The sequence below is a fragment of the Xenopus laevis genome, chromosome 8S, assembly GCF_017654675.1.
Source record: "Xenopus laevis strain J_2021 chromosome 8S, Xenopus_laevis_v10.1, whole genome shotgun sequence".
In the NCBI taxonomy this organism is placed as follows: domain Eukaryota; kingdom Metazoa; phylum Chordata; class Amphibia; order Anura; family Pipidae; genus Xenopus; species Xenopus laevis.
In genome coordinates this window covers 96,937,531-96,998,693 of record NC_054386.1, presented here as the reverse complement: position 1 = coordinate 96,998,693, position 61,163 = coordinate 96,937,531, and the positions used below count along the sequence as shown (strand labels likewise).

Below are 61,163 nucleotides of genomic sequence, written 5' to 3'. Positions count from 1 at the left end.
CTAGGCATTTGTAGTGCTGATACGTATTCCTCCATTGAAATTTGAATTTGGCGCCGTATGCAAATTAGCCTTCGCTAGCGTAACTTCGCTTTACATAGCGAATCAACGCTAGCGCAACTTCGCAACCTTACGCTACCCCTGAGCGCAACTTCGGATTTTAGTGAATTTGCGGAGCGCTGGCGAAACTACGCCTGGCGAAGTGCAGCGAAGCGCGGCGAAGTTGCGCCTGGCGAAACTACGAATGTTAGCGAATTTGCCCCAAAGTGTGACATAAAACATGCAGAAAAAATTAACAAAAGCTACATAACATATCATCCCAAGGGAGTGGTGATTGGATGCCAATAAACCAATCCTCAGTACAGCATGAGGGCATGTTGTATTTGTAACAGACAATTCCTAAACAGTGGGAACAGGACCCTATAGATCCATCCATCATCCAAGGAATTTGTTGAAAAAGGTGAATAAGCAAGGTCTATTTGTAGCTTTCAAGCAGAGGTGGGGGAATAAATAAAAGACATGTCCGTAGATTCAAATTTCACAGCAAGGTTATTATTATAAGTAGCATTTTAATATATTTTGCCCAATATGTGCAAAATATGATTCTGGGTCTCCAAACCATTGTTTCTGTTAAAAAACAGGTGATACAGTGCCACACAGAAGGTTACTGGTTAAATTAAGGAATGTTGGCCTGGAACATAGTATTTGTACCTGGATAGAGAACTGGCTGAAGGATAGACTACAAAGAGTGGTGGTAAATGGAACATTTTCTAATTGGACCAGTGTTGTTAGTGGAGTACCGCAGGGCTCTGTACTAGGTCCCTTGCTTTTCAACTTGTTTATTAATGACCTGGAGGTGGCCATTGAAAGTACTGTTTCTATTTATGCAGATGAGACTAAATTGTGCAGAACTATAGGTTCCATGCAGGATGCTGCCACTTTGCACAGTGATTTGTCTAAACTGGGAAACTGGGCAGCAAACTGGAAAATGAGGTTCAATGTTGATAAATGCAGGTTATGCACTTTGGCAAAAATAATATAAATGCAAGTTATACACTAAATGGCAATGTGTTGGGAGTTAACTGAGTTGGATCTAGGAGTTTTTGTGGATAACACGTTGTCTTATTCCAGGCACTTTCATGACTGTGAAAGGCCTGGAGTGGACGGAATACAAGGGCACCCTATACTTACTGATCCGTTGTTTCCTTATTCCCCAACCCCCTCCTGTTCTGGTCTGATTACTACTTCCCATTCCTATCCTCTTCTTCCTCACCCCCCTTGCCTTACAGTCATGCCTTCTTCCGCCATACAGGCTCCATCATAACTTTCTGTGACCACTAAAGCAAATAAAGTTCTGTCTTGCATAAAAAAGGGCATTAACTCAAGGGATGAAACATAATTGTGTCTCTTTATAGGTCCCTGGTGAGGCCTCATCTGGAGTATGGGGGCAGTTTTGGACTCCAGTCCTTAAGAGGGATATAAATGAGCTGGAGAGAGTGCGGAGACTAAGTGCAACTAAACTGGTTAGAGGGAGGGAAGAGTTAAATTATGAGGGGAGACTGACAAGGTTGGGGTTGTTTTCTCTGGAAAAAAGGCGCTTGTGAGGGGACATGATTAGACTTTACAAGTACATTAGAGGACATTATAGACAAATAGCAGGGGATCTTTTTACCCATAAAGAGAATCACGTACCAGAGGCCTCCCCTTCAGACTAGAAGAAAAGAAGTTTCATTTAAAGGAACAGAGTAGGGGGTTCATCACAGTCAGGACAGTGAGGTTGGGGAATGCACTGCCGGGTGATGTTGTGATGCTGATTCAGTTAATGACTATAAGAGGGACTTGGATGATTTCTTGGACAGACATAATATCAAAGGCTATTGTGATACTAAAATTTATGCATGAGTATATATAGTTTATGTGAGTGTATGGAGGAGTCAGTGTGTGTGTATGGATGCTGGGTTTCATTTGTAGGGGTTAAACTTGATGGTCTTCAACCCAATCTAACTATGTAACTATGTAACTAATATGAATGAGCTATGAATGGACATTCACGCTTGTATGACCTACTTAGCAGACCTGCCGAGAATAAGGGCATGTAAGTACCACAGTAGGTTCCATCCTTACTTTGAAAACCATCTGTGCTACATACAAACCACATGCATCCTGCCAGTGCTACTAATAATAAATGTATCAGAGCAGGTACAGAAACACACAGTCAGTCATTTCTGGTAACAGAAGGGTTTTACAACTGGGTAAATAGACAGGCTGTGCAAAATAAAAAATGTATCTAATATAGTTAGTTAGCCATAAATGTAATGTATAAAGACTGGAGTGACTGGATGTGTAACATAATAGCCAGAACACTACTTCCTGCTTTTCAGCTCTCTTGGTTTACACTGACTGGTTACCCTGGTTACCAAGCAGTAACCAATCAGAGACTTGAGGGGAGGCCAAATGGGTCATAACTATTGCTTTTGAATCTGAGCTGAATGCTGAGGATCAATTACAAACTCACAGAACAGTTATGTCCCATGTGGCCCCCCTTATAGTCACTGACTAACTCAGAGTTAGAGAGCTGAAAAGCAGGAAGTAGTGTTCTGGCTATTATGTTACACATCCAGTCACTCCAGCCTATATACATTACATTTTTGCCTAACTAACTATATTAGATACATTTTTTATTTTGCACAGCCTATCTATTTACCCACTTTTTTAATATCTTGTTTAACCATAGCCTAGAGAAAGATGCATTCAAAAAATGGCAAGAAATAGAGGGTAGACCTACAAGAATTAGGGATTTTTGTTACTAAATAACAAAATAATATCATTAGAAGAAATCCAAAAGAAATGGGGAAGCCACCCAAGAGATATTTGGAATTATTGCCAACTAAAACATTAGGGGGCAAATTTACTACGGGTCGAATTTCGAAGTTAAAAAACTTCGAAATTCGACCATCGAATTTGATACTTCGATAGTCAAAGTATTTTTTCGTTCGAAAACGGGCGTCTTCGATCTAATGATTAAATCGTTCGAATCGAACAATTGGAACGATTTTACAAAAAAATACTTCGACTGCTCAAAACTTAGCCAAACACTCAAGTTTATAGGAGGTCCCCCATAGGCTAAACAGCAATTCGGCAGGTTTAAGGTGGCGAAGTGTCGAATTTAAAGAGACAGTACTTCGATTTTCGAATGGTCGAATTTGTGAAGTTTTTTGATTCAAATCAAATTTTTGCCTATTCGTTGGTCGAAGTACCCAAAAATTAATTAGTTTTTGAATTCAAAAAATTCACTTTGACCCTTAGTAAATGGGCCCCTATATTTATAAAAACAAAGAGGCTTATTGGAATAGAGAGCCAACAAAATGGGAAGCTATACTTGAGTGTAAAGAAACTAAATTTCTACTATATATAAATTATTAATATTAAATATCTCTCTTGTAAAAGACACAGCATATGGGGAGTGGGAAAAAGAATTAAACATTATAATTACCCCCTTAATGTGGAACAAGATCCTGGCCTCGACACACAAATCATCCACAGCGGCAAGACTGAGAGAAATGAATTACAAACTGGTAACAAGATCTTACTCCAGTTAAACTGAAAAGGATATTTCCAGAAAGCTCAGATATTTGCTGGAGATGCGGCCAAGAAAAGGGGACACAAGCATTGGTTCAAATGCACGGTTTTGAAGGAATATTGGGGAAAGATTTAGAAAGTAATAACTAGTGATGGGCGAATTTATTCCCGCAATTCTGCGCGGTGAATAAATTTGCAAAACTGCCGCAAAAATTCCCCAGCGAAAATTTGGTGGACGCCGGTGCAATTTTGCCAATTTTATCTTTTCTCTATTTTTCTATATTTCTGTATCTTTATTAACTATAAACTCCACACACCCCTCACACGGACTGTTCCCGCTGCTCCCATCCGGCGTTTTTCCACAAGCGATCAGACTCCTCAACTCACCGCCTGCCCTCCCACTACATTCCAGACACACCTGAACTGTGAACTTAACTTTGTGAACTGTCAATTTATTTGCACAATTCTACAGGTTTACACATGTATATATCCAATTTCTTCCAATATATTGCACATTTCATGTTTACATATTTATTGTGTATATTTTTAAGTGCCTTTTTGTGAAATGTACTAGCTGGAGCCACGTCGTCATGTCTCACTGTGTATTTGTATACTGCTGAGATGACAATAAAGTTTACTTTGACTTTGAAAAGCTATTACCAGTGGCATAACTACTCACCGGCAGGCCCTGGTATAGGATGAGCACTTGGCCCCCCCCCTGTCGGGCCCTCACCCCTATGAATTGTGTGCGCTGTAAAATCTCCCCCTGCCCAACCACCCACTATATCCATTATCGTGGCTCCGGTGGACCCCAAGAGGGTGCGGTCCCAGGTGCCATCTCTCCACCTGCACCCCTGGTAGTTACGCCACTGGCTATTACTAAATTAAAAATAAAAAAAAATATTATAGTTCTTACATCGAAAAAGGGTCAAATGCCACGTATGGATCTCTAGAGGTTAGAGGGCTTTCTTATAAAAAATAGAAAACAATCAGGGGTGCTCCACCAATGAGGCGAGTTGAGCCACTCACCTCATGTGGCAGCGCCCCCCCTGGTTGCCAGGGGTGGCCAAAATGCCGCTCCTGGTAATTAAGTGCTGAATTTCCGTTTTTCAACCCGGAGATTCGGATCTCCTAGTGCAGAGAGCGCAATTTCGCTCTCTTCACTAGCGACGTGCACTGCCCCCGACCCCCTCCAGCGCTGAAAAGGTGAGTGCCGTGAGGAGGGGTGGGGGCGGCAAAGGAAGGCCGCCTAAGGCGGCGGAGATGCAAGGATCGCTGCTGAAAACTATCACATATGATACTGATTATATAAGTCATTAACAATCAGGAGGAATACAGAAAAAATTCAGCTGTTTCTGTTCTGCAAACCCAGACAGAAACTATTGGTATCCTGCACTCACGAGCAACAGACTGAGGCCACAACTTGAGAGCTCATGCCCTAAGAGGAATCACCCTCTATTCACTTCTATAGAAATAGATAAAGGATGCCTTTGTCAAAGGGATCAAACAGATCTTTTGTTTCATACCCTACACAAGCAAACTGAAAGTGGTGAATATTCCCAGACTGGGGTTAAACTTTGATATCGTGCCCCCAGATGTGTCATGTGAAAGAGTAGTTAGCTACAAAGCTCCCGGCTCATGTTTTAATAATATAATATTTGAATTTATTGAAGCTGATATCATTTTGCTAGGCTTTGTGTCACATGTATATAGGGCTGACACCTGCCTTCCTTTTTGTGAAATGTTCATTGGTGAAAAAGGGAGAGTTTGTCCCCCTTCCCAGAACTTATGTTAATGGAGAATTGTATGAGATTTTAATAATTTATATTCTGGGGCTACTGCCGCTCGAAACGCGATCATTTCAGGGTTCCCACTGCAGGTTGCATTAATAATCACTTATAAATATAAAAGAGACACAGAAAAAATGACCACAACTTGGGTCAGATTCATGAAAAAGAACCTGAACATTGTGAATGTTTAAAGGAAAACTATACCCACCAAACAATGTAGGTCTCTATTAAAAGATACTGAGTAAAACAGCTCATGTGTAAAACCCTGCTTCATGTAAATAAACCATTATTATAATAATATACTTTTTTATTAGTATGTGCCATTGGGTAATCATAAATAGAAAATTGCCATTTTAAAAAATAAGGGCCGCCCCCTGAGATCGTAAGATTCACTGTACTCACATACAAACCACATGTAAGGTCACATGAGCCAATTAACAGACAGAGTTGTGTCTTTTGCTTCCTCACTTCTTCCTGTTACAGTTAGAGTTGTAGTATTTCTGGTCAGGTGATCTCTTCCTGTTACAGTTAGAGCTGCAGTATTTCTGGTCAGGTGATCTCTTCCTGTTACAGTTAGTGTTGTAGTATTTCTGGTCAGGTGATCTCTGAGGCAGCACAGATAGAGTCACGAAATGGTGGTTCAAGGCAAGAGATGTAAAAGGGCAATATTTATGTAAATATATATTCCAGTTTGGTAAGATTCTTTAATATGTCATTCAATTTGATATAAACTATCTGTTGCTTAAGTGTTCATTTTGGGGGTATAGTTTTCCTTTAATACATTGTGTATGTGGCTGCAATTACACTGGAGAAAAATACTACATATGGGTTAAAAAGAAGTAAAGCAAATGATATCTGAAATGGAACATTGTGCAGTGAACTTCCAGTCATAAACAACCCCTTTACATCTTTTCCCTTAAACCACCATTTTGTGATGGTGTCACTCACTGATCATGTGACAGGAAATAATACAGCTCTGACTGTAACAGGAAGAAGTTTGCAAGTAAAAGTCAGAGCTCTGCCCATTCATTGGCTGATGTAACCTAGCATGTACGTGTGCCCTCGGTTTGTGTGAGAGCACAGTGCCTCATACCATTCTGAGGGCAGACTTCAGTTCTTTCAATTATAAGCTTCTACAGATTCATTACTATTAGACAAGTATTTCTGTGAACAAGTGTTTTAAGGTCTGTCGTGTGGAATCTGCCTCCTTTGGCTCAAAGCTAAAACCCACATGACCACATTTTGCCATAAGACAGTAATCAAAATAACCACTCAGACAACATAAATTGGTTTTGGAAAATAAAGGGGCGGTCATATTTATTAAAAAAAAATCTTAGTGAATAATTTTCCAATAAAAAATGCAGGCCCCCATATAGGGTTGCCACCTGGCCGGTAAAAATGATGGTCGATCCCAATGTTATTGATAAGGAAAAAAGATAAATCTATGGGAAGGTCGGGAATTTTTTCCATAAAAGGTGGCAGCCCTACCCCCAAGTCATTCTCATTTAAAGGATAACACACTTAGCACCATTGCAAATGGGCAGATCCACCACCAGTTGTCTTAATAAACATGTATGGGCTTCTCCTGTAGAGAAACTCTGACCTGAAAGCAAAAACCAGTGCCAGTGACCCCCTCCGTGATTGCCATTAAAATAGGCTTCACCTGGTTTACCCATGAGGCCTGAAAGCAAAATTCAGTGCCACGTGGATTCCCAGTGGTTGCCACAGTTCCAGGACCTGCCAAGCATCACATGGGGCCTGCATTGTCGCAACACCATTGTGAAATAGATCGGTATTCTCATTTAAGGGATAACACACTTTGCACCATTGCAAATGGCCAGGCCCACCACCAGTTACCATAGTAGACACTTAAGGGTCTTCTCCTGTAGGTGACTCCTTGACCCAAAAGCAAAACCATTGCCAGTGAGGACCTCAGTGGTTGCCATTAGAAGAGGCCTGGTTTACCCACAAGGCCGGAAAGCAAGATCAGTGTCAGGTGGATTCCCAGTAGTTGCCCCCACAAAGTTCCAGGGCCTGCCAACCACCAACAGCATTGCCGCCACTCTCCACAGATTCTCAGTTTTAATACTTGTACTGGCTTGTCAATCCTAGAAAAAACTTAGGGAGGGAGGGTGGGAGAAAATTGCATTTTAGTAATGATGCCTCTCTATTTACTAGCACTCTAAGTACTCTTGCTATCCTGAGGGCCACCATTAGAAAAATCACCACACAGACATCAGCGCTAAAAAAGGTAACACACACACAAGTTATAAAAAGCTATTGATGGTCAGGGCCCCCTTATAAGTTAAAAAAAACTGTGGCACCAAGGCCCCCATAAAAGTTTTAAAAAAAATTGGAGGTCAGGGCCCCCCTACAAGTTTAAAAAAAATTGGCACCAGGGCCCCGCCTAAAAGTTTTTTAAAAAAAACATTGGGCCCCCCTTACAATTTGGTGCCAGGGCCCCCCTTACAAGTTAAAAAAATTTGGGGCCCCTGAGAATATTTTTTAAAAAAAAACATTGGTGGCAGGGGCCTATAGAGTACTAATATAATACATTGGTGTAAAAGACCTGAAGTCACGAATACAGCCGAAATTGAAGTCTACTGAACACCAATTTTTCTTTTTTTCCACTGCCTTGGGACTTCGGGTCTTTTTGCCGCTTTCAGGGCTTCTGGACTTTTCACTGCTTTCGGGATTTCAGCTGTTCATAGGGTTGCCTCCTGGCCGGTAAAACTGATGCTTGATGCCAATTTTATTAATAGGAAAAAACGTCAAGAATTTAGGAAGGCCGGCAGGGGCGTAACTATAGAGGAAGCAGACCCTACGCCTGCTGGGGGGCCCAGGAGGTATAGGGGCCCCACGAGGCGCTAATTCATATACAGTTTCAATAAATATTGGTAAAACAAGTCAACTGCTAAAAATTTTGGGGGCCTGAAAAATAATTTGCTGTGGGGCCCAGTAATATCTAGTTACGCCACTGAAGGCCGGTATTTTTTTCCAGAAAAGGAGGCAACCCTAGCTGTTCGGCCCTTCGGCTGTTCTGCTTTTCAGGACGGAAGAGGCGGCACGGCTTTGGCGCGGTTGACAGAAATGCCTGCTTCCGGGGTCAGACTGGCCTGGCAGGACTAGGGTTGCCACCAATACCCCCAGTAAAGACCTAGCATGGGGCCATAAAATATAGGGGCATGGCCATGATGTAGAGGGGCGGTTCGTGATGTCAAGGGGTGGGGCCATGACGTGGCAATTGGCCGATTGCTGTGTCAGTCATGGGGAATCAGTGTTGGACTGGGATGCCAGGGGCCCACCAGAAAACCTTAGACTGTGGACCCACTTTCCAAACTATTATTCCTCCTCTCCTCACTCAACATCTTTATTGTCCTAGTCTTTTATATCTACATACTATATTCTATTCTTCCTTTATTAAGTCTCTTTTTTCTCATAAAGAAATGGGGAATGATGACTATAATACATTTATGCTAAATTGAGGGCATTTAAACTGATAATCCCACAAGCATCTTAACTTTATGTTGTTCCAAACATTTGGGTTGTTAAATGCATTGACCAATTGAAAAAAATTCATGTTTGTGTATGGTCCCCAGTCCATTAACAATCCATAGGGCCAGCTTAAAAGAACAGTGACACTAAAAAATGAAAATGTCTTAATGGAAAGACAATATAATGTTGCCCTGCACTGGTAAACTGGCGTATTTGCTTTAGAAACAATTATAGTTTGTATAAAAAGCTGCTGCGTAATCATGGGGGCAGCAGTAGATAACGGATAAGCTGTGTAGAATCCAATTGTATGCTACAGAGCTTATCTGTTATTTACTGTGTATCCTGTGCCTTTTCTCCATTTTCAGCTTTGAATGGCTGCCCCCGTGGCTACACAGCAGCTTGTTTATATAAACTATAGTAGTACTTATCTGTTATCTACTGTGTATCCTGTGCTTGAATGGCTGCCCCCATGGCTACACAGCAGCTTGTTTATATAAACTATAGTAGTACTTATCTGTTATCTACTGTGTATCCTGTGCTTGAATGGCTGCCCCCATGGCTACACAGCAGCTTGTTTATATAAACTATAGTAGTACTTATCTGTTATCTACTGTGTGGTGGTGGTAAATGGAACATTTTCTAATTGAACCAGTGTTGTTAGTGGAGTACCACAGGGCTCTGTACTAGGTCCCTTGCTTTTCAACTTGTTTATTAATGACCTGGAGGTGGCCATTGAAAGTACTGTTTCTATTTTTGCAGATGATACTAAATTGTGCAGAACTATAGGTTCCATGCAGGATGCTGCCACTTTGCACAGTGATTTGTCTAAACTGGGAAACTGGGCAGCAAACTGGAAAATGAGGTTCAATGTTGATAAATGCAGGTTATGCACTTTGGCAAAAATAATATAAATGCAAGTTATACACTAAATGGCAGTGTGTTGGGAGTTTTCTTAAATGAGAAGGATCTTGGGGTCTTTGTAGATAACAAGTTGTCTCATTCTGGGCAGTGTCATTCTGTGGCTACTAAAGCAAATAAAGTTCTGTCTTGTATAAAAAAGGGCATTAACTCAAGGGATGAAAACATAATTGTGTCTCTTTATAGGTCCCTGGTGAGGCCTCATCTGGAGTATGGGGGCAGTTTTGGACTCCAGTCCTTAAGAGGGATATAAATGAGCTGGAGAGAGTGCAGAGACTAAGTGCAACTAAACTGGTTAGAGGGAGGGAAGAGTTAAATTATGAGGGGAGACTGACAAGGTTGGGGTTGTTTTCTCTGGAAAAAAGGCGCTTGTGAGGGGACATGATTAGACTTTACAAGTACATTAGAGGACATTATAGACAAATAGCAGGGGACCTTTTTACCCATAAAGTGGATCACCGTACCAGAGGCCTCCCCTTTAGACTAGAAGAAAAGAACTTTCATTTGAAGCAACGTAGGGGGTTCTTCACAGTGAGGACAGTGAGGTTGTGGAATGCACTGCCGGGTGATGTTGTGATGCTGATTCAGTTAATGCCTTTAAGAATGGCTTGGATGATTTTTTGGACAGACATAATATTAAAGGCTATTGTGATACTAAACTCTATAGTTAGTATAGATATGGGTATATAGAATTTTAATTAAAAGTAGGGAGGGGTGTGTGTATGGGGCTGGGTTTTTTCATTTGGAGGGGTTGAACTTGATGGACTTTGTCTTTTTTCAACCCAATTTAACTATGTAACTATGTGTATCCTGTGCTTGAATGGCTGCCCCCGTGGCTACACAGCAGCTTGTTTATATAAACTATAGTAGTACTTATCTGTAATCTACTGTGTATCCTGTGCTTGAATGGCTGCCCCCATGGCTACACAGGCATGGCTTGTTTATATAAACTATAGTAGTACTTATCTGCTATCTACTGTGTATCCTGTGCTTGAATGGCTGCCCCATGGCTACACAGCAGCTTGTTTATATAAACTATAGTAGTACTTATCTGTTATCTACTGTGGATCCTGTGCTTGAATGGCTGCCCCCATGGCTACACAGCAGCTTGTTTATATAAACTATAGTAGTACTTATCTGTTATCTACTGTGTATTCTATGCTTGAATGGCTGCCCCCATGGCTACACAGCAGCTTGTTTATATAAACTATAGTAGTACTTATCTGTTATCTACTGTGTATCCTGTGCTTGAATGGCTGCCCCATGGCTACACAGCAGCTTGTTTATATAAACTATAGTAGTGTTTCTGAAACAAATACGCCACTTGTACTAGTGCAGTACATTACATTTTCATTACTTTAAAACACTTTCATTTCTTGGTGTTACTGTTCTACTTGCAGTCTCCCACGCTCAGTCCGTATATGTCAAGATCTACCCATATCAGGAACAGAAGAACACACTAATGCACATAACTGATTTATTACATGAATTTAATGTTTTATACACATTATAGAATACTGATACTAATGGCAGAAATATTTCCTGAAACATGAAACGAGCCAACAGACTCTATACAGGGAATGATGGGAAGATTATCTCAATATGTTACATCTGCTGATTATACAAAAAATATTTCAGGCATGGTAACTCTCTGGGTCACAGTTTTTAAGACATAAAAAGTAACCGCTACTAGTAGCATCTACTTTTTGTGGCTACAAAATGCCAAAAAAATACAGTGCCATAGACAATACTGAGGATTGCCTCTGCTAAAACACATGTAGGGGGTTATCAAAATCCAAAAATTTCTCCGAATTTTCTGAAAACAAATCCGCATGGATTTTCCCCCTTATTTATCAATACATTTTCCTGAAAACTCGATAAAATTGTGAAAAAATTCGAATCATACAAATGTTTCAGATTTGTTGCCGAAAACTGAAATCATGAAATCTTCGGATTATTGCATGAAACCCAGCACATATTAAGATATTTTCGGGCCATTTCCCATTGACTTACATAGTTACATAGTTACATAGTTACATAGTTACATAGTTAAAAAGGGTTGAAAAAAGACAAAGTCCATCAAGTTCAACCCCTCCAAATGAAAACCCAGCCCCATACACACACTGACCCCTTCATACACTAACTATAGAGTTTAGTATCACAATAGCCTTTGTATTATGTCTGTCCAAGAAATCATCCAAGTCCCTCTTATAGTCATTAACTGAATCATCACCCGGCAGTGCATTCCCCAACCTCACTGTCCTCACTGTGATGAACCCCCTACTCTGTTCCTTTAAATGAAACTTCTTTTCCTCTAGTCTGAAGGGGAGGCCTCTGGTACGTGATTCTCTTTATGGGTAAAAAGGTCCCCTGCTATTTGTCTATAATGTCCTCTAATGTACTTGTAAAGTGTAATCATGTCCCCTCACAAGCGCCTTTTTTCCAGAGAAAACAACCCCAACTTTGTCAGTCTCCCCTCATAATTTAACTCTTCCCTCCCTCTAACCAGTTTAGTTGCACTTAGTCTCTGCACTCTCTCCAGCTCATTTATATCCCTCTTAAGGACTGGAGTCCAAAACTGCCCCATACTCCAGATGAGGCCTCACCAGGGACCTATAAAGAGACATAATTATGTTTTCATCCCTTGAGTTAATGACCTTTTTTATACAAGACAGAACTTTATTTGCTTTAGTAGCCACAGAATGACACTGCCCAGAATTAGACAACTTGTTATCTACAAAGACCCCCAGATCCTTCTCATTTAAGGAAACTCCCAACACACTGCCATTTAGTGTATAACTTGCATTTATATTATTTTTACCAAAGTGCATAACCTGCATTTATCAACATTGAACCTCATTTTCCAGTTTGCTGCCCAGTTTCCTAATTTATCCAATTTATCTTCGGGACGTCTCCCATTAACTTCTACATGAACTCGGCAGGTCTGAGTTGGAGTACTTTTTTATTCCGACTTTTAACATCCTCAGAGTATAATAAATTCTGAAAAATTCGAGGTTTTTTCCCACTAAATAAATTGTGTTTTTTCCCCCTTTAAAAGTACAATGAGAAAAAAAATCAGAGTCTAATAAATAACCCCCCTGGTGACTTAGCAAAGCCAACTATCACTATTGTCTGTTTTGTAGCCATGACAAGTAGCTGCTACTAGTAGCTCTGTGTCTCTTCACCATTACCCGCTCGTCATTCAAACTCTACTATGTTGCATGAAGTTCTTCCAGGGTTTATTATAGCATTGAAACACAAACACAATTTAATAAATAATAACAAAAAAACATTTTCAGTTACAGAATAACAAGGGCCAAAATACTCAAGCCATGTTGGCCAATGTGTTGCACCAAAAACTTGGCACATTTTTTCTTGCTTCAGCAGTAGACAGACCTCACGCACACTGAAGCCAAAGCTACAGTATTTATTGGAATAATCATCCATTATGCAATAGTGCAATATAAATAGTGTGGTAAGTGTATATATAAATAATACTGATCTGCAGCTAAAATATAGTTCAGCTGGCAGCATTGTTTTTTACATTTACAAAACATATATAATAGGAATGAGTCCTGTATAGAGCACACCTGGGAATGGACAACTAGGGGCACATTTACTTAGTTTGAGTGAAGGATTAGAAGGAAAAAAACGTTGAATTTTCGAATGTTTTTTTGGCTACTTTGACTTTTGACTACGACTTCGAATTGAACGATTTGAACTAAAAATCGTTCGACTATTTGACCATTCGATAGTCGAAGTACTGTCTCTTTAAAAAAAACTTCCTACTTCGCCACCGAAAACCTACTGAGCATCAATGTTAGCCTATGGGGAAGGTCCCCACAGGCTTTCTAGCCAATTTCTGATCGAAGGAAAATCGTTCGATCGATGGATTAAAATCCTTCGAATTGTTCGATCGAACGAATTGCGCTAAATCCTTCGACTTCGATATTCGTTTAACTTCGAGGGTCGAATATCGAGGGTTAATTAACCCTCGGTATTCGACCATTAGTAAATGTGCCCCCTAATATCCGCTATTATAACTTAATGGGTTACATGTAAGACATTAACTTTTCCCAAAGCAGTGGTCCCTTGATTTCACAATGCTACACTTTACATTATCCCCATATTTGACACAATTGTATGCTATGACCTAACATAAACAATCTCCCACGCAATGGTCCCATTAGTAGCGTATAACTGATATTCTGCCGTTTTGTTATTCAGCATTTCTCTGTTCTCCGCCCTGTGCTCCATCCGAGGTCTGCTGTATTTCTTGTATTTCTTAAACCCTACGCTGCACCCACAATATGCTTCCGCATTTCCCCCCAACTTGATTCACTTCCATTCTCCATTCTGCAGCTATTCTCCACATATTACCTGACTTTTATAACTTGCTTTGCAGCATCCTCCTTCCAATACACCAATTTACCCATCATTCTACTAACTGCTGCATGATATACAAGTGGATCAGTAGAGGCCACACACAGTGGCGGAACTACCAGGGGTGCAGGGTGTACGATTAGGCCAGGGTCCGCACCCCCTCAGGGCCCCCCGACAGCTTGCGTGCCGCTGTTTCTGGGCCAAAAATCACGTACGGAGAGGGGCGGGGGGGCGACTGTGCATCCCGCATCAGGGCCCGCCGCGCTCTAGTTACGTTACTGGCCACACACAGGTAGATATGTAAAACACCACAATATATGTAACTGCTTCCATCCACTTACCCATATCTATTGTAATGTATCACATGGTGGGTGCTAGGAATAAGGGTGACCACATCTAAACTAGTTTCTTTCACTTTTAGTCCAAAGTTATATTCTCCCAGATGTCGCAGTTGCTAAATGATTCCATCAGGTTTAGCATCTTCCTGTTTTTCTCTGTACAGCTGCCCCAAATCAAAGTCTTGGCTTGCGTTTCATTCCCTGTGAGCAGAAAGTTATGCTTGGAGATTCTCCGATGTTTTTATTAAAAGATGGATAGTTATAAATAAAAGACTGATATTGCCTTCAAAGCCATTGGCTGAAATGATTTCCAGTGTATCTGCATGCACTTCCCCTTATATATATATATTATATAGACCTTTGGCTTTAGTGAATAAGGCAGCCAATACATTCCAGGATATACGAGGAACAGGGAAAATACACCGGTTTCCTGTTATTGAAACGAGAACAATGATAGGCAGGAAGATCCCTTTATTCCTGGGAAGTTCTATGAACATTCTGTAATTCGGTGTATATTGTTTGTGCCCTTGTCTCACGAGGACTGGCAGGTTTCTGTTCCAGCGAATAAATTGTCTGAAATGGAAGGAAAAATTGCAGTTAAAGTGATATCCGCACATTATAATCATTTTAGCTGTCACTATGGCCATTTTGCTCAAGGTAGCCAGCTTTGCAATTCCATTTTGGAATCCATTTTGGAAATAAAAAGAGGGACAAAAAAGTTGCTGTGGTGAAATGTTTTGGACCCGCCCATTTTGGTGGCCACGCCCCCATAATTACCATGTTCATTTTACAAAATTTGGCAGGTTATGAAACATATTTCTGTGTTTTTTTTTTTCAGTTGTTAGTTTTTTTAATGAAGGTGATTTGCCCTTTAAGCTTCTCCCAAGGGACCTGTTATCTTATATTGTTACAATTACTTATTTGCTTATCTTGAAATTGTTACAAAAGTATCTTATCTGAAGCTGTGGCTGTTCTGGGCTCTCTGCCAATTTACATTAGAAACTTTGTTTCTTTTTCTGGCAGTTCAGTGCAGAGAAAAACGGGACTTTCCAGTACAAACGAGGGACTGAGCTTTCAAAAGAGGGACTGTCCCTCTAAAAACGGTATAGAGAAAGTCAAAAACTGTAATGCATTTATATTTATCTATTTAAAAACATATATTGGGACTTTTTGTAATGTTTGTTATTGCAAGTGCCTCATCCTTATGAGACCAGGGACATGGCACAGGAGGCAATGCAACAGCTAAATCTAAAAACAGGGCTCAGACATGCACCATCCAGTTTCGTTTTGCCGAAAAATTTGTGAATTTCCTGCGAAATTCCCAAGACAAATTTTAACGCCCGCGTCAATTGGCGTCCGAATAATGTTGAAAAATTTTTTGACTTTTAAGCTGTGAGTCTCAGTTGCCCCAAGAGACTTCAATATCTTTTGTTACAAATGTATCTAAGTGTAGGTGCTGAGCATTCTGGGCTCTCTGCCAAAAAAAGCCTCTTGTTGAATTACGTTTTAGAAACTTTGTATCTTTTCCTGGCTTTAGTGCAGGAGATCAAACAGAGACTCGGGACATTTCACTAACAATACAGGACTGCGGGCTGAGCTATCAAAATTGGGATTGTCCCACCAAAACTGGGACAGTTGGGGGATATGCGATGCTGCACGGCTGGGGATCTATGTGCATACGGATTAGGAAAGGGTTAATATAGGACTGACACTTGAGCGTGACAAAGAAATAAATGGGGAGATCAAAAGGTTTTTACCTTTTATACGGTACCTGGTGGCTGTGAAAGCACCTATTATTTACTTAGGGATTCCCCTAGGGTAACCACCTGCCTAGTTTTTTAATAATGTTAAAAATGGTAGTGTCAAGTACCAAGAATGATAATAAACTTGAATTGGGTACTTAGTGATGCCTCATTGTTGCTTCCATCTTGTATTTAAAGGAGAACTAAAGCTTATCAAAGAGGAAGGCTAGAAATGCTGCACATTATACATTAGACTTCTTTACTAGCCCAAGGCAACCATAGCGTTTTAGCAGTATTTCCTAGTAACTCCCCATATTCTTGGTATGGGACCTGCTATCCAGAATGCTCGGGGCCTGAGGTATTCCGGAAAAGGGATATTTCCGTAATTTGGATCTTCATGCCTTAAGTCTACTAGAAAATCATGTAAAGATTAAATAAACCCAATAGGCTGGTTCTGCTTCCAATAAGGATTAATTATATCTTAGTTGGGATCAAGTACAAGCGACTGTTTTATTATTACACAGAAAAATCTTTTTTAAAATTCTGGATTATTTCATTATAATAGAGTCTATGGGAGACGTCCTTTCTGTAATTCTTAGCGTTCTGGATAATGGGTTTCCAGATAACGGATCCTATACCTGTATATGTTACAGTGTATGCAAGAAAGTAGTATACTGAGCATTGCCTAATGTAAACACCCCTTATACACAGGCTATATTTGCACTCCATGGGGGTTATTTACTAAACTCCGAATGCAAAAATCACGAAAAAAAAAGATCACAAATTTTTCGGAATAAACCCAGAGGATGGAAAAGTCTGAAAATCCCAGACCTGTCGAGGTTGCAAATAAGTCAATGGGAGAAGTCCAAATGATTTTTTTGATGTGCGCTGGGTTTTTGGGAATACCCCGAAGTTTTCAGGCAAAATTCTGCGTTTTCGGGTGAAAAATCAAAAAAAAAAGTGAAAATCAGATGAAAATTTCGAAACAATCGTGAAATTAGATTTTTCAAGATTTTTTTCGGATTTTTTCCTGCAAACAAAATATTCAGGAAAGTGTATTAATAAATAAGCCCAAAAAACCTGTTCGTTTTTTGGTCTGAGTTTTTTTCATAAAATATTGAGATCAATTCGGACTTTGATAAATAACCCCCTTTTTCTCGCTGACAGCTGGGCTAATGGGAAATAGAAGTAAGCAAACACACTCTAAACACACACGTAAATGGCTTTTTATTGAAGTTCCATTATAGATGGAAGTGTTTGCAGGCGCCAGGTTTCCCAGAAGTCGATCATTGAGCAGATGGATAATGAAAACGTAATGGAAAGAGATGAGGGCGAGGTTGCTAGGGGAGCAGATGAATTATTCACAAGAGATGATCAGCAGCGACTTCCTATTGTATCCACATTCCCATTTACTATTATTAAAGGAGAAGGAAAGGCTAAAAGTAAGTAAGCTTTATCAGAAAGGTCTATATAAATACACCAGTAACCCCTCAAAGTAATGCTACTCTGAGTCCTCTGTCAAAAGAAACAGCACATTTCTTTCCTTCTATTGTGTACTCATGGGCTTCTGTATCAGACTTCCTGTTTTCAGCTTAAACCTCCAGGGCTAGGGCTTGAGCATGCTCAGTTTGTTCCTCTCCCTCCCTGCTGTAATCTGAGCCCAGAGCTATCAGTGAGCAGGGAGAGACTCAGGCAGGAAGTGATGTCACACCAAGCTAATATGGCAGCTTCTAGAGCTGTTTACTCAGGTATGGTAAAGCATTCTGCAGAATAAATATAGTGTTATAGCTTGCACTATTGTGGCTAATCTGTTGGCAATAAACTGCTTTGGTAGCTTTCCTTCTCCTTTAAAGAACTAATATACCTACAGGCCTATATTTATGTCATCTCTTTATACAGGTTGTGACATAAACTAGGAAGTTGTCATGGCACTGGAGGGTGCCCTGTTTGACTACTGTTGAAATCAATGAGGGGCATTGGTGGCCCACCAAGCTAGTAATGGACTGCACTACATATTGCTATGTGTCATTGTCCCTAATATACACCAGGACGATTATTAGGATTTGCTCCAGCTGCCTGCTTAAACTGTCAACACATCCAGCAGCCAATCTAGGCTAAACACCAGATGATGTGGAATTCTCTCCCTGAATCAGTGGTACATGCTGCTACATTAGATAGCTTTAAAGGAGAACTAAACCCTAAAAATTAATAGAGCTTAAAATACCATATTTATACACTGAACTTATTGCACGAGGCTAAAGTTTCAGCTTGTCAATAGCAGCAATGATCCAGGACTTCAAACTTGTCACAGGGGGTCACCATCTTGGAAAGTGTCTGTGACACTCACATGCTCAGTGGGCTCTGATTGGCTGTTGAGAAGCTAAGCTTAGGGCTCGTCACTAATTATCCAGCAGAAAATGAGCTTCCCTGGCTGTAATATAAGCTGATGCTACAGGTTTGCTGATTATTCAATTCTGGTGCTAATTGCACTGGTTTCTGTGCTGCCATGTAGTAATTATGTGTATTAATTACTAATCAGCCTTATATTGTGACATTTCTATTCTATGTGTACTGTATATTGTGAGTGGGTCCCTAAGCTCAGTAAGTGACAGCAGCACAGAGCATGTGCAGTGAATCAGCAGAAAAGAAGACGGGGAGCTACTGGGGCATCTTTGGAGACACAGATCTTTATTGCTAGAGGGCTGTGGTTGCCTTGGGCTGGTACAGAAGCACAAAACATCATGTACAACACTGTACCAGAGAACACTTGCTGATGTTTCTTACATACTTTAAGGTTTTTGTCCGATTGACACGTATGAATCTCTATATACTGAACTTCGTTGAGTGGATCGATGACAGTAGATGGAGGCCCTGTGTAGAAAAAAATAAAAGTTTTCAATTAAAACGTTCATCCTTCCTTCTAATACTGTAATCTATAAACGTCGTCAGTCTCAATCTGTATTAAAGAGGAGTTTATGGGTCATAAATGGATTAAAGGGATCCTGTCACCGGAAAACATGTTTTTTCAAAACACATCAGTTAATAGTGCTGCTCCAGCAGAATTCTGCACTGAAATCCATTTCTCAAAAGAGCAAACAGATTTTTTATATTCAATTTTGAAATCTGACATGGGGCTAGACATTTTGTCAATTTCCCAGCTGCCCCAGGTCATGTGACTTGTGCCTGCAATTAAGGAGAGAAATGCTTTCTGGCAGGCTGCTGTTTTTCCTTCTCAATGTAACTGAATGTGTCTCAGTGGGACATGGGTTTTTACTATTGAGTGTTGTTCTTAGATCTACCAGGCAGCTGTTATCTTGTGTTAGGGAGCTGTTATCTGGTTACCTTCCCATTGTTCTGTTGTTTGGCTGCTGGGGGGGAAAAGGGAGGGGGGTGATATCACTCCAACTTGCAGTACAGCAGTAAAGAGTGACTGAAGTTTATCAGAGCACAAGTCACATGACTTGGGCAGCTGGGAAATTTACAATATGTCTAGCCCCATGTCAGATTTCAAAATTGAATATATAAAATCTGTTTGCTCTTTTGAGAAACAGATTTCAGTGCAGAATTCTGCTGGAGCAGCACTATTAACTCATTCATTTTGAATTTTTTTTTTCCCATGACAGTATCCCTTTAGGTTTGAATGCAATAATGATGGTTTAAGGGTCAGTCTCAAAGTTAAATAGTATGGTGGGCTTGATCAGCTGCTTATTATGAACACAGAAACCCAAAAAGGAGTGGCCTTAAAATGAGTGAGGTGAGGTGGGGTGGTTTAAAGGAGAGGTATGACCTCATTAGTATGGGACTGAGTATTTATACCCAGACAGCAGATATGTGAACAGCACTCAATAGTAAAAATCCAAGTCCCATTGCGATTGCTCCAGTTACATTGAGTAGGAGAAACAATAGCCTGTCTAAAAGCAGTTCCATTGTGAAGTGCTGGCTTTTTCTCAAAGCACATGACCAGCAAAATGACCTGAGGTGGCTGCCTATATACTAATATTACAAATAAAAAACACATTTATTGGTACAATTTTAAATGGTAGACTGAATTATGTGCAATGTACACTGTGTAATTTAGTGATAAAAACTACACCATAAAAATCTTGATACAATCCCTTTAATATCTTATACTTTCTAAACTTGTGCTTCCCTGCATAACATATAAGGACTTGTCATGTCAAGTATTGCTACTATTGTAGGGTGGGTGAGAGACTGAGCATGTAACCCCTGTAGCTACAGAGTCACTAAAAGTGCTGTTTTGTGATAGGATGTGCTGTTTTTGTTTTACCCATAAGTAATAGTGGGTGAATACCTTTCAATGGGGCTTAAGCTTCAATACATCATTTATAGTCATGTAGTCAGTTTCATTATTTGCATAAATTAAACCTTAATGGCTCTTACACACGGCATTCTGGGCTGTGCTCCACTGTGTTCTGTTTAAAGCTATTCAACCGCAGAGGAGTGCAGGCCCAGATGCACTCAGTTGTTACCTATGGTGCCGTCCTCACGCAACATACTGTTAGGCACTTACATGTGTCATTGTGAGGACGGCACCATAAGGAAGAATTGAGGGCATCTGGGCCTGAGATTGAACCCCTTTATACGGAATGCAGGGTAGTGCAGCCCAGAAAGCCCGTCTAAGAGCCCTAAAATAAAATTGAATTCCAGTATTCCCCTCTCCTACTTTGTTTTTAAAGGGGACTCGTCACCCAAAAAAATTATTCAAAATCCTATTTTATCACATCAGTCAAAGAAAATGAACTTTAATTAGACTATATAAATTATTTGAATATTGTTTCCTTCAGTCTGGGATTTCAAAATTATAGCCAGCAGGCAGGAGCCATTTTGTGGACACTGTTATTAAGACAAGCCTTGTATCATCTCAGAATCTTGTTTGTGCACCAGAATGGGGGACCTGATGTCCATCCCCATGCCCTGGTTACACAATTAAATGGTAAAGAGAACTGGGGGAATGTGGGGAGAGCAGTGACATCTAAGAAGTGCTGAATTGAAAGTGAAAGTTATTGTCTGCCCCGCCTCTATGCCACGGGCATAGAGGAGGGGCAGACAATATTTGATTGACAGCTGAGATGTTTAAATGAGCTTACAACAGCTATGAATGCTTCAATAAAAAATAGAAATTGGATTTCATGTTTAATTTGAAAAGGACTTTTATTATACAGATTTTTATGTCTGGGTGACAGGCCCACTTTAAGTCAATGAAATTCTTTGTTTGACCCTTTCCATGCATGAGTTTTTGTTCAATCTGGATCCGGTATTGTATAAAAAGTAATCCTCAAGCTGTGCTGGTACATTAGCATTGAATGGATTTATACTTCCTTGGTTCCCCCGGTAGTGTTCTGCCCCCCTCTTACTCCAATCCCAGTCTTGTTCTCAGTCTGCCACCCCCATCCCATGTCCTGCACCTTGTGTCTCATTCCCTTCCCCTTTAGATTGTAAGCTCTCTTACATGGGGTCTCCCCTTTTGTACCTGTACTAGTTTTTATGTATGTAACTCTGTATGTAATATGTATGTAATTCATGTGATTACTTTGTATAAGCACATTTATTTTACAGCGCTGCACAATATGTTGACACTCTGAAAATAATTGTTAATAATAATAATCTAAAAACACAGGGACCCCCTGGGACATATGGGTGTTTTCCACTAATTGTAGATTAAAGCACTTTAGAGAACTGCCATTGCTGTAGACATGTACCAAAACAGCAGTGATTGTTTAATAATACTGTATGATACCCACTAGAGATGCACTATTTTGGATTCGGCCGAACCCCCCTAATCCATTGTGAAAGATTCAACTGAATACCGACTGAATCTGAATCCTAATTTGCATGTGCAAATTAGGGATGGGAAGGGGAAAACCTTTTTTAATTCCTTGTTTTGTGACAAAAAGTCTGCATATGCAAATTAGGATTCGGATGAAAATGCAGGATCCTGGCCGAATCCTGAACCGAATCCTGGATTCGGTGCATCCCTAATAGCCACCCCTGCACTCAAGCAATCTAGCTCTTTACAGGGCATAGTTCCCAAGGGCTAAGGAATGTGATTTACAAAAAAAAGGCACAGTTATGGCAGCTATTACAGGCAGGAGAAGTGCAGAGACATTTAAAAATTCTGCAATGACAGGCAGGGTGGAACGTGGAATAAATGGGTGTATTGTTCCAAGTTTTTTTTTGTATTTTGGGCACTCCAGAGTAGGTTGTAATTGACCCCTCATGCCTGTGAAGTATGGACAGGACTGCCATCAGAAATCGCAGGGCCCCCTGGGCTGCGCCCACCGCAAGCCCCACCTATAGGTCCGCCCTCCCCACCCCACAGGTCCGCCCCCCACCACACAGTAAAAAAACAAAAAATATTGGTGGCTAGGGTTCCCACATGTTAATAAAAAAATAAAAAGAAATTAGTGGTCAGGGCCCCCATAAAAAAACATTTGTGGCCAGGGCCCCCCCATTAAAAATATTGGTGGCTAGGACCCCACATGAGAAAAAAATTGGTGGCCAAAATTGGTGGCCAGGCCCCCCCCCACACACACACATTATAAGAAAATTGGTGGCCAGGGCGGGGGCCCGGCTGCGCGTCCTGCGCCAGGGCCCGCCCCCCTCTAGTTCCGTTTTTTGCTTCTCAATTTTATTAACATGGGCCTAATACTATTAGGGCCATGTTAATAAAAGCACAAAAAAAGCAATGAATTTAGATAAATTACCTTTCTTTCTTTTCTTCATTGCTCTGACGTACCATGCGATGGATAACAGGAGAAGAGCCAAGAGCAAGATAATCAAAAGAATATAATGTTTCCTTGAATCTAAAATGAAGAGAAAATTCACTTATATAGGTGCAAATTGCAACTCTCAACATTTTGGAAATAGAAAGAGTGACCACACCCATATTTATGGCCACACCCCCTAATTACCATGTTCATTTTACAACATTTGGCAGGTTACGAAACTTTGAACACATTTCTGTACTTTTTATGTGTTATTACAGTTTTGTTAATGAAGGTGAATTGCCCTTTAAGCTCAAGTCACAGTTTTTCCAAAATACCTGCTTGTCTTAAATAGTTACAATTGTTTCTTTGCTTATCTTAAATTGTTACATTTTTTTTTCTGGCTGTTCAGTGCTGGAGATCAAAGAGAAAGTCGGGACATTTCAGTAATAACGTGGGACTGCGGGTTGAACTGTCAAAATCTGGACTGTACTCTTTTACTCCATTTGCGTTTCAGTGTGTTTGTTCAGACACAGCATGTTGTATTCACTTGCACTTGATGCGCGCTCAGCTATCAATAGAATATAGGGTTGTGTTTGGAACAGAAAAAATGCGCTTATAAAAAACCCTGTTAAATGCAATTTATGCAAGCACCCCTATGTAAGAGCCCTTAGATGCAGTTATAATAAACACATTATATTACATTAAATTATAATTTTTTATCACAGTCACTGTCCCACACCACATAGGAGGAGCAACAAACATTATTTGGAATTGTTCATTTACTACATTGCTCCTTAACATTGTACTTGCAGATGCCAGTGGCTGGATATACAATAAATGTGATATCAAGGCTTAGCTGAAACTGTTCCTTAATTATTTTAATTTTAAACAAATTGTCATAGGCTTCCCTCACTATTTTAATCAACTCTCAATAACTATGTAACTATGTTCATTTTTTAACGTTACTGTGCCTTTAATCAGCTGTTTTCTTCAGTGTATACAATTGAGGAGTTTCAAGACTCAGCTCAATCTAGTCAGTGGCTGAGACAGGTATGGTACATAAAGGTTTACTTAAAATTATGTGAACCAAATGCCAGGGCCAGATGAAATCCACACTCAGGTAATGAGAGGGCTTAGTTTTAACCTGACCTCTATTTCTGATTTTCTCGCTTTCATCTGGTATGGTGCCTAGAGATTGGAGGAAAGTTGAAAGGGATAACGATCTCAGCCTGGCAATTATAGGCCAGTGAGTCTGAAATCTGTGGTGGGCAAATTATTTGAAGGCTTGTTAAGGGATCACATCCAAAATTTTGTCCAAGTGAATGGCATTATGAGGAGCAATCAGCATGGCTTTATGAAGGATCGGTCATGTCACAAATGTGATTGCATTTTATGATGAGGTAAGTAAGAGGCTGGACAGTGGGGGGGCAATAGATGTGATCTATTTGGATTTTACCAAAGCGTTTGATACCGTGCCCCACCAACGACTGCTTTCTAAACTAAGGTCTGTTGGGCTTAAAGGAGAAGGAAAGCCCCAGGGCGCAAAACCCCTCCCCCCCTCCCGTGTATTGCCCCCCCTCCCTCCTCCCCCCTGGCCTACCCCTCCCGCTGGGCAAATGCCCCTAACTTGTTACTCACCCCTCTGCGCAGGTCCTGTCCACGGAGTTCACAGTCGCCATCTTCTCCCACGCGCGTCTTCTTCCTGCTCTGACCGGCGTCTTCTGGCGCATGCGCAGTAGGAACAGGTACCGGTACAGCTCTATTGCGCATGCGCCGAATGTCACGAAGTTTTCTTCGTGACATTCGGCGCATGCGCAATAGAGCTGTCTTCTTCCTGCTCTGACCGGCGTCTTCTGGCGCATGCGCAGTAGGAACAGGTACCGGTACAGCTCTATTGCGCATGCGCCGAATGTCACGAAGTTTTCTTCGTGACATTCGGCGCATGCGCAATAGAGCTGTACCGGTACCTGTTCCTACTGCGCATGCGCCAGAAGACGCCGGTCAGAGCAGGAAGAAGACGCGCGTGGGAGAAGATGGCGACTGTGAACTCCGTGGACAGGACCTGCGCAGAGGGGTGAGTAACAAGTTAGGGGCATTTGCCCAGCGGGAGGGGTAGGCCAGGGGGGAGGGAGGGAGGGGGGGCAATACACGGGAGGGGGGGAGGGGTTTTGCGCCCTGGGGCTTTCCTTCTCCTTTCCTTTTTCCTTTCCTATCCACGTTTGCACGTGGATAGGAAACTGGCTACAGGATCGGGTACAGAGGGTGGTTGTTAATGGGACATTCTCTACTTGGAGTAAGGTTCTTAGTGTGGTCGCCCAGGGCTCTGTATTTGGTCCACTTTTATTTAACTTGTTCATTAATGACTTAGTAACATAGTTATATAGTTAAAACAGGTTGAAAAAAGACAAAGTCCATCAAGTCCAACCCCTCCAAATGAAAACCCAGCCCCATACACACACCCCTTCCTACTTTCACATAAATTCTATATACCCATATCTATACTAACTATACAGTTTAGTATTCACAATAGCCTTTGTATTATGTCTGTCCAAGAAATCATCCAAGTCCCTCTTATAGTCATTAACTGAATCAGCATCACAACATCACCCGGCAGTGCATTCCCCAACCTCACTGTCCTGACTGTGATGAACCCCCTACGTTGCTTCAAATAAAAGTTCTTTTCTTCTAGTCTGAAGGGGGTGGGGCTCTGGTACAGTGATACCCCTATGGGGTAAATTTATCAAAGAGTGAAGTTCCGCCACTAGAGTGAAATTCCGCAGCTCTCAATTCATTTCTATGGGATTTTGAAAGGCGTATTTATCAATGGGTGAAAGTGAAAGTTCACCCTTTGATAAATACGCCTATAAAAATCCCATAGAAATGAATGGAGAGTGGCGGAATTTCACTCTAGTGGCAGAACTCCACTATTAACTTCACTCTTTGATAAATATACCCTTCAGGGTATTATTAGGGGAGGGTATTGTAAATAATGTCAGTGTTTGCAGATGACACAAAACTATCAGCCCAATTAATTCCATCCAGGATGTGACACTTGCAACAGGAAATAGACAAACTGCCAACGGGGGCAGATCCTCTGGCTAAACTAGCAGTTAGGCAGGATATACTGAAAACATTAAAGATTGAACTTGATGGGCGTGTGTCTTTTTTAAACCTAATGTAGTGTGTTAACCTCTCTCAAATCTTTCCTAGTTAGAAGAACATCAGAGCAGCCTCTTTCTTTCTCCTGACAACTTCCTTGACTACTTGGTGGTCAGACTGGTGGGAAACTGACCAGCAGGTGGCGCTGTTGTAACCAAATTCATTCATATTAACAGTACATGTATCCCTTAATATCTTGGAATGAAAAAAAGAATAAATAATGAATGTACATTACAACATGGGTTAGAATATCACTCTCATCAATTTTACATTCACTTGTTTTAAAGGTTTACTTATCCTTTAACTGCCTCCTTCTACTCTAACACTTACATAGATGCCACTGATGCCAATAAGACCCTGATAATTATTTATGAATATAAAACCAACATTACTGCAGTATGCATTGCATTGCATTGTATTACATTGAATGGTACCCACCATTGATTACTTTTGTGCGTCTGATATCAGGGCAGAATTCCCGAGGGGTAATAGAGACATTTTTGTGATCAGCCGGGTTGTGTATGAAGCACAGATACTCCCCATCCCAGGATTCAGGCTGCAGTGACACACGGATTGTGGTACCATTGGTATAGGGCTGGTACTGCTCTTTGTGTCTGTACATCCAACTGTAGGACAGAGCTGATGGGTTTGTTGGGCCAGAACAAAGAAGAGTGAAATTGCACCAGTCACTCGTATTCTGCTCCATCTCCATCTTTATATCTGGGCTGGGAACTGGTTCTGCACAAAGAAACTAAATTAGAAAAATAAGAAATCTGAAAGGATCTGAGAACACTGGGATGAAATGCTCTTTTATAAAAAACGGTTATATTCCTAGCTATGGATCTGTTTCTATTGAAGGAATTAAATGGACACTTCTACAACATTATCATCCCTCTCAGAAATCTGTCTTGTTTCATTCTTTCTTCGTGCAGCATTGTGTCAGAGTCAGTTATTTTCAATGATAGATCTAATACCTTGTCTAGGGAGCATGCTCTGTATCTAACTGTCAATCAAAATCAGACTCCGACTCCTACATAAAGAGGGACAGACTGCTAAGGGTGGGGTAGGGTAGATTAACTTCAGGATAGTCTCCCCTTAAAGGGATCCTGTCATCGGAAAACATGTTTTTTTCCAAAACACATCAGTTAATAGTGCTACCCCAGCAGAATTCTGCACTGAAATCCAATTCTCAAAAGAGCAAACAGATTTTTTTATATTCAATTTTGAAATCTGACATGGGGCTAGACATTTTGTCAATTTCCCAGCTGCCCCTGGTCATGGGACTTGTGCCTGCACTTTAGGAGAGAAATGCTTTCTGGCAGGCTGCTGTTTTTCCTTCTCAATGTAACTGAATGTGTCTCAGTGGGACATGGGGTTTTACTACTGAGTGTTGTTCTCAGATCTACCAGGCAGCTGTTATCTTGTGCTAGGGAGCTGCTATCTGGTTACCTTCCCATTGTTCTGTTGTTAGGCTGCTGGGGGGGAGGGGGTTATATCACTCCAACTTGCAGTACAGCAGTAAAGAGTGACTGAAGTTTATCAGAGCACAAGTCACATGATTTGGGGCAGCTGGGAAATTGACAAAATGTCTAGCCCCATGTCAGATTTCAACATTGAATATAAAAAAATCTGTTTGCTCTTTTGAGAAATGGATTTCAGTGCAGAATTCTGCTGGAGCAGCACTATTAACTGATTCATTTTGGAAAAAAAAATTTTTCCATGACAGTATCCCTTTAAGGAAATAATAGGCTTCAACTGTAAAATCTGCTGACAGTGTTGTGTCCATTAGACTTTCCATTATGAATTAGATAAGTAAAATTAATGCATTTAAGCTACACACAGTCACTGGTCCATTAAGTGCAGACAATAAAATAATCACCCAGCTCAGATTTGCACATTGCTAGCCTACTGCGGCAATTTACTCTTCACAAAACCTTTCTTCTAAAATATATAGTTTTAAAAATGTATGATATTATTCCCTATCATATACTTATCCTCAGTAAGCCACGAACCTTGTAAACTGTTAACAAATAATACAGTAGTTGATAGAATTCTGAGCTGTATTGGATATCCAGAAAGTAAGGAATTGCAACAGTTGCTGTGTGACAGAATTAATAGAGCTGACTGAGATAGTTCTGTACTATTTATTAAAGTTCAAATACCAAAAACTCAAAAATTACTGTTTTTTTTATGATAAAATCCCAACTTTTTGTGAAAAAAAAACCACTCAAAAACATTTGTGATTTATTATACTCCGAGGATGGAAAAAGTCAGAATCCGAAAATCCGAAATCTCAGACATGCTGAGGTTTTATATCTAAGTCAATGTAAAATATCCTGATCTGCGCGGGGTTTCGTGCAAAAATCCAAAGATTTGATGGCTTCCGGGGCAAAAATCTATACTATTCGAAGTTTCGTAAGATTTTGACGATTTTTTTGTTTTTTCCTGCACTGGAATTTTTTGGGAATATGCATTGATATATAAGAAGAAATAATCCATGCAGATGTGGTCGGAGTAGATTTTAGAAAATAATGAGATAAATTTGGACTTTGATAAATAACTTCCTGAAAGTCAATTCTACTAATGCATCCAATGTAACAACAGTTTAAAGGGTCCGTCAATGGCCTTGACCAAGCTGCTCCCATGATGGTGAGAAATATAATTAATTAATTTTCAAATTACTAAAGATCTGTTAAAATTAGAAAACTACTGGGAAAAAAAGTTTTGTGAAGACGAACTACCCTTATAATATATAATGAGATGTGGTCAACCACTAATCCCTGCATTCTACTGGTTTGGGCAGCATAAATAGGTCACTGTAACATAATTGTAAGAGACATACCTGGTGGTCTAGTGGGGGGACGGCAGGGACCCCTGCCGCCCCCTCGGCGGGGACGCCCGCCGCGTCTTGCGGGTTCGGTTAGGCCGCAGGCGCCGGATTGCGTGGGCGCACGTTAGGCCGCAGGCGCCGAATCTCTAGGGCGCGCTCGGCGCGCCTCTGTGATATTTAAAGGCACAGGCGCGCTGACGCGCAAAGGCCCATTCAGACTGCTGACTGATGCCCGTGATAGAACTTGTTTCTTGTGGTTCCTGAGCCTTGTGCGTTTGATCTGTTCTGAATCTAGTCTGTTTGATTACCCGTGTTTGACCCAGACTATTCTGCATTCTGTATCCTGACCCTCGCCTGCCTACGACAACTCTACCTGCTTAACCCCTTGATTGACAACCCGGTTTGATCCTTGCCTGCCTGACGATTCTTGATATCCGCCTGCCTCGACCCAGCCTGTCTGACGATTCTCTTGCCTGCTCCATTTGTACCGGGACCTTCGGCCCAAAACACTCTGCTAACAGCCGTGCCCCTTCGCCAGCCAGAACATCTCGCCTTGCACCCCTCGTTAAGTCCAGGTGGCACCCAAGTAAGCTGAGGTCTCCTCCCGAAGCCCAACGGTGGTCACACTACTGGTGAAGCCGAGCCGAGACCAGGGTGCTTGGCATTTGTTCTGGTATCGGGTGCCGGCCGTGACAATAATCTTGAGGGTTCTCAGTAGTTAGGGCAGAGACACACGGCCAGATTCGGGGAGATTTGTCGCCCGGCGGCAAATCTCCTCTCCTTCGGGGCAACTAATTTCCCCGAACTGCCTTCCCCTGCCTTCCCTCCGGCTAGATAATGTATGTATGTAAATCACCGGAGGGATGGCACTCAGAGAGCTTAGTTTTCTGAAGTCTCCCGAAGTTGACACACGAGGAAACTTCAGAAAGCTGAATCGATCCAACTGCCATCCCGCCGTCGATTTACATTCTAGCCGGCGGGAAGGCAGGGGAAGGCAGTTCGGGGAGATTAGTAGCCCTGAAGAAGAGGAGATTTGCCGCTAGGTAACTAATCTCCCCGGATCTGACCGCGTGTCTCTGCTCTTAGGCATTCAAAACAACCTTTTTGCTGCAAGATCATCAGTTAATAGATAGCAAGGCATTACTGTATCAGTAGGGTATCAGTGTACATAGACAAAGCAGGCAGATGGCCAGTCGGCAGTGTAAAGGTACAATAAATATGTTTAACAGATGAAAAAACCCAGGATACAGAAAAATGATATGAGTGGTGGATGGTTTTAAGAACATAAAAATGATCTGCAGATGAAGCTGCACTGGGATTATTCTTATTGTCTGAATGAAAAAAGAACCTTTTCCATATTTCAGCCACTTATAGATATAGACAAGGATATCTTGCACTACTGCACAGTCTAATTACTTACCATACACAGTGAGATTAAATGTCAGATCTATGGTTTGTGTTGTGCCTTGAAGTGTAATGAATGCAATGTAACTCCCGGTATCCTCACTCCTCAGTTCCCTGATCCACAACCTTGTTCCATTGTTATCAGCCTCCAGTCGATGGGAGAACTGACTGTGCCGTATACTGAGCTGCTGGTTCCTAAAATCTGCCAGTCTGTGTCTTGTTCCATTGCTGATATAATGCCATAATACTTCTTCTACTGGATGTGCCAAGTGCTTAGTGGGGGACAGACTGACAGACTGGGTTATTAGCCCATATACCTGGATTGGACGGACTTGACTTGCTGCAAAGGAAAAGAAGACTAATATTTACTAAATACAGAACAATTATTTGCAGGCAATTACTCACAATGAATTCCCTGCTGCTTGCAGAGAGTTATATAGTAGTACAAGTATGGGACCTGCTATTCAGAATGGCTGGGACCTGGGGGTTTCCGGATAACGGCTCTTTTTGTAATCTGGCTCTTCATACTGTAAATCTACTAGAAAATCATGTAACCATTAAATAAACCCAATGGGTTGGTATTGTTTCCAATAAGGATTAATTATATCTTAGTTGGGATCAAGTACAAGCTACTGTTTTATTATTACACAGAAAAAGGAAATCATTTTTATGAATTTAGATCATTTGATTATGATGGAGTCTATGGGAGATGGCCTTTTTTTAATTTCGGAGCTTTCTGCATAACAGGTTCCCATACCTGTACAAAGAAAAACAGCAATGGTGCATTTCCCACAAAGCAAATTTGCTTTTTTTGTGAGATCCATGCAAATGATAAATCAAGTGGCCTATAAATTATATCTGCATCTGCCTATGGATACATTAATAACTATTGAGAAAAAGGAAGAGAAAAAGTTAACCCTTGAAATTGCACCACCCCATCCAGGAGCCTTGAAACCCACGGAACAAGGTTAAAACGTAACTTTTACTGATAATTGATTAAAAAAGATGAGTCCAGAAGAGCATTTAAAACCAAGTTAGACACAGGGAGACAATGAACCCTGGTTGGGTAAAGCGAAATTTGCCACCCCTGGGTCAAATGCAACGCTAATATATAGAATCTTCAGTGAGCCACTCCAGTCTATAATAACTAACTGCAATGGCGTGGTGTGGAACACAACTGCGATACTCGCATAAAGCAGAACAAAACAGGGGTCTCACAGGCTGTGAACAATATGAGCAACCTCTCCGTTTTCCCCTTTGTTAATCCACCACCAAACAATTCGTAGTCTGAATAGATCCGCCACCCATTTACCCTCAAACCTACCCCTCCATTGCTTTGGAGGAATTGCTATGTCTAGGTGGCATCAAAAATTGATCCACTAATTAATGATACAGAATTGATGGTGGCAGTGGCGTAACTAGATATTACTGGGCCCCACAGCAAATTATTTTTCAGGCCCCCCAAAATATTTAGCAGTTGACTTGTTTTGCCAATATTTATTGAAACTGTAGATGAATTAGGGCCTCATGGGCCCCTATAGCTCCTGGGCCCCCCTGCAGCCGCAGGGTCTGCTTCCTCTATAGTTACGCCCCTGGATGGTGGTACTTTGTCGGCGTGAGTCTAGACTACCCTGGCAGCGGTTCTGTAGATCACCCACCCCTTCACCCACAGAGATTCCCTCCCATTTGTGGAGCAAAGCCGTGGCCTAAATAATTAGTGATTCAGTCACCCTGCCTAACCAAACTAAAATGCGCCTGACGCGCGTTTCGCCCGCATTACGCAGGCTTTGTCAAAGGCATTTGGTTGCCGAAAGCTCGCCCCTATAAATAGACGAGCATAGAGCCGTTGAGATTCAAACCGGCCAATCACGGGTCGTTGCGTCACTGAAAGGAGGATCAGACCCGTCACTCAACCGACTGCGCCGGTTCGATTAGAAAGAGGCTGCTCTGATGTTCTTCTGCTTAGGAAAGATTTGAGAGAGGTTTCTAATTATTTTCCTAAGCAGAAGAACATCAGAGCAGCCTCTTTCTTTCTCCTGACAACTTCCTTGACTACTTGGTGGTCAGACTGGTGGGAAACTGACCAGCAGGTGGCGCTGTTGTAACAAAATTCATTCATATTAACAGTACATGTATCCCTTAATATCTTGGAATGAGAAAAGAATAAATAATGAATGTACATTACAAAAGTGCTTAGAAAAGCCCCCTCATCCATTTCATATTAACTTATTTTAAAGGTTTACTTATTCTTTAAAGTGGGTAAAGTAGTAATAGAAAGGCAGACCACACATGAAGAGATAGCTTTAGAGTCAGAAAGTCAATGTTTCTCAGCCAGAGAAATATATGAGCTATTAGAGTGTAATTCAGCCTACACTAACCAAAGTAAACACAATAATAGGGTATTATAATAAGAGGAGCTGCGTTTGTACGTTGTCTAATAACCCATCGCAGCCAATCAGATAATTGATTTCAAGCTTGTCACCCATAACTTCTACCTGCTGATTAGTTCCTATGAGTTTCTAGACCTGGGACAAATTTTATATTGAGGAAAGCTGTCATTGCAATGTCACCCCCCGGGAGCTCCCCTTTCTACGTACTCCAGAAGATGCCAGACCTACAGTAACTATCTGGTGGCTACATTTATGCTACAGAATATTCTCTACCCTACGGAAACACTCCAAAAGAATGCTGCTCCATGGTTTGAAAGATAATTATATATACAAGATGTTAAAATCACTGTATGACACAATGAGGCACATTTATCAACACTGGGCAAATTTGCCCATGGGCAGTTACCTATAGCAACCAATCAGTGATTAGCTTTTTAAAGCCAGCTGCAAGTAGAACAATGAATGCAGCAATCTGATTGGTTGCTATGGGTTACTGCCCATGGGCAAATTTGCCCAGTGTTGATAAATTACCCCCAATGGTGTAAGTGACCTGCATCATCCAGACAACAATAAAGTTATACACAGCTGAGCACAGGTGATCACCTAAAAACCACAGGCACTTTTTGCTGGGTTTTTTTTTATGTGTTTAAGGGTAAGTCCACACTGGGCGTTTTGGGGAGATTTGGTCGCCTGGCGACTAATCGCCTCGTTTTTGTGCAGACCAATCTCCCCAAACGACTTCCCTGAATCTGCGCCGGCTAAAAGGAAAAAACTCCGGCGCTAATCACACGCGTCGATTCGTTTTCCGAAGTTTCCGCAACTTCGGGCAACTTCGGACAACGAACCGTCGCGTGTTTTTTCAGGTGGCGTTTCTGGTCTTCCCTTTATGGCAGCCGATTATCCCACCCGTTGCACTGTTACACTTAAATTGTTACATTTATTTGTTAATAAAGATTCAATGGATTGGTTTTCAGAATGTTAAGATTATGTTATGTAACTAATAGTATTATTGTCACAGCTGTTTGCGGGTAATTGTTTTTGGTCCTTGCCATTTGGGTATGGCCAGTATTTTTTTCCCTGTACATGCCCATCGCGGCTGCGGTGACTGGCATCTGTGGTAACCTGGGCTTGGTATAACCTGGCAAGGATAGGTTTATCGGTTTTTGGCAAATATGGTTTTAATAAAAGCTGTGGCCGACCTCCACCCAATGCTCTACTCGAATATAAATATTCAGTATATACCTATTAGTGTCATGACCTTGCCTTGCAATCATTTACCAACCCCCGCAAGTGATATGATATCATTGCAGTTATGTCAAGGTGTAATTATGTTGCCTTATGTTATATGAGAGCATTGCATATATAACACTGAAGCAATGGTGCCTTGATGTTAAAATCATTAAAACTATACCCCCCGAACAATGTAGGTCTCTATTAAAAGATATTGCATAAAACAGCTCATATGTAAAACCCTGCTTCATGTAAATAAACCATTTTCATAATAATATACTTTTCTAGTAGTATGTGCCATTGGGTAATCCTAAATAGAAAACTGCCATTTTAAAAAATAAGGGCCGCCCCCTGGGATAGTACCATTCACGGTGCACACAAACATACCATACACGTTAGGTCACATGAGCCAATTGACAGAGTTGAGTCTTTTGCATCCACACCTCTTCCTGTTACAGTTAGAGCTGCAGTATTTCTGGTCAGGTGATCTCTTCCTGTTACAGTTAGAGCTGCAGTATTTCTGGTCAGGTGATCTCTTCCTGTTACAGTTAGAGCTGCAGTATTTCTGCAGCTCTAACTGTAACAGGAAGAGCTGCAGTATTTCTGGTCAGGTGATCTCTTCCTGTTACAGTTAGAGCCGCTATATTTCAGTTCAGGTGATCTCTTCCTGTTACAGTTAGAGCTGCAGTATTTCTGGTCAGGTGATCTCTTCCTGTTACAGTTAGAGCTTCAGTATTTCTGATCAGGTGATCTCTTCCTGTTACAGTTAGAGTTGCAGTATTTCTGGTCAGGTGATCTCTTCCTGTTACAGTTAGAGCTGCAGTATTTCTGGTCAGGTGATCTCTTCCTGTCACAGTTAGAGCTGCAGTATTTCTGGTCAGGTGATCTCTTCCTGTTACAGTTAGAGCTGCAGTATTTCTGGTCAGGTGATCTCTTCCTGTTACAGTTAGAGCTGCAGTATTTCTGGTCAGGTGATCTCTTCCTATTACAGTTAGAGCTGCAGTATTTCTGGTCAGGTGATCTCTTCCTGTTACAGTTAGAGCTGCAATATTTCTGGTCAGGTGATCTCTTCCTGTTACAGTTAGAGCTGCAGTATTTCTGGTCAGGTGATCTCTTCCTGTTACAGTTAGAGCTACAGTATTTCTGGTCAGGTGATCTCTTCCTGTTACAGTTAGAGCTGCAGTATTTCTGGTCCGGGAATCTCTGAGGCAGCACACAGACCACCATGAAATGGTGGTTCAAGACAAGAGTTGTAACAGGGCAATATTTGATTAGATATATATACCAGTTTAGTAAGATTCTTTAATCTGATATAAACTGTTTCTTAAATATTAATTTTGGGGGTATAGTTTTCCTTTAAGCAGATTAATACCTGCACATGGCTTGCATTATACCTTTTATTTATGTAATGGCTTTGGCATTTCTCCTAATATTTTTTTGCTTAAATCTAATTTTTCTAATAAATGTTAGGGTTAAACAATATCTAACACAGAGTCCTTTTTATTGAATTCCTGTCTGCCAATGATTCTGCGGTGTGATTGTTTGATATCCCTGAAGAATTTTCTTTAACAGACACATTTTCACTCTGGAACCCCCCCCCCCCCCCCGATCTCCTCATCAGAATGGAATGTTTCATAGCAACTCATTTCCTGCCTCTGGAGAATTTGTTTATTACATCTCCAGCTCAAATCTTCTGTAACGGTTGTGGTCTGCTTTTTTTTTTTTGCTTCAAATTAAAATCCAATCCAATGTCTGGGTGTTTTAATGAGGTGCATGCTGGGGTGCATTCCAGGGGATGCATTTGTGCCTCCCACTAGAGATGGGCGAATAAATTCACCTGGCGCAAATTTGCGGCGTATTTCCATGTTTTGCGACATTCGCAAATCTCCTGTGAAAATTTGCCAGCGAAAAATATTTAGGTTGCGCATCCCAAAAGTTGCTTGCGTCAAAATCGCCGCACGTCAACACTATTCGGATGCCCATTGACTTTAACGCCAGCGTCAAAATTAATGGGAGCGACTTTTCAGACGCGCGTCCAAAATTGGACATGGGCGTCAATTTTCGAGTTTCATGATTTTTTTCGGCTAAATGAAACGGCAGAAATTCGCCCATCACTACCTCCCACCTATTGTGAGTGAGGCACAACACATTGAGAGTGAGGCACAACACTTTCTGCTTCATTCTAAAAGTACAGAGAACTGTGTGTCAGCCCTTGCAGACCCTTTTTGTGGCCATTGCATAATAAATATTAGTGATGGGCGAATTTGCGCCGTTTTGCTTCGCCGAAAAATTTGCAAATTTCGCGAAACTGTGAAAAATTCTCGAAACGGCGCCGGCGTCTCGGTTTTGACGCCGGCGCCCGTTTTTGACGCCAGCGCCCGTTTTTTCGACGCCGGCGAATAAATTTTTGTCGCGAATTTTCGCGGGCGTTTCGCGCCTGGCGAATAAATTCGCCCATCACTAATAAATATTAATGTGTACTTAAAAAAATGAATAAACGGCCTTCATATGTAACGGATATAACATGCACTAAGAAGGATATTCTAAGGGGCAAAATAACTGGCAACATTTAGTTAAATCAGCCGATTAGTATTATTTGTTTGCCAAATTTACTATGTTAGGGGTTCTTTGTGTTCCTATATTGGGCCAAAGAGTAGTGATGGGCGAATTTATTCGCCAGGTGCAAATTCACGGCGAATTTGCGTGAATTCACTGCAAATTTGCGCGATTCGCCACCAGCGAATAAATTCGTGAAACGCCCGTGAAAATTCGCCGGCAAAAATTCGCAAAAAAAATGGACGCCTGCATCAAAAAAACGGGCGCCGGCGTCAAAAACTAGATGCTGGCGCCGTTTCGCGTTTTTTTGCTGTTTTGCGAAATTCGAGAATTTTCCAGCGAAGCGAAACGGCGCAAATTCGCCCATCACTACCAAAGAGCTGTTCCTTACTCTGATTACAAAAAGCAAATAGAAAGTGGATTACGAAGCCAGTATATTAAAAAGTGTACAATTTATTACTTATATATAATCTCTAAAACACTGGCCCGGCCAGGAAACACAATGAATAATTTAAGAATAAATATACACAAAAAACAATTATAGATTCAATCCAGGTGGATAATCACTTTTCCTGTAGAGAAAAATCAAGTAACTGTTCCTTGGTTGCGGTGTATGCTTGTATTTTGAAAAACAAGAAAAAAGTTGTGAATTGTAGTTCAACAAAAAAGATAAAGTTATTTCAATTGGGGTTGTGACCAAGATTTTTTTTCTCCCAATATGGCGAAGCAATGAGGTGTGCAGAGTGCTTTACTGAGTGGATAAACAGGCAGATTGATGAATGGTGAAATGTAGAGAGCAAAACATTTTTAGGGGATGTATTGGGGCGTCCCCCACTCCCTCCTCCTTGCCAGCTGCAAAAGCCCCCCAAAATAGATTGGAATAGTCTCAACAGATTCTAAATTCCGGAATTCCTCGAGAGCACAGCCGGATTTTGGCCCCAGGACGCCAAATTTGATGCAGCGCATCGGAATTTTATGCCGCGCATCGGACGCCCACCCCAGACAGACAGACAGACAGATAGATAGATAATAGATAGATAGATAGATAATAGATAGATAAATAGATGATAGATAGATAGATAGATAGATAGATAGATAGATAGATAGCAAGTTAAAGGGCAAGTCAATCCCAAAATAAAAATGTTGCCTAATAAAAAAAATAATTCCAGGCAAGTTTCCTTTATACATTTATTAAAATTTCCCAGTGCTTTTAAAGTTATTGTAAAAACAGTTGTTGTTGAAAGCAGCATTTTCTTATCTCCTGCTTGTTGCTTTTTAAAGGATGAGTAAACCTTTAAAATAAGTGAATATAAAATTGATGAGTGCACTTTTGTAATGTACATTCATTATTTATTTTGTTTTTATTGCAAGATATTAAGGGATACATGTTCTGTTAATATGAATGAATTTTGTTACAACAGCGCCACCTGCTGGTCAGTTTCCCACCAGTCTGACCAGCAAGTAGTCAAGGAAGTTGTCAGGAGAGAGAAAGAGGCTGATGTTCTTCTGCTTAGGAAAGATTTGAGAAAGATTTCTAATTATTTTCCTAAGCAGAAGAACATCAGAGCAGCCTCTTTCTCTCTTAATATCTTTCCCTTAATATCTTGGAATGAAACAAGAATAAATAATGAATGTAAATTACAAAAGTGCTTAGAATAGCACTCTCATCAGTTTTACATTCACTTGTTTTAAAGGTTTACTTATCCTTTAAACAATGTTGCAAAATACCAAATTTCCCAGAAAACTCAGGTCATAAATCAGTTCTCTTGTCTCACATTGTACAACAGTCTGAGTCACCAGAGACAGACACTGCTTTCTAAGGCAATACATAATACAAATAACTTAAAAACCATAGAAAATTTGTAATGAATGTATATTGCGAAGTTGCTTTGAATTCTGTTTACTTTTATTAGGCAAAAAAATATATTTATTGGGTTGACATTCCCTTTTAAGGGCATTTCAGCGGATTCCCACATGCCGGCCACCTCCGCGTTTACATAACCAGGCAGTGCTACACACCGGGGCAGATTAATCAAAGGTCGAAGTGAATTTTCGAAATTTCAAAGTATTTTTTGGGTACTTCGACCATCGAATAGGCCAAATTCAACTTCGACTTCGAATTGAAAATACTTCGCATATTCGACCATTCGAAAATCGAAGTACTGTCTCTTCGACTTCGCCACTTTAATCCTGCCGAATTGCTATCGTTCGAATCGATCGATTATATCATTCAAATCGATCGATTGCCACGATCGATTTTACTTCCACCGAAAACGGGCAAAAAATTCAAAAAGGAAACGTTCGACTATCGAATTTGGCCAATTCGATGATCGAATTTCGAAGTTTTTTAACCCTTGATAAATCTGCCCCACGGAGTGAGGCTCGGTTCTGTTAAAAATATATTTTTTTTATAGTAGCAGCAGTTGTACATCAGAAAGCATCAAGTGCCTATTGCTTTTTTGTTGTAAAGGAAGCTCTTTGAAATTCAGCAAATAAAGAATAATAGAATAATATCCCGCTTGTGTTTTCTTCTCTCACAACAAAACCTCTAACTGGGTCTTTAAACAATATAAATCTCAAGATGATAATACTTCTATCCTGTACAGACTGTTGGGAGCTTCTCCCATAATACAGAGAAAGGAGCGTGTGTATTTGCATGTTACGACAGGGTATAAAAAGAAAGAGACCATGATAAAAAGAAGTGCCAATCCAGTACAAAAGATCTTGGCACTGTCGGCTAAATGAACATCAGGAGGAAGATGGAAACACTCACCATGAGAAGGCAGGTAGTAGAGTAACAGAAAAACAAGTAACAGTCCCATTTTGCCAACTCCCGTCTCAGTAAAGCTTTAAACTCCACCATGAAACAGCTTGAAATGAGAGAAACAACGGGAAATACAAAGTGTAACTTGAGTAGACTGTAATGACTATGCTGTTGCCCCCTGTCTTGAGTATAAGGGTACTGAATTAGTATGGGTTTAGCTGTCCTGAATATTATTATTATTATTATTTTTTATTATTTTACTTTTTTTTATTTTTTTCAAGAAAAAAAAAAAAGAAAAACACAGAAAAACAACATTCGCTATACACAGCATTTTAGAAGAGAGAAAAATAAATAAGTAAATAAACTTAAAAAAAAATAGATTTAAAAAAAAACAAAAAAGCAATCAAAAACATTGAAAAAAAATCGAGTACTAGTGATGTTATAGAAAACGCATGCCCGTGTTCTTATAGGAGATATATACCAGTGTTATTATAGGAACAAATGCCAGTGCTATTATGGGACAATGTGTCACTATTATAAGCAGTTGTGCGTGTTTTTAATAAAAAAAGAAAAAAAAGAAAACCCCAAACACCCTAGTCTCCTTGTTATTGTGAGGGTCAAATATCCAATCTATTATAGAGTGCAATCACCAGTATTATTGTCAAAAACAAGTAGTGTTATTGTAGTGAACAGGTATCCATACTATCTGTAGAACCAAGTGCCAGTGTTTTATTATCAATGTCAGTGATATGTGAAGGACAAGTAGCAGTGTTATCTTAAAAAACAGTACTTAGTGTTGTGGTTATTCTAAAAAAAAAAAAAAAATAAATTTATATTATAGCACCCGTGTTACTGTAGGGGACAAGTGCCGGTGTTATTATGGGAAACAGGTGTTATTTAAGTTTTTAGTTGTTGTTTTACATATATTTTAGTAGGCATTCACTTATCTATAACATCCATTTCCAAATACATCGAAATATATATATTTGAAGTAAGCGCCCTACGAAGGTAGAAGAAAAAAAAAATTATAAATAAAATAAATAAATAAATAAATAGAAATAAGTAGAAACAACTATATATAGTAAAGATAAGAATAAAGATAAGAATAAGATAAGAATAATTTCCCTCTACTCTCTTTCCATATATGCTAAATGTTAAAAAAAATATTTGGCCAGGGCCCCTACAAGTTATTAAAAAAAAAGAATTAGTGGCTAGGGCCCCAACAAGTTATTAAAAAAAATATTTAGCCAGGGCCCCAACAAGTTATTAAAAAAAATATTTAGCCAGGGCCCCTACAAGTTAAAAAAAAAAAAAAAAAACTGCTCAGGTGCTGGTATCTTCAGTTTCCTGTGCTCTGATTCGCCAGTGAAATGTAAGTCCCAGTAAAGCTGCATGGAGATTGGATAAAGTAGAGGGGAGGTTCGTACTTCACCCATCCAATCCCCATGGGGCTTTACTGGGACTTAAACTTCATGGCGAATCAGAGCATAGGAAGCAAGATGCAGTCACCCGAGATCCAGCCCACCCTCCCTTCCGAAATCTGCTGCTCACTTATGGCAGAGGCCCCGGCAATGCAAGAAAGTGCAGCACAGCCAGGCCCCCCTTAACTCCCCAAATCATCCGGGCCCGTAGTCCCCCCTTTCCCCCCCTGATGGTAGCCTGCCTGCAGTCCCAGGTTTCTTACTGAATTGTCCCGACTTAGATCTCCTGCACTTATGCCAAAAAACAACACAACGTTTCTGAAACTCAATTAAAATAAGAGGCTTTTTGGCAGAGAGCCCGGTATGCTGAGCGGCTGCACTTGGATACATTTGTATCAATTTAACATAAACAAAGATAAAAAAAGTAACTATTTAAGATAAACCGGTCTCTTGCGGAAACTGAGACTCACAATTAAAGGGCAATTTTAGTTTCATTAGCAAAACTGTTATAACACATAAAACATGGCCCTAATACTCCCAGAAATGTGTTCAAACTTTCACAACCTGCCAAATTTTGTAAAATGAACATGGCTAATTAGGGGGTGTGGCCACAAAATGGGTGTGGTCAAACATTTTGCCGCACTGATGTTTTTGTCCCTCTTTACCATTTTTTTAAATGTTGGGAGGTATGAATTATAACAGGCTAGGCTCATACTGGAGACAGTTGGGGCAGGTACTGGGACCCAACAGCACAGGAATAGTTTTAAGGTAATTAGAAAACTCTCTCAAATCTTTCCTAAGCAGAAGAACATCAGAGCAGCCTCTTTCTTTCTCCTGACAACTTCCTTGACTACTTGGTGGTCAGACTGGTGGGAAACTGACCAGCAGGTGGAGCTGTTGTAACAAAATTCATTCATATTAACAGTACATGTATCCCTTAATATCTTGGAATAAAAATAAAATAAATAATGAATGTAAATGACAAAAGTGCTTAGAATAGCCCTCTCATCTATTTTACATTCACTTATTTTAAAGGTTTACTTATCCTTTAAATTCTGTCCTGTATTAGTATGCATACACGGAGGGGTCATGGAGTCTTGTGTGCTGGTAATTTATGTTTCTAGCATGCATATTTTAAGCCTATCCTCACAAAAATATGTATTTCGACTTGTGTGCGCACCAGTGCCCGTGTCATTTGTCCTGCAGGCTGCAAAGCCCATGACCATCAGGTGCAAAAGCAACACTGTTTTTAAAGAGGATTTGAAACCTGTTTCTTAACCCTACTTTACTCTGATTTTGCTGGACCATTTTTAAAAGCAAAATGGCTCAAACAGAGTCTGACTGGACCAGCAGGACACCGGGGAAAACACAGTGGGCTCTTACCAACCCTGACCTGCTCCCTGCTGGGCGAAAGTAACTTTGAATGTAACGTAGTGAGCCGCTACATCATGTGACATGGCACAGGGGACGCGCACCGAGTGTAGGTTGACTAAGCAACTGGTGTGGGGGTCCTCTGAGGTGGCAGTCCCGGTGGGTCCCGAACACCCCAACTGTTCTCAAGCACTCCAGGGCCAGTGGCCCTTTGAAGAAAAGAGAATCCGCCAATAAGAATTGCTCATATTCTTTGTAAATCTGCTCCTTTGTCTCTGCAACTGGAGGCATTAACCACACTTTAGAGTCCTGCGTGGGTCCATTTTTTGGAACCCGTACCCGCAAACTGCAATCCGGAACCTGCATTCTTTCCTGCTTGGACCCGCTACCCGACCCACAAGTACCTTATCCACAACCCGAACCGCTAACCATCAAGAATCAGGAAGTGCTGTCATTGTAAACCGGAAATTACATCATCGGACGCAGGAGTAAAAATCACTACTGAGAAGACCCGCGGCCTGACCTGTGACCCGCAAACCCGCAGAACCACCGACCCGCGTCTATACCCGCACCCGGAACTTCTATCCGAAATCCGCAGGGTACTGCAGGTTTTTGCGGGTAACCCCGTGGGTACCCGCTGGTACCCGACCCGCTGCAGGACTCTACCACACTTGTTCATATATTTTCCATTTTATTTGTAAGGAACGGTGCTACTGAACTTTGCTTTGCGGGACAAAAACAGATTTTCGCGATTTTTTCGGGGTTTTTTTCATCCGATTTTCACGAATTTCACAATTTTTTCAGAATTATCTCCTGAAATCTCAGAAAACAAGATGCCGGATTTTCAAATTCGAACTTTTCCATCCTCATGTTTTAATAAATTCCGAAAAATGTATTTACTAAACTCTGAATGCAAAAATCACAAAAAATTTGTGATATTTTTTTTTATAAAATCAGAATTTTAAAAAATCACAGTTTTTTGGGGATTTTTGCATTCGGAGTAAAGTAAATAACCCCCTATGTATACAGTAAGAAGCCTCATATCTGTTTGCAAAGAGTGGCGCAGCCTACACACCCCCACCTGCAGATTTATTCCATCCGGCAGTCACATGATACCTGCAGACCACAGGCTCGAGTAGCGCAGGCCACAGGCTTTCCTGTGAAACGTTACGCCAACCCACGTGTATGAAGATGTGGTTAAAATGTGTCACCCAGTTATGTATTGTAGGCTGAAAAACAATGGAGGGTTTAGACAAAGTGATACACACCAAAAGCTGTTTGGGTAGAAATATTAAAACAAAAATAAAAAATAAGAGTGGGGGGGTTAGGGTTTTTCAATTTAATGTTGTTATTCTTCACTTATGGGGATATTTGTATCAAAGAGTGAAGTTAGAGATCACCACAGTCCTCTAGAGGGAAATTCCACCACTCTACTTTCATTTCTATGGGATTTTGAAAGGCGTATTTATCAAAGGATGAACTTTCACTTTTACCCAATGATAAATACTCTTAAAAATCCCATAGAAATGAAAGGAGAGTGGTGGAATTTCCCTCTAGAGCAGTGCTGTCCAACTTCTATGGTAGAGAAGGCCGGAATTTTTCTAATCTACATGGTGGAGGGCCGATAATGGAAGCCAGTGTTAGCCACTCCCTGTTTTTAGACCACACCCACTTTAAACCACTCCTCCTCCTCCCCTGTGGATAATACAGTACCCCAGCATATGATTAAACACCTTAGGGGCCCATACCAATCATTTTCAAATGCTAACAAACCCCCACAACAAATACCAGACTTATGTTCCATAGGGATCATAGGTCAGGCAGAGTATGGCAAACACAGGGAGTATAGGGAAGACAGAGTATGGGATACACAGGGAGTATAGGGGAGACAGAGTATGGGACACACAGGGAGTATAGGGGAGACAGAGTATGGGACACACAGGGAGTATAGGGGAGACAGAATAGAGCAGGAGACAGGAATCAGGACAGTGACGTAACTAGAGGGGGGCGGGCCCTGGGGCGGGACGCGCTCCCGGGCCCCCCTCCGTACACCAGGAAATGGCCGGGAATCGTGGTGCGTGAGCTGCCGGGGGGGCCCTGAGGGGGTGCGGACCCTGGCCCAATCGCACCCCCTGCTCCCCCGGTAGTTACGCCACTGAATCAGGAGCAGTCTAATATGTACTACATACAGTGACACAGTGCTGGGGCCCCATTAACATTTTGAATAAAGTGTGAACAAGTGAACAATGTGGCAGTTTCAGTCTGGGTCTCAGGTAGAACAGGACAGTCTTTAGCATATAAACAATAGAGGTGTCACAAGTGTCAACAATGCAGGGGATTACAGTGTGAATTTGATTAAACAATGCAGGGGCCAGTTAATCTCTGTAGTGATACCTTTTAAATTTTAAAAAAGGTAAGGAGACACAGCAGGCAGACTTTGATATGGAGGGCCACATAAGGGGGGGGGGGTCGCAGGCCTGCTCTAGAGGACAGTGGTGATCTCTAACTTCACTCTTTGATAAATATACCCCATGGTTGGGTCTGGGTCAGACAGATTTTGTGAGACCCATTATATAAGGTACTATTGTAGCTGCCAGCTAGGGATGTAGCGAACGTCGGAAAAAAAGTTCGCGAACATATTCGCGAACTTGCGCAAAAACGCGAGCGGTTCGCGAACGGTTCGCGAACCCCATAGACTTCAATGGGAAGGCGAACTTTAACATCTAGAAAAGACATTTCTGGCCAGAAAAATGATTTTAAAGTTGTTTAAAGGGTGCAACGACCTGGACAGTGGCATGCCAGAGGGGGATCAAGGGCAAAAATGTATCTGAAAAATCTGCCTGTGTGTGCTTGGAAGAGATAGTGTAGGGGGAGAGCTGTTAGTGATTTCAGGGACAGATGATAGTAAGTTTGCTGGCTAGTAATCTGCTTGATACTGCTCTGTATTGGAGGGACAGAAGTCTGCAGGGATTTGAGGGACATTTTAGCTTAGGTAGCTTTGCTGGCTAGTAATCTGCTGTTCTCTTTAAACAACTGCCATACGTTGACCTTGTAGGCATTGTTTGCCCAGTTTTTTTGGACGCAGCCACTGAAGCACAGTTGCCAGAAAAAATATGCCATATAAATGCTGAAAATAGTCATTTTTCGCCATACGTTGACCTTGTAGACATTGTTTGCCCAGTTTTTTTGGACGCAGCCACTGAAGCACAGTTGCCAGAAAAATTATGCCATATAAATGCTGAAAATATAAATTTTTTGGTTGCAGCCACTGAAGCACAGAGGCCAGAAAAATTATGCCATATAAATGCAGAAAATATGCATTTTTTTGGTCGCAGCCACTGAAGCACAGTTGACAGAAAAATTATGCCATATAAATGCTGAAAATATAAACTTTTTTGGTTGCAGCCACTGAAGCACAGAGGCCAGAAAAATTATGCCATATAAATGCAGAAAACATGCATTTTTTTGGTCGCAGCCACTGAAGCACAGTTGACAGAAAAATTATGCCATATAAATGCTGAAAATATAAATTTTTTTGGTTGCAGCCACTGAAGCACAGAGGCCAGAAAAATTATGCCATATAAATGCAGAAAATATGCATTTTTTTGGTCGCAGCCACTGAAGCACAGTTGCCAGAAAAAATATGCCATATAAATGCTGAAAATAGTCATTTTTTGCCATATACGTTGAGTCAACGTATGGCAAAAATGACTATTTTCAGCATTTATATGGCATATTTTTTCTGGCCTCTGTGCTTCAGTGGCTGCGGCCAAAAAAAACTGGGCAAACAATGCCTACAAGGTCAACGTCGTTGACCTTGTAGGCATTGTTTGCCCAGTTTTTTTGGCCGCAGCCACTGAAGCACAGAGGCCAGAAAAAATATGCCATATAAATGCTGAAAATAGTCATTTTTTTGGTCGCAGCCACTGAAGCACAGTTGCCAGAAAAATTATGCCATATAAATGCTGAAAATATAAATTTTTTTGGTTGCAGCCACTGAAGCACAGAGGCCAGAAAAATTATGCCATATAAATGCAGAAAATATGCATTTTTTTGGTTGCAGCCACTGAAGCACAGAGGCCAGAAAAATTATGCCATATAAATGCAGAAAATATGCATTTTTTTGGATGCAGCCACTGAAGCACAGTTGCCAGAAAAAATATGCCATATAAATGCTGAAAATAGTCATTTTTTGCCATACGTTGACCTTGTAGACATTGTTTGCCCAGTTTTTTTGGTTGCAGCCACTGAAGCACAGAGGCCAGAAAAAATTAAACCAGTAGGGTTTGCACCCTAGTTTGTAACGGTGGCGGAGGGAGGAGGAGGACGCTAAAGGACAGCTGTGTGTGGAGTCATGAGGCTTGAAGAGAAGGACAGCTGCATAGAAGTCAGAACAAGTCTTCCGGCGTGCAGTAACCCTCCGAGATCCACCCCTCATTCATTTTAATAAAGGTCAGGTAATCGACACTTTTGTGACCTAGGCGAGTTCTCTTCTCAGTTACAATCCCTCCTGCTGCACTGAAGGTCCTTTCTGAGAGCACACTTGAGGCTGGGCAAGACAAGAGGTTCATGGCAAATTGTGACAGCTCTGGCCACAGATAAAGCCTGCGCACCCAGTAGTCCAGGGGTTCATCGCTCCTCAGAGTGTCGATATCTGCAGTTAATGCCAGGTAGTCCGCTACCTGCCGGTCGAGGCGTTCTTTGAGGGTGGATCCAGAAGGGTTGTGGCGCTGCCTTGGACAGAAAAACATTTGCATGTCTGACGTTACAGACTGGCCAAAGGGCTTTGTCCTTGCAGGTGTGCTCGTGGCAGGATTACTGGCACCTCTGCCCCTGGAATGTTGATGAGTTCCTGAAGTGACATCACCCTTAAAAGCATTGTACAACATGTTTTGCAGGCTGGTTTGTAAATGCCGCATCTTTTCGGACTTGTGGTATGTTGGTAACATTTCTGACACTTTATGCTTGTACCGAGGGTCTAGTAGCGTTGCGACCCAGTACAGGTCCTTCTCCTTAAGCCTCTTGATACGGGGGTCCTTCAACAGGCATGACAGCATGAAAGACCCCATTCTCACAAGGTTGGATGCAGAGCTATCCATCTCCGCTTCCTCATTATCAAGGACTGCATCATCCACGGTCTCCTCCCCCCAGCCACGTACAAGACCAGGGGTCCCCAAAAGGTCACCACTAGCCCCCTGGGAAGCCTGCTCCTGTTGGTCCTCCTCCTCCTCCTCCACAAAGCCACCTTCCTCCTCTGACTCCACTTCTGGCACCTCTCCCTGCGTTGCAGCAGGTGCCTGGGTTCGTTCTGGTGATTCCGACCAGAAATCGTGCGCTTCCAGCTCCTCGTCACGCTGGTCTACAGCCTCATCTGTCACTCGTCGCACGGCACGCTCCAGGAAGAAAGCGAAGGGTATTAGGTCGCTGATGGTGCCTTCGGTGCGACTGACCATATTTGTCACCTCTTCAAAAGGTCGCATGAGCCTGCAGGCATCGCGCATAAGCACCCAGTAACGGGGGAAAAAAATCCCAGCTGTGCAGATCCAGTCCTACCACCCAGTTCAAAAAGGTACTCGTTGACGGCCCTTTGTTGTTGCAGCAGACGTTCCAACATAAGGAGCGTTGAATTCCAGCGAGTCTGGCTGTCAGAAATCAAACGCCTGACTGGCATGTTGTAGCGCTGCTGAATGTCAGCAAGGCGTGCCATGGCTGTGTAGGAACGTCTGAAATGGGCCGACACCTTTCTGGACTGGGTGAGAACGTCCTGGAATCCTGGGTACTTGGAGACAAAACGTTGGACTATTAAATTTAACACATGTGCCATGCAGGGCACATGTGTTAAATTGCCTAGTCTCAACGCTGCCAACAGATTGCTTCCATTGTCACACACCACTTTTCCGATCTGCAGTTGGTGTGGGGTCAGCCACCGATCGGCCTGTGACTGCAGAGATGACAGGAGTACAGATCCGGTATGGTTTTTGCTTTCCAGGCACGTCATCCCCAAGACAGCGTGACAACGGCGTACCTGGCACGTCGAATAGCCTAGGGGGAGCTGGGGGTGCACAGGTGTGGAGGAGGAGAAGGAGGACCCAGCAGCAGAGTAAGAAGAAGAAGACGAGGTAGAGAGCGATGGAGGAGTAGAGGTGGTGGCAGAACCGCGTGCAATCCGTGGCGGTGACACCAACTCCACTGTTGTTGTTGAGCTACCCATTCCCTGCTTCCCAGCCATTACCAAGTTCACCCAGTGGGCAGTGTAGGTGACATACCTGCCCTGACCATGCTTGGAGGACCATGCGTCAGTAGTCATATGGACCTTTGGCCCAACACTAAGTGACAGAGATGCGGTAACTTGGCTCTGCACATGTTGGTACAGGTGTGGTATTCCCTTTTTAGAAAAAAAATTGCGGCTGGGTACCTTCCACTGCGGTGTCCCAATTGCTACAAATTTGCGGAAGGCCTCAGAGTCCACCAGCTGGTATGGTAAAAGCTGGCGGGCTAAGAGTGCAGACAAGCCAGCTGTCAGACGCCGGGCAAGGGGGTGACAGTCAGACATTGGCTTCTTACGCTCAAACATGGCCTTCACAGAAACTTGGCTGGTGGCAGATGACTGGGAATGGGAACAGGTGGTCAAGGTGGAAGGCGGAGTGGAGGGTGGTTCAGACGGGTCAAGGAGAGCAGAGGTAGAGCAGTAAGATGCTGGACCAGAAGGAGTGTGGCTTTTAGTTTGCCTGTTGCCTTTGAGGTGTTGCTCCCAAAGTGCTTTGTGCTTGCCGCTCATGTGCCTTCGCATAGAAGTTGTACCTATGTGGCTGTTGGGCTTACCAAGGCTCAGTTTCTGACTGCACTCATTGCAAATTACAATGCTTTTGTCAGAGGCACACACATTAAAAAAATCCCACACTGCTGACTTTTTGGAAGTGTGCGATCTGGCGGTAACAGTAGAAGTTGGCGGAGTTGGCGGTATTGGCGGCAATGGCGGGTGCGTTGGCCGGCTGAACACAGGTGCCGATACATGTTGTTGCCCTGCTGATCCCTGCGGGCTGTCCTCCCTGCTTCTTCTAAGTCTTATTCTCCTACTGCCTCTCTGACTCTCCGTCTCTCCATCTGAACTACCCTCCTCTTGCTCTCTTCTACTAGGCACCCACAAAACATCAATCTCCTCATCATCATTCTCCTCAGATGCATCAATTTCTTCTGACACATCACAGAAGGAAGCAGCAGCGGGGACCTCCTCCTCATCACTCATTATGTCCATCTCTATCGTGTTCTCTGCCAGAATTAAATCTGGTGTAAGGTCCTCATCTCCTTCATCTTCTTCTGGCAATAATGGTTGCGCATTACTCAGTTCAAGAAACTCATTGGAAAATAACTCCTCTGACCCCAGTGAAGAAGGGGCACCGGTGGTGGAGGAAGTGTTACGTGGGGTGGCCATAGCAGTGGAGGATGAGGAGGATGTTGTGGTAAAGTTAGAAACGGTAGAGGATGGGGTGTGCTGTGTAAGCCAGTCAACTACCTCTTCAGCATTTTGGGAGTTCAGGGTCATTGGCTTTTTAAAACTGGGCAATTTGCTAGGGCCACAGGATTGCATAGCAGCACGGCCCCTAGCACGGCCTCTGCGTGGCGGCCTGCCTTTGCCTGGCATTATTTTTAAAAAAACAACAACAACAACAAAAACTCAGTTGGTTTTTCTGGAAACGATAATACACACAGCTAGATGGCGGGTTGAAGAAAACACTGTGCAAATAATGCCTACAAAGTCAACGTATACACTACTACAGCGGTGGATACGGATTACGTAAAATATATGAATGCTGCTTGAAAAAAAGTAACTCAAGTGGTTTTTCTAGAGACGATAATATTATCAATATTTAGACAAAATGTGAACAAGGTCACACAGCTCGATGGCGGGTTGAAGAAAACAGTGTGCAAATAATGCCTACAAGGTCAACGTATACACTACTACAGCGGTGGATACGGATTACGTAAAATATATGAATGCTGCTTGAAAAAAAGTAACTCAAGTGGTTTTTCTAGAGACGATAATATTATCAATATTTAGACAAAATGTGAACAAGCTCACACAGCTCGATGGCGGGTTGAAGAAAACAGTGTGCAAATAATGCCTACAAGGTCAACGTATACACTACTACAGCGGTGGATACAGATTACGTAAAATATATGAATGCTGCTTGAAAAAAGTGACTCCGGTGTTTTTTCTGGAGACGGTAATATTATGGATATTTAGACAGAATGGGAACAAGGTCACACAGCTCGATGGCGGGTTGAAGAAAACAGTGTGCAAATAATGCCTACAAGGCCAACGTATACACTACTACAGCGGTGGATACGGATTACGTAAAATATATGAATGCTGCTTGAAAAAAGTGACTCCGGTGTTTTTTCTGGAGACGGTAATATTATGGATATTTAGACAGAATGGGAACAAGGTCACACAGCTCGATGGCGGGTTGAAGAAAACAGTGTGCAAATAATGCCTACAAGGTCAACGTATACACTACTACAGCGGTGGATACGGATTACGTAAAATATATGAATGCTGCTTGAAAAAAAGTAACTCAAGTGGTTTTTCTAGAGACGATAATATTATCAATATTTAGACAAAATGTGAACAAGCTCACACAGCTCGATGGCGGGTTGAAGAAAACACTCTGCAAATAATGCCTACAAGGCCAACGTATACACTACTACAGCGGTGGATACGGATTACGTAAAATATATGAATGCTGCTTGAAAAAAGTGACTCCGGTGTTTTTTCTGGAGACGGTAATATTATGGATATTTAGACAGAATGGGAACAAGGTCACACAGCTCGATGGCGGGTTGAAGAAAACAGTGTGCAAATAATGCCTACAAGGCCAACGTATACACTACTACAGCGGTGGATACGGATTACGTAAAATATATGAATGCTGCTTGAAAAAAAGTAACTCAAGTGGTTTTTCTAGAGACGATAATATTATCAATATTTAGACAAAATGTGAACAAGCTCACACAGCTCGATGGCGGGTTGAAGAAAACACTGTGCAAATAATGCCTACAAGGCCAACGTATACACTACTACAGCGGTGGATACGGATTACGTAAAATATATGAATGCTGCTTGAAAAAAGTGACTCCGGTGTTTTTTCTGGAGACGGTAATATTATGGATATTTAGACAGAATGGGAACAAGGTCACACAGCTCGATGGCGGGTTGAAGAAAACAGTGTGCAAATAATGCCTACAAGGCCAACGTATACACTACTACAGCGGTGGATACGGATTACGTAAAATATATGAATGCTGCTTGAAAAAAGTGACTCCGGTGTTTTTTCTGGAGACGGTAATATTATGGATATTTAGACAGAATGGGAACAAGGTCACACAGCTCGATGGCGGGTTGAAGAAAACAGTGTGCAAATAATGCCTACAAGGCCAACGTATACACTACTACAGCGGTGGATACGGATTACGTAAAATATATGAATGCTGCTTGAAAAAAGTGACTCCGGTGTTTTTTCTGGAGACGGTAATATTATGGATATTTAGACAGAATGTGAACAAGGTCACACAGCTAGATGGCGGGTTGAAGAAAACACTGTGCAAATAATGCCTACAAGGTCAACGTATACACTACTACAGCGGTGGATACGGATTACGTAAAATATATTATGGCTGCTTGAAAAAAGTCACTCCGGTGTTTTTTCTGGAGACGGTAATATTATGGATATTTAGACAGAATGTGAACAAGGTCACACAGCTAGATGGCGGGTTGAAGAAAACACTGTGCAAATAATGCCTACAAGGTCAACGTATACACTACTACAGCGGTGGATACGGATTACGTAAAATATATTATGGCTGCTTGAAAAAAGTCACTCCGGTGTTTTTTCTGGAGACGGTAATATTATGGATATTTAGACAGAATGTGAACAAGGTCACACAGCTAGGTGGCGGGTTGAAGAAAACACTGTGCAAATAATGCCTACAAGGTCAACGTATACACTACTACAGCGGTGGATACGGATTACGTAAAATATATTATGGCTGCTTGAAAAAAGTCACTCCGGTGTTTTTTCTGGAGACGGTAATATTATGGATATTTAGACAGAATGTGAACAAGGTCACACAGCTAGATGGCGGGTTGAAGAAAACACTGTGCAAATAATGCCTACAGGGCAAATAATGCCTAAAAGGTCAACTTATACACTACTACAGCGGTAGTAAAATAAAAAAAAGTAAAATAAAAAAAAAATGAATATTAAAAAAAAAAAATTAAAGTTGGTGCTGCTGAACTACTAGGAGCAGCAGATTAGCACACCAGTCCCACTCCCCAACACTGCTAGACTAATAGCACTGGGCTCTTATAGTAGTAGTAGTAGTAGTAGTAGTAAAACAACAAAAAAATAAATAAAAGCAGTCCTTACAAGGACTACTGTTATTGCAGCAGTCAGCAGATGAGATCAGAAGCAGGACAGCTGCCCACTGCAGCTACATACAGAGCACTGCAGTAGAAGGTAGATTACTAGCCAGCAAAGCTACCTAAGCTTAAATGTCCCTCAAACCCCTGCAGACTTCTGTCCCTCCAATAACAGAGCAGTATCAAAACGATTACTAGCCAGCAAACTTTCAACTGTCCCTGAAATCACTAACAGGCAGCAGCTCTCTCCCTACACTATCTCTTCAGCACACACAGGCAGAGTGAAAAAACGCTGCAGGGCTTCGGTTTTTATAGGGAAGGGGAGTGGTCCAGGGGAGAGCTTCCTGATTGGCTGCCATGTACCTGCTGGTCTGGGGTGAGAGGGCAAAAAAAAGCGCCAACAATGGCGAACCCAAAATGGCGAACGTCGCGCGACGTTCGCGAACTTCCGGCGAGCGCGAACACCCGATGTTCGCGCGAACAAGTTCGCCGGCGAACAGTTCGCGACATCTCTACTGCCAGCTGCATGGGATCTATCATGTGCAATACATCTATGCTCATTTTATACCCAAACTTATACTCATTTAGTGCGGAGGGGAAACATGAATAAGGAAAGCCAGAGAGGTTGGCAACTGCCTACATACCCATATTATTAACTGCTGCAACCTCAAACACCACCCCAACTCTAAATAAACCAAACCAAACTTCAGTTGCATAATAATGGGCACACAATGCTTTGTAAACAGACATATGATTAAGAACATCAGTCCACAAAATGATAGGTTAGGATATCCACGTCTGGCAAATGACATATAAAAGCATACTCCAGTATGTCACAATATTAAGCCTAAAATACATGAACCTTAATTTAATACTACAGGGCAAATTATCCTGATATTACATTTCTGAACCTTATGTAACATACTCGTCAGCTGGAACCTTAAAAGCCGTCAGTCCACTCAGATGCACAGGGCACCCCTGCGGATTTTGGTGTTCACTGGCGCCCTTTTGGGGCCCCCGGGCTTTCTGCGGAAGTTAGTGCGTGAAATGGTACAAGTTCGTAAACGAGGTACCGGCAAGGATTAGGCAAAGACATAGTTGAAGATCAGGCAAAGGGTCAAGGCAGGCGGTAGGAATCAAAGTCGATAAACAGGCAGGATTCAATGACCAAGAATTCAAACACAGAATGAACGCTTTGGCAGGAACTGTAAACAGAAGCAAGCTTGGGCACCTTCAAAACAGAGACTTGGATTTTTAAAAGAGATTTTGCGCCAACATTCGAAATCCGTGTCAACTGATGACGCCACGGCGCTCGGCATCGAAACGGCAGCGTCTTGTCTCTTAGCGTCAAATGCCAGCGGCGTGATGCCGGCGTCCATTCAGCAGCTGTGATGTAAGCGAAGGCAAGAAGATATCCTGGCACGTCTTACACCTTAATTCAACACCGCATTAATAATCAGTTGCCAATTCACCAACTCGATGAGATTCACCCAGGTTCTAGCCTGGGAACAAATTGGCAAACTACCCGCTGTCCATCTAGTTGTCCAAAGCCCCTTATAATTGCTCTGCATCCCAGGGCCACCATCATTACTGCAACTACCTTTTATAAAATGTATTTCTCTTGAATTTAATGTTAATAATCTCTATATAAATTACAAATTCCTTCAGATCTCGCCATCTTAATCTCTCACTATACGCCTCCATATCTTTCAATTATCCCAGGGGTATTCAGCTTCTTCGGCTGAATGCTGCTATTGTGTCGCACCCAGGCAAGAAGTGCAACATCTCCACCAGCTGCCACCTATAATGTGCCCCTATGTAACTAGTCTGCCAATCACTGCCTTCTCCATTGATCTCCCAGTCATTCCCCTTTGTGCTCAGTGGCTTCTAGAAGATCTTAAACTGGCTATAGACTTGCAGAATTATCCTTATGTCGGACAAACCATAGTCCATTGCAATCTTCCAACCTGCCACTAACCATTCATACTAAATAAAGCAGTAAAAAGAACAAACCATATGTTCTGGCGATTAAAGGAGAAGGAAAGGCTTGGTGCACTTGGGTTGCCCAAATGTTAAGCACCCCCAAGTGATTGTATTTACTTATCTGAAACCCAGGCTGGTGCTCCTATCAGCAGAAAACTGCAGCACTAGCCCAGGGTTATACCAGTGAGCACCACCGAGTCTTCGGCTTCCGTCTTCCTCTCTCTTAGCGCGGCTGCGCATACGCAGTAGAACGAAAAGCCGAACTAAATTGTCAGCTATTTCGTTAAACGTTAAAGTTTGAAGAAAGAAGAAGATGGAAGCGGATCACTCCCTGGTGCTCACTGGTAAAAACCCGGACCGGAACAATTTTCATCTGATAGCAGCACCGGCCTGGGGTTTCAGGTAAGTCAATACAATCACTTGGGGGTGCCTAATATTTGTCACCCCCCAAGTGTACGAGGCCTTTCCTTCTTCAACTGACAGACAGCAATCATACAAACGTTATGTCCGACAAATAGTAATGGCAGTCACTAATTGACAGGCAATACATGCAGAGACATTATCATTATCGGACATAAACTTTCTAAACCGTAAGATCGATAAAACGACTGATCTCCGCGGTACGAAAAATGTTGGGACGATCCGCACACAGTCTGAAAAAAGTCTGAAAAAGATCCTTTGTTTCATTCGAAATTATATTTCCATCTACGGCCAATTTAAGTCTGGTTCTAGGGCCAAATAATCCTAATCCAACCCCTCATGAAATGATTGGTTCCAATGGCCAGTGCTTCATGTTCTTCGTGTTTGCTGAAATGTTTAATGACATTTTAGAATGGGTCTTCATTACAGTGTTACAAAACAAAGGGCTCTTACTCACGAGCGTTTTTACCTGCGCTCCCCTGCATTCCGTTTTTCAGCGTTCAGCCGCAGGGGAGCGCAGGAATAGACGCATTTCATTTTTTCAAATGGGGCTGTACTCACAGAGGCGCATGCAGGCGGCGAACGCAGGTTGAGACGCAACATGCTGCATTTTTCCTGCGTTCGGCGCCTACATGCGCCTGTGTGAGTACAGCCCCATTTGCAAAAATGAAATGCGTCTATTCCTGCGCTCCCCTGCGGCTGAATGCTGAAAAACGGAACGCAGGGGAGCGCAGGTAAAAACGCTCGTGAGTAAGAGCCCTAAGAACGGAACCAGCAAGTTAAACAAGACCTTATTAGGCAGACAGAGAAGCCCTGCAACGTTCCATTTCTGTATGTGGTTAGCACAAACGCCATTGCTTTGTGGGTGTAAAACACATCTTACATTGACTCAGTTCCCATGAAAGGCTGTATGCTCCTTTTTTTTTTGAAAGTACACAGTATGGGACTTATATTTACATAATATTTTATTCTAATTAGTTCTAGAGAAATGTTTGCCTTATACAGGAAGCAGAGATGTAGCTGCAGTTTTGTTCCATTAAAGGAGAACTAAACCCTAAATATTATATTACGAATGTATTGCACGAGGCTAAAGTTTGAGCTTGTCAATAGCAGCAATGATCCAGGACTTCAAACTTGTCACAGGGGGTCACCATCTTGGAAAGTGTCTGTGACACTCACATGCTCAGTGGGCTCTGATTGGCTGTTGAGAAGCTAAGCTTAGGGCTCGTCACTAATTATCCAGCAGAAAATGAGCTTCCCTGGCTGTAATATAAGCTGATGCTACAGGTTTGCTGATTATTAAATTCTGATGCTAATTGCACTGGTTTCTGTGCTGCCATGTAGTAATTATCTGTATTAATTACTAATCAGCCTTATATTGTGACATTTCTATTCTATGTGTACTGTATATTGTGAGTGGCTCCCTAAGCTCAGTAAGGTGGCCATACACGATGTCGCCAAACGAGCGGATCTCTCTCCGATATGCCCACCAAGGTGGGCAATATTGGGCTGATCCGATCGTGCAGGGTCGGACTGGGAGGCATGGGGCCCACCGGGGCTACTGCCCCAGGGCCCCCTCCAGCCGCCACTGCCGCTCCGGAGTGCTGCAGGCGGCTAGTGCGCATGCGCGCAGCGCCGCGTTTGTGCGCATGCGCGCGGCGCCGCGTTTGTGCGCATGCGCAGCCCTTCTAGTCTACCGCGACCCCAAACAAAGTGGGGTCGCGCCGCCCCACTAAGTAGCGGAACTGGGCCGGCGGGGCCCACAAGAGCCCGGGGCCCACCGGGGTTTTTCCCGGTGTCCCGCCGGCCCAGTCCGACACTGCGATCGTGGGCCCTAGGGCCCAACGATCAGATCGTAACGAACGGGAACGGGCGGTCGGATCGCGGGACCGCATCAACGAATAGATGCGGCCACCATCCGACGGGATTTTTAGTCCCATCCGATCGAGATCTGGCCAACTTTCGGCCAGATCTCGATCGGGGAAGCCCGTCATGTGACTTGTGCCTGCACTTTAGGAGAGAAATGCTTTCTGGCAGGCTGCTGTTTTTCCTTCTCAATGTAACTGAATGTGTCTCAGTGGGACATGGGTTTTTACTATTGAGTGTTGTTCTTAGATCTACCAGGCAGCTGTTATCTTGTGTTAGGGAGCTGCTATCTGGTTACCATCCCATTGTTCTTATGTTTGGCTGCTGGGGGGGAAAGGGAGGGGGTGATATCACTCCAACTTGCAGTACAGCAGTAAAGATTGATTGAAGTTTATCAGAGCACAAGTCACATGACCAGGGGCAGCTGGGAAATTGACAAAATGTCTAGCCCCATGTCAGATTTCAAAATTGAATATAAAAAAATCAGTTTGCTCTTTTGAGAAACGTATTTCAGTGCAGAATTCTGCTGGAGCAGCACTATTAACTGATTCATTTTGAAAAAAACATTTTTTTCCCATGACAGTATCCCTTTAAGCTTTGTAAGAACCTGAAAAACTAGTAATATTCTTTGTAGAACAGAGGTGCTGTATTTAACCAACCGATTAATATAAAAATGTATCTGATGGACATTAATTTCATAGAACACTGCGGATGCCAAACGCATCTACTGACTTCAGGGAGACATTTCTATCAGTATAGGAAAGAGTTCTTTAATGTGATGGGCAGTCGGGTTGTAAAATCATTTATAGCTGGGAATCAAAAATGTGTTGGATGCCCTAAACAGCATATTTAGTTATACAGGTATGGGACCTGTTATCCAGAATGCTCCGGACCTGGGGTTTTCCGGATAACGGATCTTTCCGTAATTTGGGTCTTCATGCCTTAAGTCTACTAGAAATTCATATAAACATATAATAAACCCAAAAGGATGGTTTTGCCTCCAATAAGGATTAATTATATCTTAGTTGGGATCAAGTACAAGCGACTGTTTTATTATTACACAGAAAAAGCAAATCATTTTTAAAAATTTGGATTATTTGGATAAAATGGAGTCTATGAAAGACAGCCATTCCGTAATTCGGAGCTTTCTGGATATCGGGTTTCCCGGATAAGGGATCCTATACCTGTACTTTATTAAAGGACCAGTAACAAAATTTTTTTTTAAAAAAATCGTAACGTAAAAAAAACACCAAAACACATTTAACTTTAAATTCACAAAGTCTTTATTAAGGGGCACCTTTTTCTATTGGTCGATTATCGAGGGTTAATTAACCCTCGATATTCGAACCTCAAAGTAAAATCCTTCGACTTCGAATATCGAAGTCAAAGGATTTACCGCATTTCGTTCAACCGAACGATCGAAGGAAAAATCGTTTGATCGAACGATTAAATCCTTCGTATCGGACAATGCGAAGGATTTTAATCCATCGATCGAACGATTTTCCTTCGATCAAAAAAAGCAAGGAAAGCTTATGGTGAAGGTCCCCATAGTCTAACATTGGTGCTCGGTAGGTTTTAGGTGGCGAAGTAGGTAGTCGAAGTTTTTTTTAAAGAGACAGTACTTCGACTATGGAATGGTCGAATAGTCGAACGATTTTTAGTTCGAATCGTTCGATTCTAAGTCATAGTCGAAGGTCGAAGTAGCCAATTCGATGGTCGAAGTAGCCAAAAAAAAACTTCGAAATTTAAAGTATTTAAAGTATTTTTTATTCTAATCCTTCACTCGAGCTTAGTAAACGTGCCCCTAAGTGTTTATTAACTTACCGATACTCCCCTTGCACTCCTCTTCCGAAAAGGCGACAGGGTGACAATCCATCGTGCAGGTGCTCGATCTCTCCTCCCTGCCTTCTATAGGAGATAGCCAGGGAGAAGAAATCGAGCATCGCACGATGGATCGTCCCCCTGTCGCCTTTTCGGAAGAGTGCGAGGGGAGTATCAGTAAGTTATTTCTTAATAAAGATTTTGCGAATTTAAAGTTAAATGTGCCTTGGATTTATTTTCTTCGTTGTGTACAAACAATTTTTTTTTATGTTACTGGTCCTTTAAACATAATTATCAGTAGTAATTCACCATTGCAGATTTGTCTACATTTACCTCATTGTATTATACTTCTATACATTTCTGTAAGTGGGAAATTCTCAAACTAAATGTGCTTATTAATATTTACTAATAGCACAAGCTGTTTGGCTACTTTCGAATCTATACACCGGGCTGCATTTCTGAGAAAAGGCCCCGCTATGACACCCACCGTTACTTACATAACCCCAACTTTTGATACATCGCTGAGACCACATACACACATCCTGTACAGGACCAAAGTGTGGGGGGGGGAGGGGGACCATCAACATATTTTGAAAAAAAATTGACTTATATTGTCAATTTTACGCTAAAATGGAACTGCTTTATGTTTGTATCAACAGCCACATCTCTGGTCTGGTTCTGTAGCAACCAGACAGATCAAACAGTAGTGTAGCCCATTGTAACAGTCGGCACCCAACACCTGAACAAATGGCAAGCACCCTGGTCTCGGCTCGTGCTTCACCAGTAGTGTGACCACCTTTGGCTTCGGAAGGAGCACTCAGCTACTTGGATGCCACCAGGACTTAAACAAGAGGTGCAAGGCTAGAGGTTCTGGATAGGCAGAGGGGCACGACTGTTAGCGAGAGTCTTTGGGCTGAAGGTCCTAGTACAAGGCGTTAGGCAATAGAGTTGTCAGATCAGGCCGGGTCGGGGCAGGCAGAGAATAAATGTAGTCAGGTAGGCAAGGGTCACACCAGGAAGTCAATCAGAGGGGTTAAGCAGAATCAAAATCGGTGATCAGGCAAGGGTCAGGATTCACAATTCAGGATCATCAAATAGCCAGGCAGGGGTCAAAATGGGAATCAGAATCAGAATAACAAGTTAGCACAAAGCTTAGAAAGCACCAGGAACAACTCCTATGATGGGCAGTGTAAAAAAAGAAAATGTACCTTTAAATACTTTTGAATTTCGCGCCATTGCGCCAGCGCCGTTTCTGTGTACATTGCCGCCTGAGGCGGCTCCAGTAATGCCGTCCCCCCCCAGCCCGATTCCATTTCTGGGGGGAGGCAGCAACGCTAGTGCGGAGAGGGCAATTGCGCCCTCTCGTCCTAGTAAAGCCGAAATTCCGGTTTAAAAAACAGAAATTTGGCTCTTAAAGGCACCAGGAGCAGCTTTTTGCTGCCCCTGGAACCCTAGCTGGCGATGCCGCCTGAGGCGAGTGCCTCAGCTGGCCTCATTGGCGGATCGCCCCCGTGCATTGCACGCTGACGTCATACGTCAGCGCGCCTGTGCCTTTAAATACCCAGGAGGCGCGCCACCCGCGCTGCGTGCCCTAGGAACCCGGCACCTGAGGCGAAGAAAACCAGAGATGGCAGGCATCCCCGCTTGGAGTGCGGCGGGCGTCCCTGCCGACCCCCACGAACCCCACCAGGGTAAGACTTTATTACACCCATCCTGTAGTGATTTCCCCGAACCCATGGGTTGGCATGTCGTTGCCTTCATAGCGAAAATGTTGCCAGAAGTGAAGTGCCCTCCACAAGTCACTGCAGAATTGACCCTTGATTCCATAAGCTCAAGGCTGCGCAACTGGAATGTACTGGGGGAATGTATTTTTTGTTAGCTATTTTAAAACATTATACAATAAAATTAGCCTCAAATGCTTTTTTCTCAAAAAATACACCATTTTTTGGAAAAACATACAGGATTTTTTAAATTTTACATCTGATTTGGACTTTAGTAAACAAATAAACGGTGCTATACAGGGAGTCCTCGAGTTACATACACCCGACCTACATACTGTACAACTTATACTTACATACAGAGGCTATTACAGCAATGGAATATGGTTTGCTTGGCCTTTATTAGCATTTTGATTAAATAAACCACCTACCCTGATCCCCTCCAGCATGTGTTGTCTACTGCAGAACACAGAAACAGAGCCGGGCCGTGCGCGCTCAACTGCGCATGCGCAAAAGTCCGCATGTGTGAAAGTCCGCGAAAGTGCGCATGCGTAAAATGTGTGCGCGCATTTTCCCGGAAGCTGCCAGTGCCAGCCGAGGAGAGACGGGACTGGACACGGAGTAGGCGACAGAGCAGGTACGTGCCTGGCGCCCCCTCAGCTTTGCACCCTAGGCACGTGCCTACTCTGCCTACCCCTAGTTCCGGCCCTACAAAACAAACTACAACAAAACAAAAAAACAATGGGGCACAAGTGGGAAATTCTTTCTGTAATTTGGATCTTCATACCTTAAGTCTACTAGAAAATCATATAAACATTAAATAAAGCCAATAGGCTGGTT

At 42.1% G+C, this 61,163-nt stretch overlaps 1 protein-coding gene across 1 annotated transcript; it reads right to left on the bottom strand.

Annotated features, from left to right (window-relative positions):
* Positions 1-14,061: 14,061 nt before the first annotated feature.
* Positions 14,062-39,428, bottom strand: LOC108705499 (SLAM family member 5). Its single transcript, XM_018242379.2, has 6 exons — positions 39,313-39,428; positions 30,380-30,703; positions 26,568-26,867; positions 22,968-23,066; positions 19,031-19,113; positions 14,062-15,073 (listed from the first exon to the last, which is right to left on the bottom strand). Exons 1-6 carry the CDS (start codon positions 39,359-39,361, stop codon positions 14,972-14,974), a joined length of 957 nt encoding a protein of 318 aa, XP_018097868.1. The 5' UTR covers positions 39,362-39,428; the 3' UTR covers positions 14,062-14,971.
* Between the last annotated feature and the right edge of the window lie 21,735 nt (positions 39,429-61,163).

What these genes read in the sequence shown, in the direction of transcription:
- LOC108705499 (XM_018242379.2), bottom strand. Translation starts at nt 39,361, where the DNA reads ATGGGACTGTTACTTGTTTTTCTGTTACTCTACTACCTGCCTTCTCAT. An exon ending in CTACTACCTGCCTTCTCATG is followed by an intron (nt 30,704 to 39,312) that starts GTGAGTGTTTCC and finishes TTTCCTTTGCAG; the next exon opens with CAAGTCAAGTCCGTCCAATC. An exon ending in AATGAAGAAAAGAAAGAAAG is followed by an intron (nt 19,114 to 22,967) that starts GTAATTTATCTA and finishes TTTTCTACACAG; the next exon opens with GGCCTCCATCTACTGTCATC.